Below are 71,750 nucleotides of genomic sequence, written 5' to 3'. Positions count from 1 at the left end.
TGTCTGAAATGAGATGAAAAACGAGCGAAAAATTCTCAGGGGAGGGTTTGATTTGCTTGCAAAGGGAATCACAAAAACAACAGTGGTCATTTTTTCTTCTTGAGTTAAAATATAGGTTGTTAACCCAGCTCACTCTTTAGGGCATAGTTTTTTAGTCTTGCACCCCCAAAATTACAAATGCGAACCCTTGTGTTATTCCATTGCGCTGGTCATAGCATTGTGCTCCTAAAGCACGGGACCCCTTGATGAAGTCAGGTGCTCAGCCTTCCCACTGCTCCCCCAGAGAAGGGAAGATGAGCCTCTTACAGCCCTCCAGTGGGACCCCCTCACTTCACACACCTCCAATTTAGCATGATGGGATGATGACATTAGATGAGGGTGTAGAAAAGAGGCGGGGGGGGGGGTAGAACAGACCCTTAAAAATGCAGCTTTAAGGAAAAAATTACATTTGACTAAAATCCATCATATAGAAAAAGCTGGTGTCCACATTTCTCTCCTCTCTTCTCTTCTCTTCTCTTCTCTTCTCTTCTCTTCTCTTCTCTTCTCTTCTCTTCTCTTCTCTCCTCTCTTCTCCTCTCCTCTCCTCTCCTCTCCTCTCCTCTCCTCTCCTCTCCTCTCCTCTCCTCTCCTCCCTCCCCTCCCTTCTCCTCTCCTCTCCTCTTCTCTGCCTGCCCTGAGATCCCAGCCATGGTCTGCCAGCCCAACAGCCCTGGGCTGCCTATTTGTCTTCCAGATCCTATCTAGCCAGTGATGACTTGCCAGGAAAATGGAACACTTCTCGCTGGAAATAAATCTCCCACCTATGAAAGGGGAGAGAGTCACACTCCAGAGTCTACTTCTGAGTCTGTGGTCACACCTTGAGGCCAAGAAGGTCTCAGGCTGCATTTTAATGATGATGGAGTTGTGACTCCCTGAGGATTAAGCATCCAGGAATGTCTCCAAAAGGCTGTTTATGCTCCCAGCTCACTCAGCTGCCCCAGAACCTCTAAGTGATGACATAGAACTATTAAAATACCACTTTTCCTGCATTTTCCACCAAAGTGTTATAATCTGGTTTTATTAAGAGCAGGAAACCTCCTCATGCATGCCTTTCTGATTATTGACCACTAACAAATCCCCTTAGCTCTTCTAAGTGTTTCAATAGCCTCACCTATAAAGCAAATTGAATTGGCCAAGGATAACAAGCAGGATGGAAATAGACAAAAGAATTCGACTTACAAAAATGTATGATAACCACAGGAGTCTATTCCAGCACTTCAATTAGGCGTCCATTAGGCGTCAACAGAGGAGAGAGGGAGCCAGTTGGCGCCAGCTCCTGAGAGCTGATGGTGCACATGAGTGCATTTCTCCCAAGGCTGTGATCAGTGACATCACATGGGTAGCTTGAAATCAGCCATGGTAGGAGCCTTTACACCACAGTAATTGGCAAACTACAGATCTGGGCTCTTTCCCCCAGATAGCCAGCTTAGCAGCACAACACTGACCAGCCAATTTGGTGGGAAGAAAAGAGGACAATTGCAGGGCTCCCAACCAGAGTCTCAGAGACCAGAGCCAGAAGATTCAATCTAACAATCCTACACGGATGCCATTGCACATACAAAAGGCATTTAAGAGAATAACAAAAATGTCCTCTGGCACAGAAGGACTTCCAAAGACTTACCCACAGAGCCCTACACTGACAACACTACAAATAGAAGAAAAACAAATCTAGGAAATGCTACAAGACACACAAGAATACTGTAGCGTGATCCAATACCTTGATAATGCCTAGGACCAAAGGAGAGAAATAGAAGAAATATACTTTTAACAACCTAGAACCGGGATATTACATGATGGCAGGAAGGGAGACAAAAGAGGAAGGAGAGCGGGTTAGAGGACTTCATTTGTACAAAGTTGATAAGTTTAGAAAGCCCACAGGGAGGAATAAGGGCAACCACTATGAGAACAAAATTAGAAACATAAGTTTTGAACTGGAAGAAAATTTTCTTTCCAATGGAAAGCAAAAAAAAGAAGAGCATTCTAGAAAGTCGCCTGAAAAAAGACAGTAAGTACAAAATATAAACAGAAGACAGAACTTAGTCATAATATGACAGTAATTGACAAAATGCATTAACAGAGATAAATTTACCCCTGGAAGACAGAGATGCAAGGGTTGTACTTTTATTTAAAAAGAGCTAACAATTTGATTTTCACAGAAAGACACAAAATGTCTAAATACAAAGATGCAATAAGACATACTAAACAAGTATGGACTAAAAGAAATCTCAGGTATCAACCATAATAGCTTGAACAGTAAAATTTAAGGCAAAAAAGTAAGTACAAAGAATGATATAAAAAAGTAATAGGGCAAGAGTACATTGTAATTATAAACACATATGTACTAAACAACCAGCCTCAAAATACATCAGGCAACAATTGACTGAACTGCAGAGAGGAGTAAATAATTCCATCATTGTAGCTAAAATTTTACCAAAACCTTAGAAAATGGTACATCAAGAGAACAAAAACAAAATGAACAGAGATATCAGGGAGCTAAACAATAGAATTAATAAGAGTGAGCTAGCCCAGCTGACATGGCTGAGTGGTTGAGCATCGACCTATGAACCAGTAGGTCATGGTTCGATTCTGGTCAGGGCACACGCCCAGGCTGCAGGTTCAATCCCCAGTGGCGGGTGTGCAGAAGACAGCCGATGGATTGATGATTCTCTCTCATCATTGATGTTTCTATCTCTCTCTCCCTCTCCCTTCCTTTCTAAAATCAATAAGAGTATATTTTTATGAAAAAGACTGAGCTACTATATACATCTAGGGTTCTGAACCCTCCCACTCCACATCTCGCCATCCCCAAAAGAACAAATAGAGAACACATTCTTTTTAAGCACCCACAGAACACTTACAAACTGGGCCATGTATTACGCTAGTGGGAAGTTGACCAGTGCAGACACTAGGAGAACGGGTCCTCGGGATAAGCGTAAACACCCCCTGTGACCTAGAAATCGCCCTCCAGAGTACATGCAGTTCCCAGGGAAAGCATCCCGTGGGCCACCAGGAAGGCTGGTCACCACAGCACCTGTCGTGACGCAGAGACAAAGTGGGTGGGACACGCCGAGGAGTCCTACCCTGCAGGTACACCCTCAGTACTATACACATACCAATGAGGATAGACCTTAAAAACCTAGTGCTGGGGTAAAAATAAGAAAATGGTGCTTCTAATCAACACCATTTGCATCAATTAAAAATGCATGCACACAAAACAACCATACCTATTTTGCAAGAAAGGCACATTGAGATGAGAAGAGGAAAGAGAGCAGGGTATAAAAATGAAAAGACAGACACACCTTCACACATTCAAGAGAGGAGTCTTGCAGAGACAAGTGAAGACACCATGCAGGGCGAAGCCACAGGATTAACTCAACTCTCCGTCAAAACGTTTTTGATGGGCAGAGCATAGTGTGTGCTGTGTTCTGCCTGCCCAGTGGGAGCCTCTGATTGTCAGTGTCAGAGTGACCCCCGAATTGGGGCAGAGACCACCTTCAAAGCCCCCCTGGAACCCCGTTCTGTCTCCACTAGCATTTGGACGCATTCTGGCCACATTTCAAAGTGTTTTATATACTAAAAAGTGCTCGGGTAGGGCCCCTAGCGGCTCTGCACTCGCCTCCAAAACAAATGAACATTTTATTCCCTAGAGTAACGATGGGAATGAACATATGTATTTATTTGTGCTTTTAGAATGTTTTAAAACCTCTGGTGAAATGTAGAAATAAGGGGGGGATTTTTAGTTGTTGAGAAATAGAAAGGTGGGAAAGACAGTCTTGAGCATGAAAGATGTAGGACATAGACAGAGTTCAGAAAGAGCGCGGAGCTATGATAAAGGTCACAAATTCACAAAGCCTGCTACAGCCAGCAGACCTAACTGCGAGCGAAACGGGGTGGTGTGGAAAGGCCTGGGCTTTGAAACCAGAGGACCTGGGTGGCATCCAGCCCTTCTCTGTTCCACTAGCGGGGAAGCTGATCTCTCAGAGCCGGAGCTTCTCGTCTACAAAATGAGGAGCATACCTGGGTGCCTGGGAGCAGCGCTGCTGTGAAGGCTAAATGGGAACCCAGGTAATGTAACCTGCCCATGCCTCGGGGCCTTGGAGGGATGCAGGAGCCCACACTCTTACCCACAATTCCCAGGCAGTCCCAGGGACCAGGAACACCCAGCACAGCCTGGGCATCATCTCATGGGTTTTCTTTAAAATGTGGGTGTTCAGGGCTAGAGGGGCCAGATTGGACCCATTTAGCTTTAAGATGCTAAGGAAAGGACTGGCTGGCTATCCAAGTGGGGGTACACTAAGGCTGCCCCTCATTTCAGCATTTGAACCACCCCCTTCCTTCCTCTTCCTACCTCATCAGAGCAGAGCCCTGGTTGTTTTAGGAAAATGTTCTCAAAACAAACTCGGCAGAGGCCCCTGAAAGTCATTAGCATGGAGTTCCACACGATTATTCTGTGTCCGATATGTGGGTCTTTCTCTCCAATGAGCTCACAAGTCCTGTGAGGATAGTGGTTGTAATATACACACATACACACAGCACACATGCACCCCCATGCACATGCATACATGCATATATACATAGGTATATACACACATGCATGTGCATATACACATGCTTTATGCATTCACACATACATAGATACCCATATTCAGGATAAGGTAAAGGAAGGTTTACAGTTGTTTGTATGGAAAGTAATACAATCTATAATAATAAAAGTGTAATATACTAATTAGACCAGATAGCTGAACAACCTTCCAGACATCATTCCGGATGTCCTTCTGGATGAAGCCACGGTGGCGGGGGCCAAGGCAGAGGCGGTTAGGGGCAATCAGGCAGGCAGGTGAGTGGTTAGGGGCAATCAGGCAGGCAGGTGAGTGGTTAGGGGTGATCAGGCAGGCAGGCAAGCCAGCAGTTAGGAGCCAGTGGTCCTGGATTGTGAGAGGGATGTCCAACTGCCAGTTTAGGCCTGATCCCTCTCTCTCTGTCTGTCTCTCTCTGTCTCTCTCTCTCTCTCTCTCTCTCTCTCTATATATATATATATATATATATGCCTAATATGCAAAGTGTCCTCTCAGGAGTTCTGACAGGGAGTTAGATCGATCATTATGACGTGCACTGACCACCAGGGGCAGCACAAAACGAAGGGAGGCCCCAGCCGGCAGCAGGCAACTGCTAGGGACCCTACCTGTGCACTAATTTCATGCACTGGGCCTCTAATAATTAATAAGTAATAATACAAGAATAAACCCTGTGTTTCCTGTACTCACAATTGTAAAGACCTACTTTTGCCCCACCCTGTATATGTGTACCATTATATCTACACACACACACACACACACACACACACACACACACACAGTTGTTATTTTTGTCTTTTTCCTTCATAGAACTAGCCCACTGGTGGGCACAGGGTAGCCCAAGAAATAACTGATTGAGTAATTGACTGAAACACCCTCCCGTCTCCATTCTCTCTCCCTCTACAGAGCCCATTCACTCATTCTGCCTCAAATTTGAGATCTGTTTCACACACCCAACCACACACATAATAGACCTAGGATCGCAGGCAGGCCAGCTGACCGAGTCTTACTTCCCAAACTTCCTGCCTGTAGCCTCCTCCCAACACACATTCCCTGAATCGTGTCCAGGGAAAGGACTCCAGAGTGGACACACCATCCAACCCTAAGCATGTCATCGTTTTATGGACAGTAACTTTCCGCCTCTCCAAATGTCCTTTGCCACCATCCTTTTCTCACACAGTCAGGACCCAAATCATGTCAATGGTCTCAGATGAGGCAGGTAAATGGTAGAGCAGTAGTGCTCAAATTTGAACCGGCATCAGAATCACATTGTTAAACAGATTGCTGGGCCCCATCCCAGAGTTTCTGATTGAGTGGGTCTGGGGAAGGACCTGAGAATTTGCATTTCTAACAAGTTCCCAGGTGAGGCTGACGCTGTGGGTCCAGGGACCACACTTGGAAAGCCACTGGAGTAGCCTTAGAAATAGGGTGTTGCCTCTGGCCATCACTTCTGCCTTCACTGCATGTAGGAATACACTGGTCTGCCAACTCGTGTGCGTGTAAGAATCGTCTACAGTGCTTATTAAGTTAAAACACAGACCTCTGGCCTTGACTACAAAGATTTTGACCTGGTGGCTCCGGGTGGAGCCAAGAATCTGAGCTTCTAACAAACTCTTGGATTGTGTAGGATGATGCTGGATCAAGCTCCAGGCCTCACTGGACCTTGGTCATTGCGAAGTGGCACTTAGTCCTGGCTGGGTTAGAGCCACCTGATTCTGATGCCCAGGCCCGAGTCCAGACCCTTTAAATCAGCAGTGGGCCTGAGAACAGGTATTTTTAAAACTCCAGTGTGATTCCATTGTGCAGCCCAGGTTGAAAACAACGATGGTGTCTGGTTCTTGGGCCTCAACCTGCCTCCAATCAAAGTCACTCCAACCAGCTGTTTTGCCCTCGCCAGCCTCAGTCCCCAGGTGGATTTAATAAGGAGCAGTGGGCCTGACGTGTGAAGTGAGAGCTCTGGGCACCTGGAGGCAGGAGGGAAATGCACGGGAGGCACAGAGAATCATCAAAGGTGAAGTGTGCCTCTTTCTCAGTGTTGTTGGGCCCCCGTCCTGCACCTCGAAGGAAACTCTACAAAGAAAAATGAAACCACTAACAGGAAACATCTGGCCCAGTAGGCCGAGCAGACAGGCAAGGTCCCGGAAGTGGCTGTGTGGGCCGCCTTGACCTAGAAAGGAAGAGTAAAGCAAGTGAGGTTGTCAGCGGCACCTCTGCCCAAGCCGCTCTCAATCTGGGGTCCATCTCCCCGGCCCCATGGGCAGTGCTAGCCTGGAGGAGAGTCATGGCTACAGGTAAGAAGCTGCAGGTGTGCTGTGAGCAGGAATGGGATGGGCTGCCCCGGGGTGGGGACAGAAAGTGAAAGGGATGAGGAAGCAGTGACAGCAGGTGGACAAATAGACAGGGAGCTCCATCAAGACCTGCAGTGGATGAGGGTTCCCTTTATTCCACAACCTCTCCAACACTTATCCTGGCTTGTCTTATTGATAATGGCCACTCTAGTAGGTGTGAGGTGGTATCTCATTGTAGTTTTGATTTGCATTTCCCTAATTGCCAGTGGGGTTGAACATCTTTTCACATATCTATTGGCTGTTCATTTGTCTTCTTGGGAGAGGTGTATTTTCAGGTCCTCTGCCATCTTTTTGATTAGGTTGTTTGATAGGTGTGGAGTTTTATGAATTCTTTATATATTTTGAAAATTAAACATTTGTCAGAGTTACTGTTGACAAATATCATCTCCTATCTGGCTGGCTATCTCTCTGTGTTGTGGTCAGTTTCTTTTGCTGTGCAGAAGCTTTTTAAAAATATATTTTTTTATTGATTTTGGAGAGGAAGGGAGAGAGAGATAGAAACATCAATGATGAGAGAATCATTGATCAGTTGCCTCCTGCACACACCACACTGGGGACTGAGCCCACAACCCAGACGTGTGCCCTGACCAGGAATTGAACTGTGACCTCCTGGTTCATAGGTCGATGCTTAACCACTGGGCAACACCAGCTGAGCTGTGCAGAAGCTTTTTAGTTTGGTATAGAATCATTCATTTATTTTTGCCTTTACTTCCTTTGCCTTTAGGGTCAAGTTCATAAAATGTTCTCTATAACCAAGGTCCACATGTTCAGTACCCATATTTTCTTGCATGTAACTGATTGTTTTGGGTCTTATTTTTAGGTCTTTGATCCACTTTGAATTAATTTTTGTACATGGGGGAAAACTGTAATCCAGTTTCATTCATTTGCATGTAGCTTTCCAAGTTTCCCAGCACCATTTATGGAAAAGACTATGTTTACTCCAATTTGTGTTTTTGTACACACCCATTTGAGAATGGCTGCTCATCCTTGGATTAAGGGAGAGAGCCAAGTTGTCTATAAAGAGATGAGCGGTAGAGGCTGACAGGTACCAAGCTGGTTCTTCTTTACCTTCTTCCCTTCCCCTTCCCTCCCCTTCCCTCCCCTCCCCTCCCCTCCCCTCCCCTCCCTTCCCCTCCCTTCCCCTTCCCTCCCCTCCCCTCCCCTCCCCTCCCTTCCCTTCCCTTCCCTTCCCTTCCTTTCCCACCTTCACTGCCCACTTCTGCACATTGACACATCCTATGGGAATGATCAGAGAACTCAGGCACACTGAGCATGTTTTGATGGTTGTTTTATGATACTTACATATTGCCACGAGAGGGCGCCATAGTACCTCCAAAACCCATGCAGGTCCCTTCTGCTCTCCTTTTCCACCGCACTCTCCACTCAGGTCTAGTCTTCCAGTCTCAGGTCTGTCCCCCACCTCATGATTCTCAAAATGACACGCGATCCCATGAGAGTGCATAGCTACTAAGAAAAGCACTTACTAGTTGTGAGGACTGGGAATATGTCAAATGCCTCTAAGCCCAAGTTTCTCATCCTAAAATGGGAATTATACAAACCTGTTCTTGTAGTTCTTTTAGCAGTTAAGTAAGATAATAGCAGTAAAGCTTCTCCAACAGCTCCTAGCTACTATTTATTCTACCATAAGGCAGAGGTTTGCATTGTTAGGGAAGCAGAAATCTTTATTCTGCTTCACATTGTCATTTCATAGTTTTTACTCAAGTGCAATACACTTACACTAAAGTGCACGTATAAGTGTATAGCTTGGTGATTTTTCAAGAAAACACACACCCCAAGAAATCAGAACCCAGGTCAAGACATAGAACATTATCAGCATTCCAGAAGTCCCCTGGTGGCCCCTCCCAATGGTGAACATCCTGAATTCTCAGTTTAGCCTGCTTTTGAACATTGTATAAATGGAATCATACCTTCTCTACTCTTCCATGACTGGCTTCTTTCACTTAACAGTGTGAGTTGCATCTGTTCCATATTGTCCATATTTAGAGCTTAAAGTATAATTTTGCTATTTTAAATGGCCATAGAGGTTCATAAGGCCATCTTTTTCTTGCCTATACTTTCTAAAAAATATATATTTTTATCGATTTCAGAGTGGGAGGGAGAGAGGGATAGAAACATCAGTGATAAGAGAGAGTCATTGATCAACTGCCTCCTGCATGCCCTGTACTGAGGATCAAGCTCACAACCCAGAATTGCACTAGAATCAAACCCGGGATCCTTCAGGCCGACGCTCTATCCACTGAGCCAAACCAGCTAGGGCACCTATCCTTTTTTGATGCTGAGTGTTTGGTAGGGGCTCAATGTCTGGTTAGTGTATCATATCACAAGGAAGCAAAAGCAAAGGGCTGTCCATTCAGGTGCCTTATGCGAACATGAAGGAGCATTTTGGGCCGTCACTCCTAGCACACCCCCTTCAGTGCCATCATGGAGCTGTGCACAGCCCACAAACATGTCACTCTTCCCTCGGCTGACACTCGAGTTTCTTCCTCAAAGTTCATTGTTTCTTTTCTTGCCTTCACTTGGCCTTATGCTCCCTCTGCCTACTCCAGACACCAATTCAAGAGAGCCTTAAAATATGTCGGTTCTTGATGAAACTTGACAGGCATCCCGCCCCTCCCTGGAAGACTACATGGTGGGCCCCTGGCAGGCCCATGATTTACAAATCCTTCATGCTGAAGCCCATAGAAGCCCATTAATCACATACAGCCTTGGCCCCGACACTAATGTTCCCTTTGTCTTGTTGCTTCTTCACACCATCACCTAGAGTCCTGAGAACCCACCTTGATACACAGTAGGGTGGGAAATCAGGGGTGAGCAAAGGCAGGGTAGGGGGAGCTCAGAGCATGGGGTGTTTTGCCTTTTGGGCAAGGAGTTGAGTACTGGGGTGGGGTGGTGGGTCATTGAAGGGGCCCTGGGTAAAAAGACAAGGAATCTAAGTTGGAAAACCAAGGGGTGGAGGCCAACCAGGAAAATGCTTAAGGACAATCCCCACGACCCTGGGTGTGGGGTCACTCTCCTTCAGTGCAGGGTGAATCAGTCCTGTGCCCTCTGGAAGGACCATAGGGCCCCACCAGCCTCCCTGTGCGTGTAAGCATTACCCTCTCGTGACCTGAAATCATCGCTCCCAGTGACTGAGGGTGGGAAGGCACTGGCTGAGCCTATGTGAAGCAATTGGCACAGGCAGAGGGTGGAACCCAACAGAATGGCTTGATGGAGTCTAATGGGGGATGAGGCTGTGCCTAGAGCTCTGCCCTGGCCAGCAGGGCCTGGCATGTGACAGCGTGTTCCCTGCTGCCAGCTGGGACGTAACCATGACTCACTTGGACTCACCATGGTGTCTCCAACCAAGACGCTGGAATCTGTAAGCTGTCACCACTCCAGCGGCTTGAATGCATCCCTTTTCTCTATGTTGCAAGGACAGGGATGCTTGAGAGCGGTTGTGTCCAAGCTTTAAAGTGCACGCAGACCCCCTGGGGATCTGGTTCAAATGCACATTCTGATTCTGAAGGTCCCAGTGAGGCGAGAGTCCTCCTGGCTGGGCAACTCCCCAGGGATGCCGGTGCTGCTGGTCTGTGGGCCACACTGGGAAGACTTAGGAATGTGAGCAAGAGTGAATGAAAGAAACCTTCCCTTCTTCATGGGCGAGGATGGTCCGATCTGCCACCCATTACTCACTCATCAAACATGTGTTGAGCCTAAGAACTGGGGTAATGATGGCCCCACTGGCAGTAATAAGGAAGTAGGAGGTAGGAACTGCTTTTAGGAGGGAATAATAATAATAAAGGTTATCTTTGCTTGAATGCCTATTATGTGGCCTGATCTTGTTTAATCTTTATATTTGGCAAAGTAGGTCTAATTAACTTCCATTAATGTCTTAACCGAATTAAAGCTCAGAAAGCTGAAGTAATTTTCCCCGGGGGCGTCAGGGCTGGCTGGAACTTGAACCTGGTCTGTCGAACTCCCAAATCCATCTGATGCCACTATGACACACACACTTCCTTGTTTTGGAGGGGGAGGGATTAGGATTAGATTCGGCCCAGTGGTTCTCAACCTCGCCTTCATGTTGGAATGACTAAGAGGATGTTTAAAGCTCTCACATCCCAAACCAATTATACCAGACTCTCTAGGAAAAGGACCCACTATCGGCATTTTTTAAAAAGTCTCCTCTCCCCCAGGTAATTCCAATGTGCAAGCAAGACTGAGAATTAGTCCAACTCCTCTAATCAGCGAGGCAAGTGAGGAGCTGGTGGGTGAAGTGCCAATGTCGTCAGAAGTAGCACCTCTCAGTTCCCAGCACAGGAAAAGAGCAGGGGGGAGGGGGGCCGCAGGAGACACTGAGTCCCTCTCTGGCTCTTGGCTGTCAATTGGTGGAAGGCTGCAGGAGAGGGGTGGTATGATAGGGAGCACTTCTGATAACCACAAAGGGTCCTTTACATCAGCTGAGCTGACAAAGCGGCAGCCAGCAGTAACTAAGCCTCCAGTTGGGACAGCCGTGAGATGCCGGAGCCTGGTGCCACTCCTCAGCTCCACAGAGCAACCTCGCTTTATGCACCACATCCATCCCTTGCGGCTTCTTGGAGGCACGAATGCGGCTCTCTCCATGACGCTCCTGGTGAGGCCCTGGCTGGGAGGGGCCTCAACCCATCCCACTCAGCCTCTGGTGGCTGATGTCTTTGCCGGGAGCCTGTCACACTAGGCCAGCCCCCTGGTGCAGAAAGCCCCATTTGCAATGATGGTACCATCCCACCTTCCCTTCACAGCCTAATTATAAACTAAAGCTCCACTGCCTAAGCTTGAGGCCAATATCACAATATTTTCCATGGTGAGGAAACAATCTAACAAGTTGTAAATTACGCTGAAGGGAGGGTCAGGGGAAACTGGGCCATGTCAGCCCCAACCCTCATTTTTTCCCAACGCTTCACTCCCTTCCTCAACCTAGTCTAAAGGGACTGAAATGATGCTCCTCCTACCCCCTTCCCTATTATTCCTCATTGGGAAAAGATGTTTAAATGCCAGCAGGACACTGCTAGCCAAATGGCCCCTTTGTGCAAAGGCACCCTAGGGCCCTTGTTCTCAAGACACTTTAGCTCCACCTGCAGGAGTTCTGTAGTAAACGCATACATGTCTAGGATGCTAATGGTGCCCCTTAGACACAGTGCATTTGTCTGGTGCACAGCCAGCACACCCTTAGGCACTGGCGGTAGACGCCAGAATCCTATGTTGGGCCTTACACTGGCCTGAATTTAATTTAAAAGCTGGGGGAAAAGATGGTGCGTGTGCACATCTGGTAAAGGTCATTGGTAGGGATGGACATTCCCTCGCCCTTCTGCCGTGTGCAGGAGGAACCCCAGCTATTAAATAGAGCTGAATAATAGCACTTAACAGCTGAATAATGGCGTTTAAGAGCTAAAAATGGAGGCACCTCAGGGGCTCCTGGCATCCCCCGCCTCCCTGCTGCTGTGGCAAGGGCAGGCGGTGGGGGTACTGTGTGCCTGCTGGCCCCTTGGCTCCTCTTGGCCAGAGAATGCCAACACAAGGGTAACCCCTCGTGGCGTTCCGGGAGTGCGGGCTTTCATCTGGTGCCTTTTTGTCTGACTGAACGTCGGGCTCAGGGCACACTGCAGAGGGACGCCCTGTCCCGCGTGCTGCCTTCACGTCTCCCTTCATGGGGGTGAGGCCAGAAAGGGCAGAGGGAGAGGCTTTTTCTTTAGCACATTCTCTTCCGTTTAGAAAGGGCCTGCGCACGGTGCAGGACGCAGAAGAGCCCTCTGCAGCTGTCCCGTCTTGCAGAATTCCACCCCAACCTCATGAAGGAAGTAAACTCACCCACTTTACAGTGAGGAACCTAAGGTTCGGAGAGGGTGAGTAGCATGCCCTAAGTCAGCTCAGGTAAGGGACACAGCCAGAATTCAAACTCAGGTCTGGCTGACTCCGAATCCCACGTGCTTTGCACTACCTGTCTACCTGTGAATAGCATGTAGCAAGGCTGCCTTTTTTGAGCAGCACATCACGTGATAAGTATGGCTTCATAGGGCCCAGGGAGAGGCCCAGAGGAGAGGTAGAAGAGGAGGCGGTTCTGCCAAGAGGACTAGAGACTCAGCCCCTGACCAGGGCCACTGAAGCAGAAGGCTGCCTGGGTACATGTGGAGGCGGCTTTAGGACAGGTCTATAAACACGTGTCGATGGTGGGTCTGCGCTGGTTTCAGCCTATCAATAACCAGTGTCGTGGCTAGAACCTGTAGTCCTCATGACAACTTCAAGACATCCTTCAGCCATGATCATTCGGAAACTTAGTAATGGCTATTTCTCATAGGACCTGGAAATGAATTGCACAGCACACCTGGGGTCACACAATGAGGCCGTGAGGGAGAGAGAGAGAGAGAGAGAGAGAGAGAGAGAGAGAGAGAGAGAGAGAGAGAGAGAACAGGCTCCCACGGGCCTGAGTTTCTACTTTTATTGGGGTTGAGGGTGGGGACCAAGGATTACTCAGGCTTTCTCTTCATGGCTTAAGAAGGAATATACCTGTCAAAAGGATTTCTTGTGGTTATGGGACCAAATTTATCATCAGAGTCTAGCAGCCATTTTTTTACAAGGGGCCTCGCACACAGGCTGTATTTTAGGGAAAAGCCACACACTGGGCTGTCCAGACTCCTGCACTGTGTTCCTGTGGGCTGAGCCAACCCCTATAAAAGAGGTCCTGGAATCGTATTTCAACCAATGGTCTGAGATCTGCCCCGTCCAATCAGAGCTGTACAGCTATATCCTCATTTGCAACATAACCAACCAGAATGTGCAATTCTGAACAATCAGGGCAGTGCTATGTGGACCAATCAGACCGTGCAAAGTTGGATTTCTCATTTGCATAGAGTGAATTTCAACTATTTGTGCAATTTGTATCATTATCATTACTATCATCATTATTATTGGGGAGTGTAGGTCACTGGCATAAGGAACACTAGTGCAGTTTCCTTCATTCCTGTACCAATCCCTCCGACTGTTCTCTTATGATTCATTTTCCCCTTTCAGGGTAACCCTAGGAGTTTCCTTTCTCCTTATTTTACCAGAAAAAAAAAATATTGACAGGAAATATGCCAGACCTCAAAACTCTAATTATGAACCTGGAACTATGGTCTCCCGCCCAGGCGCCAGACACAAATACCCTCAGTTATATGAGGCAACTGGAGGGAGGGAGTCCCCAAGAGGATGGGAGCCCTGTGGTTTGGCGGGTGTCCAGGGGGTGGAGCCAGAGAGTTGCGGCTGCTTTGCTGACCACTGACAAGGGCTATCAGCTCCTCCAGGCGGGCGGGAAGCCCAGAGAGAACGACTGATGACATGGGCACAGCTTTCTGTGCTCCTGAAGCACACCTGGCGTACATTCCTCCCATACAGAACATGCCGAAAAACTGACATTTCAGAAGAATGAGGAAGAAATGGATTTTTTTTTTTCCACTTCAATTTTAGATTCCTCTGCTATGGAATGTTTGCCTCTGGACTGTTTTAAAATTTATTGTTACTTAAGTATAGTTTGTGTACAATCTTACATTGATAATACTAGTTCCACGTGTACAATATAGTGATACAACATTTTTAGACTTTACAACGTGATCACCCCATTGATTTTGGTAATCATCTGTCACTGTGTGCACTTATCACGATGTTGTTGACCATGTAGCCTCTGGACTTTTAAAGGGCAGTGGAATTTGTCTTGGGATTCTCACCTAGATAGAGAGACGGTGCAGGGAAACATTTATATATATTTTTCCCCCTCGCTGGGGAAAGGGCAGCTTGGTTTCCAAAATAAACAAATTGTCTACCCCTTGTACCCCACACCCTCGCACCACGCGCCTCGGACCTTGCTGGGTTCTTACACCTGTGCAGAAGCTGTGTCCGGCCTACGAGAAAACGCCCCTCCCCCCAGGTGCAGTCACTTTGCTCCAGAGTCCATTGCATAGCAATCTGCCACCTTGGTTTTTAAAGTGATACTCTTTCGAACTTTCCCAGACATATTTCTGGGTGAGGGTAGGAGCTACTGGAAACAGTATGGAGAAGAAAAAGATGAATTTGAGTAGGATTATGGCTGAGCAAAGACCTCAGAATGTCATGGAAAGGATGGAAAAGATGTTGGCACCAAATCAAGAGGAGAGAGAGAGAGAGAGAGAGAGAGAGAGAGAGAGAGAGAGAGAGAGACATCAGGTACAGGGCAGGGGACCAGTCTCTGAGCACTGCTTTGGCACTGGTGCCTGAAGTGGGAGGAGAGAGCTGAGTGCACGGATATGCGGAGTGGGGTTCTGACTATAAAGCTGTTGGGTGCCTCCCTCCCAGCACTGCCTCCTCCTAAGCACCCTCCCTCCAGCAGAGCCCGGCTGGGCTTTATCAGCCAGTGCCTTCTGCCCCGGGAAGCCAGCCGGAGTGTGAGTACCCTCCTTATTTCTGTTCACTTCTGCTGGGTGCTCGGTCCACTTTAAAATTTGCTCCTTTTCCCTTTTCTTTGTTTGAATGGAGAAATGTTTCAGAGAGTCTGGAACTGGGTGGAAACAGCAAAGTCAGAGTTTTGCCAAACTAGAAAGCAGCTTCCCAAAGCCCCAGGCCTCTCCCTGGAAGCTTGGAAGCCAGGCCTTTGTTTCTGGTCTCTGAAGCAGGGTGGGGGCACAGCACCCGAGTTCCACGTGGAAGAGGGTCTGCATCGAGATGTCTCCGGGATCTGCTAGGTGACTGAGTCCATCGCTGCTGTGCGCGTTTCGGGCTGTGTGCTGGAAACAATGAAGTCAAGTTGGAGGCATAACTGACTCCAAAAAAAAGTGGGCCGCTGGCAATGGCCCTTTCTAATCCGGTTTTATGGATCTTCCGGCATGTGCTGTCCTCTGCAGGGGGAGTGCTCAGCTCCAGGAGGGCGCGCTGGCTCAAGGAAGCCGTGCATTTGGCAAGTTCCTTGCAGCTGCACTTTCTACTGTGGAATTCAGACCTCCAGGCTGCTAGGAGTAGTGTGTTCCCAAGAGAAGGCCTTTTAATCAGGAGGCAGGAATAACTGACAGCGTTCTCTTTGTTTCTGCTTACAGCTTTAAGGACAACGGAGCACCTCCCACCACTTAATATCAAAAACTACCTAAAATACTAAAGAGTATTGTAAGTACCAAATAAATGTCAATGTTGAAAGTGTCTTAATATGGAAGAGCCTGAATATTTAAATTCTTTCTTCTGTATCCATATCCAAAACTTGGTACTATTATTTTAAAGTGATACCGGCATACCTCGTTTTACTGCACTTCGCTTCATTGTGCTTTGTGTAAATTAGGGGGGCAAGGTGGTGGGTGGTTAACAAATTGAAGATAAGACTCTCCGCTAGAAAATAGATTATGACTCACCGAAGATTCAGATCAGGATTAGTAATTTTTTAGCAATAAATTGTTCTTAATTACGTACATTGTGTTTTTATACTTAATAGACTATTCCATGCTTAATAGACTACAGTGTGGTGTAATCGTAACTTCTATATGCACTGGGAAACCAAAAAAATTGTGCAACTTGCTTTATTGAGCTATTCACCTTATTGCGGTGGTTTGGAACCACACCTGCAATATCTCCAAGTTATGCCTGTACTTGAGACATAGAAAATTGGAGACTTTTGGGTCTCTCTAATTGCACAAATTTCTAATATATGCTGACAATAAAACGAGTTTTATTTTGAATAATAAAATGGGGAGTGTTGGTTGGATTGAAATTCTGATATTGCCTATATTAGAATGATGAGCACTGTTTTGTTTCACTGGTGATCTAGGCTTTCTGATTCCTGCCAGAAAGCAGTTTCCAGAACATTCTCAGGATGTTAAGCTCAGCACACACCAGCCTTGGTGTGGATGTGTCAGTGATCCAGGAGAATGAGGCTTGCTTTGAGGCCCAGGAGATGTTTGTTTGTCAGAACAGTCACTGATTCCTTCCAGGACACAGGATAAAACTGGGGGTGGCCGAGCCCTTTGTCACTGTTCAGCCCCCATCTATCTCTGAGTTATTTCAAAGCAGCCATGGAGACAGGCTGAGTCTACTACCCCACTGAGCCCTCGCGCCTGCTGCAGGCTGCACTCAGAAGCTGTTCTTCTCTGGTTGTTGACCTGAATAGACTCGTGGGTGGCGCTAACGTGCTCCAGACTGAAAGACAAAGAACCGGCAAAGCTTTCCTATTCCGTAAGACTGACTCTGCTGAGTGAACTTGGGGGGTCCCCTCTCTGAACCTCAGTTTTCTCTTCTATAAAACGAAGGCTTGAACTATGCACTCTCTCAAACCCCACCTAGCTCTCAAATTTTACCTTCTCTTGGCTCTAAGAAAATAGTGATGTTGAGCTCAGAGGATGTGATTCTCCAAGATGTGTGTGCTTTTGGTAGTGGGGGGAAGACAGGAGCCCTGCAGGGGCAGGAGGGCTATGCGTCTGCTCTGATGAAATGTGACGGTCTGTGTTATCTCTCTCTTTCCTTTTCCTTCTTTATTTTTTTAACCGTCTATGAGATGAGTCTTACCATTGCTCTTTCTCAAACGAAAATATGTGCAATGTAACCCATAGACACATCAGTTTGGTGCTTAACAAACCAGATGGTTTAACCACAGATAAACACACATGCACATAGTTATTTTCTAAGCCGTGACAGGGATCTATTCCACGACTGGAGATGGTTCTGAAGGACTCTAGTAGAGTGTAAGTTCGTGAGTTTCATACTGACGCAGTAGAAGAAAGTAAAAATTAAATAAGAGGGAGAGAGAGAGAGAAATGCCACACTTACAACTTTTCTGGAACTAGGAAGGGAGAATTATATCCTTGGATGCAACGGAAGTTTAAAAAAATAAATACAAAGCTGCCACACTTGTAGCCTTCAACTAAGAATTATTTATTATTAACAAGATGATGTCCCATATTTAACAATTGTTATTCAGATACAAGAAAGAAAAAAAAAACACCATTTAGCATTCTCTTAGACTGGGCTTTCTCTGTGTGTTATGTGTAGCCAGCGAAAATCAGAGTCCGCACCACGCCTCTCCTCACATTTGTAAAGAACAAGACTGAGGAGATAGTTGCCTGGGCCTCTGTCTCCAGGATGGAGCGCTAACCGTTTGGCCTGAAGCATTTCAGACCCCGAAGCCCACCCCTCCCACTGGAGCAGGCTTCAGGTCTGCCAGCCTCCTGGTAGTGGAAACGCGCAGCAGAACAAGATCTGTGTCGCTGTCTTTGCAGAACGGGTTGCCACCATTTTTTGTTTGTTTCGTTCTAAGCAATGTAAAATGAGCATCCGGTGTGTGTGGTCAGCTCATTGTCTCTTTGCCGACGGAGCGCTTGGCTGGTGGAGAAGCCGGCCCTCTCCGTGAGAGGTCTCAGTCGGGGGCCACGTCTCCTCCACCCAGGAACACCCTGGCACGCTCCTGCCTCCCTCCAGCTCGCAGTTCACCTGCCCGGCAGAACCAAGGCGCGCGTCCTGCTGATTCTTGTATTTTCTGCCCTTTGTCATATACGGAGAGTGTGGAGAGGAAGGAGGATGAATGGACGGTCTTTGGCTGGCGGCGCTGGTGACGCCTCTGCTGTTCCTCTTTGGAGGAACCCTTTTGGAAATAAAGCTGGTGAGGCAACACGCGGAGGCTTCTCCCGGCTAAAGCTGGCCTGGGCCCGGGGGCCGCCGGAACAGGTAGGCTTCCTCCTGCAGCGTCCGTCTCCGGAGCCTGGGCACCTGCGCTCCTGCGTCTTTCCTGAGTGGAGCCTGGGCAGTGGGTCCTCACGCTCGGCCGAGCGCACGGCTTGGGCTGCCCGGATGTGCGTGGGGCTGGGTCCAGAAACTCACAGGGCACTTCTCATGGTTCAGAGGCGGGATGGCTGAGCTGCTGGGTTTGGATGATGACGGGAAAGCTAGGAAAAACTAGCCTGGGGTTTTGGTCCTGCTTCTATTTTATTAGGGTTTCTTCCTTGCATTTTCTTGTCCTGCCTTCTGTTAAAGGCTAATGGCGCCTTAGTTAGATTTGAGAAGTTTGGGCATGCGTGGATGATCCTTGCTCCATGTCTCCCACCGCCTTTCCAGCTAGGCTGTGTGGGTTCTTAAAGTTCCCAAATAGGCAGAGTCTAGGGCAGTGGCTCGCAACCTTCCTAACGCCGCGACCCTTCCATACAGTTCCTCATGTGGTGGTGACCCCAATTTCATTGTTACAGGTTGAACATAATTAAAGCACAGTGATTAATCACAAAAACAACATGTAATTATAGATGTGTTTTCCGATGGTCTTAGGCGACCCCTGAGAAAGGGTCGTTCGACCCCCAGGTTGAGAACCGCTGGTCTGGGGTGATAAAATTGTAGGATGAACTGCAGCCTTTAAGCTACTGGCTTCTCATAACCAGTGCTCATGCCTGAGTTCCAGAGCAAGAAGTCAGGGCTCCCAGGGTCTCCAGAAGCTTCTCGTAGTTCCGAACAAATGGTTCCTTTGGCTCCGAATCAGCAGCAGCTGTCTGCTCACCTCAGGAGAAGACTCCTGTGTCGGAGGCTTGGAGGCCCTACCACGCACCCCAGGCGTGGACCCTGGAGAGACAGTGGCAATAAGCCTTCTTGACGGCGGGCTGCGGATTGAGATGAAAATTCAGTCTTTATTTACCTTTGGGCGGCTCCGCAGGGCACTCAGGCCCTTCAGGTTCCCGATCACGTCGGGCCAGTTATGCTTATCAAGTTTCGTATCTGTATCTCCAACATCTCGGCGGCGATGGTGGAGTCCAAGCCTTCTAAAACAAATAAATGTAGGCTGGAAACTTTGAGAACATGAATTTGTTCACCCCAGAATAACCCATATGTTCCCACTCATTTCTGTACTCGACGGAAAATGCCCCTCTACTGGTTTCCTTCCATGCTGATGTGAGAAACTCGGGACGGTTGTATCTGAGCCTTTTGTGGCTGCCGGGGCAGAAGCCTGGTGCCTCCAATAAGTTGGCCTGGCTTTTAAAACGAGTCACTGTAGCTGAGGAAGGGCTTACCAAGCGATATTTTCAATAATGAGATTTAGAGAGGGAGATATCTGAAAATAAGTGGTAGCCATCACTTAGATTATGAAATAAAAGACAATTTCTTATAATTGCTTACTAATTCAGTTTTACATGTTTAACTCTGGGGCCAGTGAGCTCCATACAGACTTTATTTTGGCTCCTAACCTCCAGCAGTTTTCAATTGAAGAGATTCTTAATGCAAAGGTTCATTGGATGTCTCACAAATGCAAGAATCTAACACTATTTTGTCAAAACAAAATAGCTTAATCTAGAATGTGTTCCATAAATACCTTCTACTTTGTGTTATGATTAATGGTTCACCATTGTTTGAAAGCAGGATGGTTAAACAGTGAAATAACACAATGAAAGTACAATAGTTATGTAATAAAAAGTCACTTACCCACATTGATTTCCAATTAGGGTTAATAAAAGGCAAAACTAGAGTCGGGATTGAAGGAAAACAAAGCATAACTTTTCTATCTGTTAATAGCTCTTTGTTGGCCATGGTAAATGGAACAATGAAGGGGCCAAAAATACCCATGAGAACCCCTTATTCACAGCCTAGCCACAGGTAGAAGGTGAGCTGGTTTATCTACATGGGCTTTGATACTTCTGTGGTCGTGTCTTATGTGCCTGTGGCTTCAGCATTCCACAGTTATGCCTTCTGGTTTTGGTGTCCACCTACTTCACACTAACCTGGTTGTGCTCTTGGCCTTTCCTGCATGCTCCAGGTGGTTGTGCCATTGTCTCCTCCCTTTGCCTACCTCTGAGATGGCATCACTGGTATTCTCTTGTGTCTACCATGAAACCAGTTCTGTCTGCAGAGTACCATATTCTGGTGATGCTGGTGCTTTCCCATTCACACTAATCATGGGGAGGGAAGAATCTCAAGTGAACACAAGCCATGGCTATGTTGTTGTTATTTTTCTGAAGCATGTTTACTATAATTACACCCTGGACATCCTTCTATTGTACCGTTCTTACATTACAACTCTCTGGTTTTCAACAGCGTGGTCCACTCCCACTTTTCCTATGTTCTAGACCTTTGTGTAATGTTACTCTTGCCTGTTTTAAAACGTTTAAATAACAAATTCCAAAAATGAGGAATGTCTGAAGTGGTTGCCTGATGTGAAGATATAATCTATATATATATTATTGATTTCAGAAAGAAAGGGAGAGGGAGATAGAAACATCAATGATGAGAGAATCATTGATCAGCTGCCTTCTGCACACCCTCCACCAGGGACCCAGCCTGCAACCCGGGCATGTGCCCTCACCAGTAATCGAACCTGACCTCCTGGTTCATAGGTTGATGCTCAACCACTGAACCACTCCAGCTGGGCATATTCAAGTAATCTTTGAATTTTAAGAATGTGTGTGATGGGGTTTCTTAGGCAGTGTTAACTGCTTTTAAAATTTTTCTTATCTTCAAATTTTTAAACATAAAGCCTTTTCCATAAAATTAAGTTTTAATTTTAAAAGGCTGTTGGTCTTAGAAAGCAGCTGATTGGTCTGCATCAGTGAGCACCATTTTGTAATCTGATGACTGGCTCCTTTAATTGACAACATGAAGCTTAAGCATGTGACGTTAACTCTTTCTACATTACTATGTGCTTCATTATGTTGAAATTAACTGTTTTCCAGCCTTTTCCACTAGGCTGAATGAGATCTTTGAGTGCAGGATATAAGCACTCAGTAAATGTTTGTTGAATTAGGAGCCGAACCTTATGAAAATAAAGACAAGAACCTTCTCATGATAGCATCAAAGACAGTAATCACGAAAGTAGGATGGAATTTGGGTTTGGGCAATCATCTCCATGATGATATTCCAAGAAGAAAATGGTGATTTCTTAATATCATGAGATGTCATGGTCCAGATGAAATAATGCATTTAAACTCATCCTCTGTGGCTGCTGTGACCAGGCCCTATGCTGACCAGCCCGGTGAAGCCTGCACGCGGGTGTTTACGAGCTCTGCTCTTTCCTCAAGGGGCCAGGGGAAGAGATAGCCATGGAGGACAGCCCCACTATGGTTAAGGTGGACCGGGGTGAAAACCTGACCTCACCGCGTCGAAGGAGAAGGCGCCTTCCCAAGGCTCTTGGCTATGTCACCGGTGACATGAAAGAATTTGCCAGCTGGCTTAAAGGTATTTTTGCTTCCATCCTTTGAAGAGATATGAGAAATGGATTTGGAAGAAATTGCTGATGCTTCTACTCATATATTTAGTTATACAGTCAAACCTCAGTTTTCGAATCTCAGTCTCCACCAAGTTGTTCAGGAGAAAAAAAATGTCTAAGTTGGATTGTCATAGAACCAAGCTTCGGTTTTGGGCCTGACAACCCTTTCATGCTGATATCTCAGCGTGACAAAAAGCATCTCTCAGGCAACAAACAAAGGAGAGAATGCTTTCGTTGCTGGTGAAAATCAATCATTAGCACAGTTTTAAAACATAAAGAGGCCATCAAGAGTGCTAATGCTGCTGAGGGTGTGACAGAAACAATGATCACAGGCAGTTGAAGAGGCAGAAAAACTGTTGTTGATTTGGATAAATGACAAGCACTTAGCCAGTGACAGCATTTCAGAGGCAGTGGTAAGTGAACAAGCAAAGATCTGAAAGACACCACCGGGAGCTGGACCGAGTGCTGGAAGTGATTCCTTTCAGGCTAGAAGGGGATGGTTCAATACATTTAAGAAGTGTTTGTTTATAGATTAAACAGTACATTAGACATGTACTGTATATAAGAAAGGTTAAAACAGTAAATCATTTGGGGGTCTGGAATGGATTAATTCAATTTACATTATTTCTAATGGGAAAAAATGATTCCATTTTCAAACAAATCACTTCATGAATAGCCTTCCAGAATGAATTAAGTTCGAGAACCAAGGTTTGACTGTATTCACCTACTTTCTAGCTCTTTCCTCCCCATTTTTAAACTTTTTATCTTTTAACCTGCAAGCCTCTTCAAACTTTTTTTTTAATGGAGATAGTGGTCAGGGCAGGACCTTGCTCCTATCAGAGGAAGACAACTGGCTCCATTTTATTGTTTCAGTACCTAAAATCTAAAATTTTACTGTTGGTAATTCCGTCCTTTGGCTTAAAAGTCTGTACCTCTACGCATGATGAAGAAGTGCATTTGACACTTTCCGGAGCTGCAATTCTACTAGGGGCAGCGTGGGTTGAGCATAAAGAAATTGGATGCTTAAGGATCTGGGTGCCACTAAAGAGAAAATTGTTCAAAGAATATTAAAAAAATGTTTCACCTTCATCAGAGGGGCTTTTGATGATTTTGCTCAAGAGGGCCCTAAACTTGGGGCTCCTCACTGCTTTCTTAGCTCTGCCCTTGTCATCTTTTGCAGACAAACCCCAAGTGCTCCAGTTCTTCGACTGGATTCTGCGGGGCCTGTCCCAGGTGGCGCTTGTCAACAACCCCATCAGTGGAATCCTGATTCTTGTGGGACTCCTGGTCCAGAACCCCTGGTGGGCTCTCAATGGCTTTATAGGAACCGCGGTCTCCACCCTGACAGCCCTGATGCTCAGTCAGGACAGGTAGGTGCACCCATCCAAGCCACTCTTCTCACTTCTGAGGACACAGGAGTAGCCCTAATAAAGCCCCACTCCTCCCAGGAGAAACAACCTTTATTCCACAGAACTCTTTATATTTGCTTTTATTCATGGCACCTGAATAAGCAGCCAGTCTGAACAATGCCAAATTTTCATAGCAGTACATGGTAACCAGAACTAAGCTACAAGTAAATCCCAGGAGAGATTCTAAAGGGATCTTCTTTAATAATCGATCAACATTTTTTTTTTGTTTGGGCAAAAATGCATGAAAAGCTTATTGGCTTAATAATCTCCTTTATATCTTTAGTCCATGATTCGTTCAGTAAATTCATTCTGCTGAGATTCTAGAGCAGCCGTGGGCAAACTACGGCCCGAGGGCCAGATCCAGCCCATTTGAAATGAATAAAACTAAAAAAAAAAAAAAAAAGACTGTACCCTTTTATGTAATGATGTTTACTTTGAATTTATATTAGTTCACACAAACACTCCATCCATGCTTTTGTTCCGGCCCTCCGGTCCAGTTTAAGAACCCATTGTGGCCCTCGAGTCAAAAAGTTTGCCCACCCCTGTAATCTAGAGAGATGAATAACCACAAATTTCAAGTCAGCAAGTTCTGACTGTAGTGTTAGGATATCTTCTGAACTATGTGCTAGGTTAGAAATAGCATCCACTTTACAAAGTGTTCTGTCAAGTGGTTAAAATGTTTTATGGCATTTTTAAAAGTAATAAACATAAGGAAATCATCCTATTTGAAAATACATTGGTAGGTGGTCACACTTCTCTGACAGTCTTAGTATCATTTTACAAAAGAACTACTGAATTAAATGTGATTAAAATGTTGAAGATGAAGGAGAAGAAGAAGGGGAAGGAGAAGGAAGAAGGAGAAGGAGAAGGAAGAAGGAGAAGGGATGAGCTGACACCCATCAGAGGTGTAGAACACTCCTGACTAACCCGTTTCTCCAGGGAGGCTGCAGGTCTTCCCAGTGTTCAAGGTCAATGCATAATCCCCTGTGGGTTGTCATTACACAACTAAGCTCTTATTGCCCTTACTGTGCGTTGCCTCAGAAGATTCTTGGGGAGAGAGTCAGCAAATGCTCCACTTTTGCATCAGCTCCAAGGAGCCTGATTTGTTATCTGTAGAAGGTGATTTAGTATCTTAGGTTAAACCCTTTCCCAATGCATGTCAAGAAATGGTCTTTCCACTTTGGAGGTGTGGCCTCGGACTGTGCCATAGCAAAGGTTCCTTCATTGCTTCGCTAACTGACCCATTTTCCTTATCAGGTGTATTTTAGAAGACCAGGCATATTCACACGTGCTAGTTTACAAATCTCTTTTCTTCATCCCGGTCCTCAAAGGACAGCATTAAAACAGCAACCCTCTGTTTTAAGTGAATATAAATATTCTTGCTGCTTTAACCAGGGTGTTCCACAACTTGTAGGCATTGCCATTAAATTTGTTGACCAAACTAAAGCATTAATTCTGAAAGTCAGTTCTTGAGAGGATACGTCTTTGCATTAGTTCTCCAGTGTCATGTTTAGTCCCAATTGTGAAGGGCGTTATCACTTCCTGGGTTAAATCAATACAGATTACATCACCTCCCACACAGCCTGGGGGATTATTAAAGGTAGACAAAGGACGTTTGAACAGAGAGTCCTTCTTCTAATGCTCTCACTCAGCATGACATCATCTTGCTGATCATGGGTGCCTCCTGCTCCAGTTACCAACAAGCCAAGGAGCTCTCACGCGATCCTCTGCCACCCGGGAGTGTGGCTCATTGGCTGTGTCAACTCCCCCTGGGGCCCCGCATTTGATCTCACCCACTCACTCCATGATCTTCACACCTGTGGCTCATTCACCCTTGAATGCCGGGCCCTTCATGGTGCCAGGTGTTGCCAGTGGCTTCGAGTTCCCAGGTATAACATGGGAACCATTTTGACCAGGAGAGGAAGCGAGGTTACCAAGTGCCCATCAGTAGATGAGTGGATAAAAAAGCTGTGGTGCATTTACACCACGGAACGCTGCTTTACTATGGAAGGGAAGAAAATCTGGCCTTTTGCAGATGCACAAATGGACCTGGAGAGCATTGTGCTGGGTGGGGTGGGTCAGTCAGATGGGGACAGGTGCCATGTAATTTTGCTTATATGTGGAATCTAAGGAGAGATCCAAGGGGAGAAGTGTGTGTGTGTGGGGGGGGGGGGGGGGGGGGGGACTAAGTAAAAAACGGTGAAGGGATTAAGAAAAAAACACCTCATAGACAACAGTATGGTCATTACCAGAGGAAAATGAGGGTGAGAGGAGTCAGGAGACGGTAAAGGGGGGGTAAATGGTGATGGAAATGGCATGACTTGGGGTGGTGAATGCACAATATGCAGATGTATTATAGAACTGTACACCTTAAACCTATATAATTTTATTAACCAATGTAACACCAATAAATTCAAATTTAAAAGAACATATTCCCTTAGAATCCCCTAAATCTCATGACAAGCAGGGCCAACAGTCAATGTAAGAAATGTCCAAACCTGTAAGAATTTTTATTTGAGCCAAACTGGCCACAATTACCAGGAAACACAATCTCAAGGGATTGAGAAAAATGCTCCAGAAAATGGCAATTTTACCACTTATTTTCTACATTAGAATCAAAGGGGAAGACCTAAGGGGGTTACATGAAATCCATTGGTGATAGATTAGGGAGGGGGAAAAGAGAGGCGGGGAAATCTCTGGGGTTGGGTAAAAAGTAAAAGGAATACAACGTTTTTTTAAAGATACATACTTCTTTTACTTAGGTGGGTATAGGATAACATGATAATAACAATGAGGGGATTTGAGGTCTCTGCTTTGGTGCAGTGTTTGCACCCTGAGGGGTCTGGAAAAAGAAAATTACCCTGACATTCCAGGGGTATGTTATTGCAGGTGCAAAAAGACAATAGACAGGCTCAGTTAAGGTAAAGATTGACATTTGTTAGAGAAGAACACCATCCTAGGGCATGACCACCTGCCTTGCAACTGCTTTTAGTTAGAAAGTTTTCATTTCAGACCATCCTATGAGGTTACTTTAGGTCTCTGAGTTTGGAGGCATCCCTCCCTCCCCCAGACAGGCCTCCCCTAAGCTTATCAGGTTTAGTATGTGGCCCCTTTTTCGTCTATAGGACAATATCACCACAGGTCTCTACGTGGCCATTTCCGTGAGAGGTAATAATAGTAAGGGGGGGAATGGAATACGGGGTCTGGAATGGAAGAACAAACAGGAAGTGAGGTTAAATGCTCAGAAGCAAAAAGGGCCCCAAGAAAAAAATCAGGTGCTAAATATGCACCAAATCAAATGGAATACTTTGCCAAGTAAAAGAAAAGTAATTATCTTTCTTTGTACTAACTTAGAAATCTTTGTTTGGAGACAACAAAAATGGAAGCACAGGAAGATAAAATGTATGTTAAATTGTAAAATCAAAGACACTGTGAAAGTGAATTTTCATTTCAAGAATCTTACACCTGACCAAGAAAATCAGATTTCAAAAACAGTTTCATCTAAAAGCTTTATTCAAGTCAGAGGCCCTTAATGATTTCAAAGAAATAATAACTTCCCGAAGGAAAGGCTAAAGGAAACAGAACTGGTTTGGCGCATCGTTAGCTCTGATGCCTCTGTAGGGGGCTGTTCTAAGTGTACATTTGTATTTTTTCACATTTTTAGTAGTATTTGGCTTCTATAGACTTGGAAATAGATTTCTAAATATAATCTCATTTTCTAATGTGAATATGACCTGGACTTTATAAGTGTCACTAGTGCAAGCCCAGCCAGTGTCCACCCGGAAAATGTCCACGCTGTGCCTCTCGCCCGCAGGTCAGCAATCGCAGCCGGGCTGCACGGCTACAACGCCACCCTCGTGGGGATACTTATGGCCGTCTTTTCAAACAAGGGAGACTACTTCTGGTGGCTGCTATTCCCTGTCTCTGTGATGTCCATGACTTGGTAAGTTATAACTGGTCTTTGAAATGCTTTTATAACAAATTATAGGGGAGGAGGTAGGAATGGGGAATTAATGGGTACAGGGCTAATGGGTACAGGGCTTCTGTTTTGCAAGATGAAAAATGTTCTGAGACTGGATGGTGGTGCTGGTTGTACAACAATGTGAGTGTACTTAGTGCTCTATAAGTGCACACTTTAAAATGGTTACGTGATAAATTTCATGTTATGTATATAATGCAACTTCTAGAGAAATCATTTTTAAAAATTTAGATTCGGATTGTGTCTATTGGGAAAAGGAAACAGAAACACACTGGTACATATGGCCCTTCATACCCTCTCTCCCCTTTCCCCAATATTCTGATGTAATCAGTCTTGATTGGGGTTGTTGCCTGGGCAATTGGAAGTTTTAAAAGCCCCAGAAGTTTCTAAAGTACAATCAATGTTGCCCTAGCCGGTTTGGCTCAGTGGATGGAGCGTCGGCCTGTGGACTGAAGGGTCCTGGGTTTGATTCCGGTCAAGGACACATGCTGGGTTGCTGGCTCAATGCCCATTAGGGGGTATGCAGGAGGCAGCCGATCAATGATTCTCTCTCATCATTGATGTTTCTATCTCTCTCTCCCTCTCCCTTCTTCTCTGAAATCAATAAAAATATATTTTTTAAAAAATATAAAGTACAACCAAAGTTGAGAGCCTTTGGCTGCATCAGTGGTCCTCAACCTGCACACGATCGGAATCCCCTGCAGGGCCTGTTGAAACACAGATTGGGGCCTGAGAATTTGCATTTTCTTTTCTTTTTTTTAATATGGTTTTACTGATTTGAGAGAGAGAGAGAGAGAGAGAGAGAGAGAGAGAGAGAGAGAGAGAGAGAGAAACATCAATGCTGAGAGAGGATCATCGATCAGCTGCCTCCTGCATGCCCCCTACTGGGGATCAAGCCCGAAACCCCAGCATGTGCCCTGACCAGGAATCAAACCTTGATCTACTGGTTCATGGATCAATGCTCACCTGGGTGGGCAGAGAATTTGCATTTCTAACAAGTTCCCCGATAATGCTGATATGGCCAATCCAGGGATCCCACTTTGAGAACCACTGTGCCTCTATGAACTCCCCTTACCCACCTGCCCCACTCCCTTCAAAAAAAAATGTTTATTGAGGATGGTGTCAGCATCATGGTGGAATGAGGAAAAAGTTACTTACTGAATTCAGTTCCTTAAAAGAAAAAAAAAAGCCTGAATTCTTCAAATTAGTTTCCATGCTGACAGTGTCACAAATCTTTTTTATTTTTTGGAAGCAAACATTTCCTTCTTACTGTAGCATATTTAGAATATAAAATACTAATATCCACACAAATGAGAAGTAAAGCCCGCCTTGAACAGAGTCTGCAGGAGAGCCACCCCCACCCCCCCACCCCCCCAGGCTGCACCTGCAGGGTGTGGAGGAGAACCTGGCAGCAAAGCCCACCTGCCCAGGAGGTAACTCCCAGCCTACTCTGGGGAACAGGTTCAAGGGCAAAAGTCATTGCCTGTGGGTGCTCACCACACCCCCTCCCACAACCCATGAAATCCGAAGTTCTGATCTTAAAGGGATGGCCCTCTGAGTAAGTCAAGAAGTGAGTGTGCAAAAGAGTCCAGAGACCAACTAATTCCACCCCCAGTTTACAGTCAAGGGCCCTGAGGAGCAAGCAGTGCCTTGCCCAAGGTCACACAGTTCACCTGCTCAAGGACCTAAAACAGTGATGGCGAACATTTTGAGCTCGGCGTGTCAGCATTTTGAGAAACCCTAACTTAACTCTGGTGCCGTGTCACATATAGAAATTTTTTGATATTTGCAACCATAGTAAAAAAAGGTGTATATTTTTTATATTTATTTTATATATTTAAATGCCATTTAACCAAGAAAAATAAACCAAAAAAATGAGTTCGCATGTCAGAGGTTCGCCATCCCTGACCTAAAACTCTGTCCCTCTGAGTTTAAGACCTTCTTCATCCAGCCCACATCACCTGCATCCTCCCTTGGATAATTGTTTATCTTTTTAAAAAATACATACACTAAAGACTTGTAGAGATATAGACAAGTTCAAGATCGTGGTCACCTCTGAGGGGGAGGGAAGGGCATGTGATCGAGTAGGTCACACATGTGGCTTTACCTATGTAAATAATATTTTATTTCCTATGTCTTAAATACTAGAAAAATGTTTTTGAAACCTAGAGGTTTATGGCTCACTGTAAGCAACCCAGATGTAATTTTTCAAAAGCCAAACAAACTATGAGTTGATTTTTTTTTACTCTATGTAAGAATTATTCTCTCTATGACAGGATTTATCTCAAGTGTGTTTGGATTTTTTGTTTGTTTTTTCTGTGAATGGTTTTCCAATGCAGCACTTTAGGGGCATATTCAAAAGCCATCCCTCGCAGAGAGATTCGATTTGTCAACATTGGCTGCCACACACATATTCTTCCATTCTCTTCTGTTGTTGTTTTTAGTCCAATTTTCTCAAGTGGGTTGAACTCCGTGTTCGGCAAATGGGACCTCCCTGTCTTCACCCTGCCCTTCAACATGGCATTGACCATGTACCTTTCGGCCACAGGACATTACAATCTGTTCTTCCCAGGAAAATTGTTCTCACCCATAACCTCGGTTCCCAATGTCACCTGGTCTGACCTCAATGGCCTGAAGGTAAGATACACGATCTCTTCACATTCCCCCTGGCTCTGGAAGACAGCCAGCGTCCTCCTGGTTACTCGTCCATGGGCATCAGAGCCTTATGGAGACTCAGTTGGTTGCAGGGGGGGGGGGGGGGGGGTGCGGGGGGGGTACTTCCTGTCTTCATTTTGCTGCTAAAGCATTTGTTCTTCTCCAAAGCTTTGGGCTTTAGGGGTCTTTTTAAATGACTATTTGGTCAAAGCTAACTTTCCCTAAGATCTGCATTTGCTAATTCCAGAACATAGCTCCATTGGAAATCACACCTTCTATTGCAAACTTGGCCCTTGTTTGGATGGGTGAGATGGGGGCTAGCCACTGATGCAGGGACCTCCACCTGGGGCTAAGCCCTCCATGACCTGCCAAAAGGACTGGCTGCTTACTGTTCTACCCACCACAGAACCTCTCTGTTCTGCCTTTTCTTATGTTCGATCTCACAGAATAAGTACAATAATTCTGGGTCCTCAAGCTTCAGTAGGCATCAGAATCATTGTTTTTTAAGTACCAATATGAGCACCATCTCAGACTTCCTAAATAATAATCTCCGGGGGTGGGGCCTGGGAACCTGTATAGCAAGCCCCCAAATACTTGTGCTGTGGGCCAGAGTTTGAGAACCACCCTGAAGGCTGTATACTATGTACCTCTTTACAGATGTGCATAGAGAGAACACCATTTTTAAACACCTGGTTAACCCAAATAAAGTTCCAGCTCTTCCTAATGGTGTTCATTTAATAAATATCCTTGTTTTCATGATTCTTAAAAGCAAGAGAACACTTGAAATCAAAAGAAAACCAAAGAAACCCTACTTTTTCTCATGTGCAAAAAACTGGCTTTCCCACTGTGAGGTTATAAAACACCTTTTGCTGTCCTCTGTGCTGGGTGATCAAAACATGTGAGAAGCTTACGTAGCCTTTTCTTTAGTTTCTTGCTCAGAAAATGAATGGGAGCATTTGGAAATAACTCAGAAGGAAAATAAAAAGAAAGGTATTATAACTCCCCATTAAAAATTATAGTATTCATTGATCGACCTATAATAGTACTGTCCAATACAGTAGCTGTTAGCCCCATGTGGGTATTTTAACCTAAATGTAAAATTAATCAAAATGTAAGATTACAGTTGTGCTCCTTTGCCTCACTAGCCACATTTCAGGTGCTCGATAGACACATGTATTGGACAACAAAGGTACAGAATATTCCAAGACCATGCGAAGCTCTGTCAGACAGTGCTGGTGGGGGGAAGTGGGGATCTTGTCCTTCCCCTCCCTCTGAACTGCCACCTCAGCATCAGCCATTATTTCCCACCTCACCCGACTCTCCACCCCTGGCTACCTGAGGATTGGTTCTCCTGGATGTGCCTGTGTCCAGTTCTCTGGTCTAGAAGAAACAGGAAGTAATCTTGTGTAGATATGAAAATCCAGCATGGGCGGAAAAATTTAGGGTCCAGCTTAGGGTAGAATCAAACTCATAGTATAGACCTGCTTCTGAATTGTGGATAAGATCCCCTGACTTCATTAACCACCAGATTGCATGGGAACAATAATATTTCTATGGACTGTAGAGATGCATGGATGGACTGGCCCCAGCAGGGATGGACAGTTGAAAGCAGTAGACGTATAAGTGGTGGTCCCTGCCACCCTCATGGGGAGGCATTGGAGATCCTCACAGTGGGTCAGTGGCATCACAGTTACCAAGGCCACGCGTCTGTGCAGGCAGGAGAGCAGGGAGTGGAGAGGGGTGCTGAAAAGGGAAGGGTACACCAGGGAAAGGCTGGTGTATCTCTGGGAATAAAGCAGAAATAGGACTGAGATTTTTCTGTAAAGAGAGAGGGAAAATTTTTTAAATTAATGACACTTATCTCAAAAGATTAGATATGTTAAATCTAAAATTACTTCATATGTGCTTGTGGGTGTCCTATGGGTTTCTGTCCAGTTATTTTAATGACTTATTTCCTAAATTATTTTTGCAGTTACTGAAATCCCTGCCTGTGGGTGTTGGTCAGATATACGGCTGTGACAATCTGTGGACGGGGCTCATTTTCCTGTGCGCCATCCTGCTTTCCTCCCCACTCATGTGCCTGCACGCTGCAATCGGGTCGGCGATAGGGGTAGCAGCAGGTGAGCAAGCATGGAGAGCACCTCCTCCGCCCCAGGTGTTGTTCAGGCACCTTCTGTACCCCAGACCTTTCTCTGCCTCAAGGGACCAACAGTTGTCAGTTGCTGCCTCCACCCGAGGCCCCTTCCAGAGCACCCTGCCTTGCGTCCGTCCGCTGCTCTGACTGCTCCTGTCTTATCTAACAGCGCTCAGCCTCTCGGCTCCATTCGAGAGCATCTACTTTGGACTCTGGGGTTTCAACAGCTCTCTGGCCTGCATTGCAATTGGAGGGATGTTCATGGCGCTCACCTGGCAAACCCACCTCCTGGCTCTCGCCTGTGGTGAGTAATCCGTGCATCTAGGGGGAGGGGTGCTGGTGACTATGGGATCAAAATCCAGGACAAACAGTACAAAAGGACTGCACGAGACACTAGGGCTGGGGTTCTTGTTTGGGACCCGTGCTCTCTCAGTGTGTGACCAGGGTGAGTGGCATCCCCTTTCTGGGAGTATTCGAGTCAGCTCTGCCCAGCTAGGTGGTGACTGAGACAGGAGAGCCTGTGGAAAGGTACTCTCCATTTTGTCATATGTGTATATTGGGGCACAGAAACTCAACTTGTCCTGTGTTCTTCACACTAATCATTTGACCCAAGAAACGAAACGGAAGTAACTCAAGCTAAATGCGGAGCCATTTCCCCTGGTGACTCAGGTAGAATTTTGTGCGGCCCTTTGAGGATCACCTTCATCCAGCTCTTCTCAAGCTTGAGTGTGCATCAGAACTACCCGGCAGGCTTGTTAAAATGCAGACCTCTGGGCCCACCCGCAGACCCTCGCTCATTGTTAGAGGTGGAGGGAGGAGTTTGCATTTCTAACCAAGTGTAAGTGGGAACTGGCGCTGGTGCTCTGGGGACCACACTGTGAGAGCTGCTGCATTAACCCTTTCTGATCCCTGCATTCTAGCCAGACTCAGCCCACAGAGCTAGACGGGGCTCTGGAGAGCTCCACTCCACCATCCTTCTCATTTGATTGTTGGGGAACTAAGGCCAAAGGACACCCAGTCAATGGGGGCGGGGGAATGCAGTGTAAATGCAAACCCAGCACCCACATTGGCTAAAAACCTGAAACGTTAAGCCCAGGCCTTAGGTGAAAACAGACTCCAGTGATTTAGATTTGAAAAGCTAATGAACTTCTCAGGCCATTGGGAGGGATGCTTGTTTTCCATAGCTTCTGATATTCCTAAATCAATACAAGTAAAAGCACTTAAGATAATGTGCTAGAACCAGCGATTTTCAACCTTTTTCACCTCATGGCACACAAAGTAATTACTAAAATTCTGTGTTGCACCAAAAAATATATATTTTTTGCTGATCTGACAAAAAATAGGTATGACTTTGATTCCTTCACACCAGATGTGTTGGCTGTTGTTATTTTTTTATTTAACAATCTAAAGGGAAAGAGGTCAGTGTCCCTGACTAAATAGTCAGGTGTTGCATGTTTTAAACATTCTTGCAGCAGGCCAGTGTGCCACAGCAACGCAGTTGAAAATGGCTGTGCTAGACTGAAGGGAATGACACTCCCTGGGGGACAAAGGGGTGCAAGGATAGTGGAATGTGCAGAAATTACTTCAAACCTAATGGGAATATTTGTCTAGAGCCAGTTTGTCACCAGATTAAGCAATCCAAGGTGTCTAAGTCATTACTAAAATGGCAGACCTCGTGTTAGGCAGGATTTAGAATGAATTTCTGCATTGGGCAGGGGGTGGGGTGGGATGGGACCAAGGTTTTCCAAGGCCTCATTCAATTTTGATTTCCTGGCGCTGCAGCAAGGATAATAAAACTCAAGTGGCCACTTATATGTCATTTTGTAGTCACACAACTATTTCCCCAGTAACCCTTTCAAAACTTTTTGCTCATTCTCTCATACTTGTTCAGAAGCTTAGGGCAAAAGAGAAGGCTCTAACAGATTATATGGCCACCTGATCTTAGTGGGGTTAGAATCTTTCTTCTGAGATTAGTTTGAGGTTTCAAACCTTTATTTGGAGTACATACCTTTACTTTTCTGTGTTGGCAGCAAATACATATTAAACACTCATGATACAGTCCCGACAGTACTTATAAGACCTGGGGATTTAGACGCTTTAGATCCCAGGTAGTTCTTGATCACAGAGAGTTACAGTTAAGGGCAGAAGCCAGATGAGTAAGAGAGAGAGCCCACAGGAGCCCATACGACATTTACAGTAGAACAAGGAAACATTCACAGTGCAAGATTCTTAGAGGAACACTACAGTTTAGAATCATTGAGATGCACCTCCTAGAGAAGCTGGCTTTTCCATAAGTCCTAAACACTGGGAGGAGAAATTCCTGTTGGTAGAGAGGGTGGTCAGGGTCAGCATGGGAACAGCCTGAGCCCATCCTTAAAGGTCAAGCAGAAACTGTTTTGGTCAAAAGAGTTGTGGATGAGGCCTTGACAGACTATGGAGAGAGGTGAAACCAAAGATGCTTGAAGATGTATTTCCCCAAAGCAGGAATATCTTCATTATTTTCTTTAGTATAGAAGTAACACTGGCTAATTGAACAAAACAAAACAAAGTTCTGTCAATACAGTGGAGTATGAAGCAGACAGTGATCATTCTTCATCCTACTCTCTGGATAGAACTTTTTTGCCTCCCTCTTATCAGGACCCTGTGATTACATTGGGTCCATTCGGATGACCCCGGGTAATCTTCCTCTATCAAGATTTCTTAGTCACGGCTGCAAAGTCCCTTTGCCATGTAAGGTAACATACTCACAGGTTCTGGGGATTAGGACGGAGACATCTTTAGGGATCTTGACTCTGCCTGCCATGCCTACCTTCCTTTGAGTGGATCAGATTTTCTTTACTAGTTTAGCATAAAGGTTAAGGCAGTATATTGAATCAGTTAAGAACCCACACCCTGGTGCCAAAATTCCAGCTCTGCCAATTTTAATTTTAATAGATGCCAAATTCATCCCACAAAAGCCATACCAATGTCCTCTGCCACCAACAGTGTGTAAAGGTGTCTGTTTCATCACACTGGGTACTCTCAGTGTTTTTCCTTTTAGACATCAAGTTTTGAGACAGACCTCCAGCCCCTCTTGTCAAGCAAATATCACATGTAAAATGTCATGGCAAGTTTCAGCTTGCCCACATCACCCTGATGCTGTCAAAGAAAACTCAACCTTGTCAGCCAGGGTAAATAAATAACAGTTATTTATGACAGAGGTGCCCTACTATATGGCTTTTTCAGGAAAGAAGACTTGGCAGACTCTGATAGAGCCTGCCAAAGCTGCCTTCCCTGCCTCTAAACCAAGGAATCCCTCAATTTTGTTATTTTATCAATGCAAACTGTAAACACATTTTGTACCTCTTTTGCGTGGCCAGGATATGATGGTAGGACTCACACATGGTGGTCTGTTGGGAGGGACATTGTCTATGAAGAATGGAAATCTAGTCTTCCCTTCAGCACTTAAGGGCCTTTTCTCTCCCTCGACTATCCAGAACACTGTCAGGGTCTTCAGCTACAAACTGTAATGTACAGAACTTACCTCTAATGAAGGCTTTCCCAGCCCAGCTCAGCAAGTCTTAGTTGATGGGCAGCTGCTATTAGATAGTCTGACACTTACTATTGACAGAAAAGCAACTTGGAATTGGAGATCACTTAGAACACCAAGTTCAATATAAGACTTGAACACAAACTTTGCAGGCCAGAAGGGAGTGGCAAGAAATATTCAAAGTGATGAATGCCAAGAACCTACAACCAAGATTACTTTATCCAGCAAAGCTATCATTCAGAATTGAAGGTCAGATAAAGAGCTTCACAGATAAGGAAAAGCTAAAGGAGTTCATCACCACCAAACCAGTATTATATGAAATGCTGAAAGGTATCCTTTAAGAAGAGGAAGAAGAAGAAAAAGGTAAAGATACAAGTTATGAACAACAAATACACATCTATCAACAAGTGAATCTAAAAATCAAGTGAATAAATAATCTGATGAACAGAATAAACTGGTATTTATAATAGAATCAGGGGCATAGAAAGGGAGTGGACTGACTATTCTTGGGGGGGAAAGGGGTGTGGGGGATGCGGGAAGAGACTGGACAATAATTGTGCACCTATGGATGAGGACAGTGGGGGGCGGTGAGGGCGGAGGGTGGGGTGGGAACCAGATGGAGGGGAGCTATGGGGGGAAAAAAGAGGAACAACTGTAATAATCTGAACAATAAAGATTTAATTAAAAAAAAAAAGACCTGAACACCAAGATTGTGTCTTAGAAGTGCAATAGGCATTAAAAGGAGAGAAATGGTGATAATGTCTCATGTGCTCAGGAAATGTGTCAGAAGGGCTGGTACTCAAGAGAGCAAGGATAGAGTGTCCCTAGTGCTTAACTGAGGGACAGTGAATATTTGTTGAATGAGTGAATGAATGAATGAAATGGGTGGAAAAGAATAAAATTATGGAAACCAAGCATAGAAATCCTTTCAACCCTTCTGCTCAGAGCAATATCTCAATCCTGTGATGACAGGGGTGAGTTGACAGCTGCTGTTGTGGAAATACACTATTTCATTTGAGATTCACCACCTCCTTGTAAAATACACCTCCAAGTTACCTTGTTACAGACTATGAAACTAGATTCTGAAAAGTTAGGTGATTTGTTGTACAACAAACCAAACAGCAGAGCTTGGATTTGAAGTCCAAACTGGTTCCAACGACGAGCCTTTCCCACTAGCGTGAGACAATTCAGATGTGAAAGAGTTAGGTATACTGTTGAACAAAAATACCAGGATAAAAAGACAAAATATTGATAAAAGGATGGAAATGAGGATCACAGAGTTCCTCCCACCATTTCCTGTCCCGCCCCCCCAAGATAGCTGGTGTGATTTCTCACCAGACAGGAAGACTAGGTGGTGAGTATATCTCAGTGTGTGCTGGTGGCCCAAGGGTGTGTGCAAATCATTCCTCAGGCTGCTTTCCTGAACCTCTCTGAGCCCCCTCTTCAGCCAAAACTGAAGAATTAATGATTTGCTAGTTGAGATCTTTGTTTTTGCTGTTTTACATTGAAAGTTACACATACACTCAGATTACCTACTCTAAGATTCATGCTTTACCAAAAGTAAATTTAAAAATAGCATATTTATTTATTGGCTTGTATGCCAGCCTTAATGGTATTTGGAAAAATGTTATTCTGGGGAGGAGTTCCACATTTGTACTCAGTTTCTGCTGATCTCTGAGTTACTACCTTCTTCTTTTTTTAATACCATGATTTTTTTTGGTAACTGACTTAATTTGGGAATCCCAGATGCAGTATAGAAACCATACTACCTCAAGAAACATTCATAAGTTTCATTTTAATTCATTCTACTCTGCCTGGATAAAATAACAGGAAAGTTTATTTGCTATGGAAGGATTTTTTCATAAGTATCAGCAAAGCAGCAACAAGATAGTAACCACAGAAAAGATACCTTTATTGAGTACTACTGTGTGTTAAGCCCAAGCATTACCTCCTTTCATGCTTGCACCAGCCCTGTGAGAGGAATGTTCCTAAAACCTCCGTTGTGCAAATGGTGGAGTCTGGATTCAAACCCAGAGCTGCTGACTCCAAACACATACTTGCAACCAGGGTTCTGGGCTAGCTGGCAAAATGTGGATGTTTACATTCCAAGGGATTTATAACACAGGGAGCCCTTCCCACAATGAAATGAAGCCTAACAAGCATTGTTCTCTCTTCTTTTTCTTTAGCCCTGTTCACTGCCTACCTGGGAACCAGCATGTCACATCTGATGGCTGTGGTGAGTTTGCTTTATCCACAGCATGACTGGTCAGCTTTCCGTGATATGGAAACCCTCCTGAAGCCCATGTGGGTGGTGTCCCAGGGCAGGATCCATGACTGGGACAGCCACCACTTTCCCTTTCCTTGCACCTGTCTGTCCTCACCTTCCAGCATCACGGTAAATTTTGGTCCAAATTGAAGTCACCAGGCTTGTTAAGAATATCAGATTGCTTAGTTTAAGGAAGTGAAATTGAGGTTGTATAACATAATACCAAGTTTAGACTCTAACTGTGAGTATCAGGAAGTTGACTTTAGAATATATTTTACTGCAACAGAAAGCCAGGACTATGTAGTAGTTGAGAAAGCAGGAAAGGGAGGAAAGATAATTAGCTAAAGACTCCATTTTTTTTAATCAAGCCAATCATTTTTCATATCCCTTATCTTATTTTAAGTCCCCAGTCAGTCATCAATAGGATTTATTTAGACCCATGTCCTGGATTAATTAATGAATAGGCAAAATCATTGCCCATTAAGGGTTCCCTGCCACTCTCTCCTCTTTCTTTTCAGCACTATCTGGCCCTTTGATTTTCTTTTTCCCCTTTCCTGAGGAATCCAGTATGACTATTCCAGGACCCCCCCCGCCCCCACCTCCCAGTGCCCTGGACTTTCTCTCTTCACCCCCCTTGCAGGTGATGCAGAGCAGTTTCTGATAGCTCCATCCATATGGATGTGATCATGGCTGCTAATAGGTCAAGACAGTAACTAGTCCTCTCAACAGCAGAATAGAGAGTTTATCTGGGAGGGTTGTCTGGAGACACAATATCTTTCTGGTAGAATGTCAAAGCGCCATTACAGGCATGGCAGGCAGTGTATTAGAGCATTGTAGGGCCCTTCCCATCCCAACAAAGGTCCACAGACATCAATCCACAGACCAGAATTGGACGGGCTGTACAACAGAGTCAGCTAGGAAGAAAGATTTTCAAAAACACAGACCCTTGGGCCCAGTTCCTCGGCATTCCTGCTGAAGTGGATCCGACCTGGTGTTTGGACATCTGTGTTTTTAACCCCCTTCCCAGATTATTCTGATGTGCAGCCAGGTTTGGGTACCATCACACCCATGGGGTCCTTGCATAGGGCATGTGGTGTATGCTCAGAATCTCATGAGTCACCATGGATAGCACAGGAGAGAGACTTACCCTCAAGGAGCTTAGAGTCTATTTGGGAGACAGAGTGAAAAAGAAGGAAAGCAAGTAGAGTCTAAGACCTAGTCTGGGTGGAAGTCAAGGGGTAGAGAGGTCACTCTGGGCCTCGTGGATGTGAGGAATGGTCGGGAGCCATTGGGGATTTGCCAGGCGTCATCTCTGTGCCAAGTATCGTCTTTTCACATCTGGTGTTAGAAGTCTAAATGTCTGAGAACAAGGGAAAGATATACAAGATGGAAATATAGCTGACCCCCTGAAAGAATGGATGATGACATTTCAACTGCTAAAGGTCCTAAGCTCAGACTTAATCTCCATGGGCATAAGCAGAGTCCAGAGCAATTCCACCCCCCCCCCCCACACACACACACACACATCCCCTCCCCACCCCCATGGCAAATCCCCAGCAGAATGAGGATGGAGTAAGAGGTGGTGCTATGTGTGGATTAGCTTTCCGACAGGCTCTCAAAGGAACTCGTGCTCGTCTCTTCTCCTCAGGTCGGACTGCCATCTGCCACCTGGCCCTTCTGTTTGGCCACACTACTGTTCCTCTTGCTGACCACGAAAAACCCCAACTTCTACAGGATGCCCCTCAGTAAAGTCACTTACCCTGAAGAAAACCGTATCTTCTACCTACAAGCCAAGAAAATGTTGGTGGACAGCCCTCTGTGAGAGCAACTTTCATCCACAACGGTGGTCACGGTCATTTCTGACTAACTGCCCCAGTTGGCTTCCAGTCTCAGCAAATAGTTGTTTTTCACTAGTAACCTCTTTCCTGCTAACCCACCAGCTATCTGTTCTTAAGCTCATTTTGCAGTTTTCTCTTAGACTTCAGGGACATCCCTAAACATGTGAGAGACGCATCGGGACCACACGCTCTGGCTATGGAATGTTAAACCCTCGCGGGGCATTGGCATGAAGACTGGAATGTATTTACAAAGCCAAAATGCTCCAGCAGAAAGAGGAACTGAGACTAGAGCTAATTATTGATATTTATTGATGTTTTTTATGTTTGGTTGGCTAGATGGTGTTAACAGTATTAAAAATTAAGCTCTGTAAACCAAATAAAGCCTTAAGGAAATGGAATTCATGGTCATAAAATCGAAGTCAACCCCGAAATCTCAGATAAGCTGTTTGACTTGTGAAAAATCAATGCAAGTTACACATGATAAGCTGTGGTCAGCATGGCGAGGCCACCTGATTGCTGAGCTTGCTCCCGGCTCCTCAGCAGGACGGCCTCTGTGTTGTCAATGCGTGGATTTCACTTGCAGAAGATGGTTGTTTCTTTTCAGGCTAACAGAGCTGCATTAGGGAGAAAGAATTTCTGTCAGTCAACATTATTCTGTATTGTTACTTTTCTTGGAGATTGCAAGGGATTTTTTAGGAGGAGTTTATTATCTTTTTCTTGTGAGAATGGATTTGTCTTCAATGAGATAAGAGAAGTTCTTGGCTTAACCAGTTCCTAAATAGTATAGAAAGTTACATTTTTAAAAAGATTTTTTAAAAATTGATTTCAGAGAGAGGAAGGGAGAGGGAAAGAGAGATAAGAACATCTATGATGAGAAAGAATCATTGATTGGATGCCTCCTATAGGCCCCCTACGGGGTGAGAAGACACAACCCAGGCATGTGCCCTGACGGGGAATTGAACACGGCAACCCCCAAGTGAACACAACGCCCAACCAACTGAGCCACAACGGCAGCCAGGGCTAAAAAAGTTACAGTTTAATAAAATATTCGGCATAGCTATTTTTACTTTAATCCTTAAATTAATCTTGTAAATGTCATGAATGTGTAGAATTAAGTCATCAGCAACTGAGGGCCCTTTAAAATCATATTTTCAATTCCTTTGAGGATATCTTACATGTTACAAAGACTGAAAGTTACAGTGAGATTGCTTCTAGGTGTTTAGAAGTTGTTAAATTTTGACTTTAAAAAGTGTATTATTTTCTGAACACTCAAAATATTCTCTCTCAGAAACCAATGATATTTGAGCCACCAAAAAGACACCCAGTTAAAGGATTCTCCCATTTTTCTTTTAAAAGTTATCCGTTCTATAAAGATTTTATAGCCAAATGGGCTGGAGATGGCGGTAGAAAGTTCTGCCAATCCCCTTCTCCTTCAGTTTGTATCAGTTCAATATGGAGAATGCAGAAAGAGAAACTGTGGAATCTTAAAGGACTTTCCCTCTTCGGGTTTGCAGTGCTCCAGTGCAAAATATACATGCAGCTGGTGTGGCTCAGTGTTTAAGGGTCAACCTATGAACCAGGAGGTCATGGTTTGATTCCTGTTCAGGGCACATGCCCCGGTTTCCGGCTCAATTCCCAGTGTGGTGGCAGGCAGGAGGCAGCTGATCGATGATTCTCTCTCATCACTGATGTTTCTATTTCTCCCTTCCTCTCTGAAATCAATAAAAATATATTTTAAAAAATATTTATATATACAGTTTGCTGAATCAATAAACATGCATAAAAAGGGAAGTAAACCTACAAATACTTGAGGGAGAGTTCACTTCTTCCTTTTCTCAGGAAAACAAACATTGTTCCAGTTTAAAAACCCTGTGACCAAAGCCTTTTGCAACTGTCATAGAGTCACGTATATTCCTGTGGAAAAACTAAATTTTCAGTGTTTGAACTGAAATCTCTCTGGTTAGGGAATCTGTGAAATAGGGCTTGGGGGAGGGGGCGCAGGACTAAAGGCCAGCATGACCACGGATGACCCGGAGGAAGAACCTGGGCGGTGTGAGTGAACCAGAGGCCTCTGAAATGTCTCCAAGTCGAATCTTCAGAATGGGCCTCCCCAGTGTGCTAATTACAGGCCTCCCATGAGCTCACACAGGTTTGTAAATAGGAACATTTCAAAGCCTTGTACATTGTCTAATTTAAAAGGTATTGATTTTCACAAGCAATTTTTGTTACTAAGTATTAGCCTGATCTCAGTGAGTATTTTTTGCGTTTTCTTAGGGACCACTTGTATTTTTTCCTATTGTCTGTAATAACAAATTTCTTTGTAAGAATATGAATAAATTATAATCACAACTCAGTGTCGTGTAAATCTTGTTTAAAAGTTGCATGCCTTTTATAACTATTGTGTATATTGACAATCACATGGGCAAGTATGTGTTGCTTGTATCTCGAGGTGCTAGAATCCTACTCATTTCTTATACTTGGTAGTAGCACCAGAGGTGTATTTGAGCAAAGCCTGTTCAATTCATATTTATGGGCCCATCCCCTGGGGTATCCTCTCAACTATCATTGTCCTCCTCACACAGGGGTGAGAATGGATACTAAGGGCAGTTACACATGTTCAGGGAATGCTCCTAACACTAGAGATGAGAATGCTGAGAGCCAGCATCCATGCATTCCAGACAGGTCTGGGCACCCCATCAGGGCTGACGCTGGGCCATGGCACGCCTCAGGAGTCAGCTCTCTAGGACAAGCTCTTCGGCCTCAGCTTGTCTCTACCACTTCTCTTCCACCTCCTTTCAACCATGGTTAGCACACTTGAAAGAGAGCATGGTAAGAATGGAAATTTACTCCAAGTTCAAAAGCAGCCCAAACAGGAAACAAAAGGAGGCCACACAGTGTTGGCCCATTGCAGTGCTCTTGGTCAAAACAAAACCTCCCCTGCCTATTGTTTCAAGATAATAAATTTAGGAGTGTGATCTGGTCATTAAATGTCCCCTTTGGTCTGAGGTAGAAAATGGAGAAAAGGTCTTGAGATTCTTCTGCTAAAGATTCCAGGCATCGAATACCTCACCTGTGGGAGTTCCAGGTCCAGATTTGCTTGTTTCCCTCACACCTGATTAGCACAGAGTACGTTGAGCTGGAAGGTTAAGTTCCACTGAAGATGAGGATTTTCCAAGGATCTTATTACAGACAACCTTGCAAGAATATTTTTTTAGTTGTTAAGTGCAGAACACGGTTTTATGCCTATTCATGTTTTCAGCCTTCCCCCTTACCTAACACTACCTTCCAAAAGGCTTTATCTTTAGAGTTAAATCTCCCCCTTGAACGGGCATTGACCACCCCCACAGACCATTATTGGCTAAAACAATTAGCAATGCAGATCCTGAAGGAATCTAAACAAATAGAATAACTAATAAACTTTTTAAAGAAGTGAAGATAAGTCCTATACAAGTCTGCTTTCACAGTTCTTAAAATTAACTATAAAATACATACAATAGATCAGAACCAATATATGCAAAGTCTTCTAAAAGAAAAGATTGCTCCCAGGTCTGACCTTAACCCTATTAAGTATTAACCAAATAGATATTAACATATCTAAAGCAACTTAAGTCTGATGGGGTAGCCTATTAACCAGGACCTTAGGCACTGGAAGCAAGAATTGGCAGGGGTCTTCAGCACTGAGGTGGTGGGTCACAAGCAGGAGTCAGGGGAGATCTCTGTGTGGGAATGGGTGTGCTGGGGTATCATGGTTTAGCAAATTCAATCATTTAAGTCATGCAACTATTGCACCTTGTCTGCTTGTGTACTCACAAGCTATTTGACTTTCTGTGCAGACTTGCCTTCTAGGAGGGAGGAAATGTACTTGTCCATACTCATGACCATTTATTACATAACTAGAGGCCCAGTGCACAAAATTCATGTGCGGGGGGGGGGGGGGGGAATCCCTTAGCCCAGCCTGCATCCTCTCTTAATCCGGGACCCCTCGGGGGATGTCTGACTGCTGGTTTAGGCCTGATCCTGTGGGATGGGGCCTAAACCAGCAGTCAGACATCCCTCTTGCAATCTGGGACCGCTGGCTCCTAACTGCTCACCTGCCTGCCTGCCTGCCTGATCGCCACTAACCACTCACCTGCCTGCCTGATCGCCCCTAACTACACGCCTGCCTGCCTCATTGCTCCTAACCACTCTGCCTGCCTGCCTGATCACGCCTAACTGCCTCTTCCTTGGCCCCCTCTGCTGCGGCTTCGTCCAGAAGGTTGTTTGCTGTCCAGTCTAATTAGCATATTACGCTTTTATTATTATAGATGGGATTTGGGACTGCAGTAGCAAACCAAACAGTCAAAAGTCCTGCCCTCACTAAAAAACTTTGTAAGGTGAACTAACAAGTAAATGAGTAAATGGGGTAACAATGAGGAAGAGGTAGCCAGGCAACAGGACCAGTGGCTTCTTCCTCCTAAGAAACAGAAAACAAGAACTTATTAATTACCAGGCAGTCATACTAAATAGGATGCTTTGGGCAGTAAGTAACAGAATACCTGTCTAAACGTGTTTGTACAACAGGAGTTTCATTCCTGAAAGTAGGAAGTTCTTTTCCAGGTTTGGTGCAGCTGCTCAACAATTATTATCAAGGATGTAATCTGTTCCCATCCTCCTCACCATTCTCAGAATCCTCAAAAGACTCCACTTTCATCCTTAGGCTGTTGCCTCATGGCCCTAAAATAGCCGCCTTGGTTACCAACATCACATCAGGAAGGAGGCAACAAGAATTGTAAGAGAGTCATTCTCTCACGTCTCTCTTTTTATCAGAGAGGAAAATCTTCCCCAGAAGCTCTCCCAAAATACTTCCATTTATGTCTTTTTGGCAGAACTGCGTCACATGGCCATTGCTGGCTACAGAGGAGTCTGGGAAACCATGCATAGTCAACCTCTACTGTAGCAGGTGAGCTCTGCCATATTGCAACCAAAGCAGGATGAATGGCTACTGGGCAGGCAGCCCCAGCAGTATATAATATCACCATACACCATACCATACCTATGTGCCCAGGTCTCACTGGGTAGAGCCAGGTAGTGACAGATAACACTGTCTACTGTGGGAGTCACAGAGGTTAGGACAGAGACCTAGCCTGAGATCATTTACACAGAGATACTTGGTGGAGTACTTGCTGGAATAGACCCAGAGTACTTTAGAATACCCCAGCTTCATAAAGGGTTTTGTAGCCTCTAACAAAATTCTAAGCAAAGGGTGAGACAGCCTGTGATAATGATCAGAGCAAGGAAAGTTTGGGGTCACTTCATATTCTAATTAGTCCTCTTGATCTAACATGGGAAGCCTCTAAAGCAGGGGTCCTCAAACTTTTTAAACAGGGGGCCAGTTCACTGTCCCTCAGACCGTTGTAGGGCCGGACTATATTTTAAAAAAAAAAAAACTATGAACAAATTCCTATGCACACTGCACATATCTTATTTTGAAGTAAAAAAACAAAACGGGAACAAATACAATATTTGTATTTGCATGTGGCCCACGGGCCGTAAGTTGAGGACCCCTGCTCTAAATCATTCCACATCTGAAAGCCTCACTGGAAATAGTTGAGTTTCAATTCAGTTCCAGCTCAATGAAACATTGAAAACAAATGTCCAATGTATTCTGCTTCGTGGTTCCAAATAAACAATGAGAAAGTCAGTTTCCTCTTTGGGTTGGGTTCATTGGATCCTAGCCCATAAAGGTTTTGAATTATATCGCAATGACATGCAAGGACTTGAAAGAGATGAAATGAAGCGCAGAGGAAAGTTGGCACAGTGCCAAGAAATCTGGCTAACGTTGGGCCTCTGAGCCCACAGAAAACAATGGCAGCAAGGACATGAGTCAGTGGTCCAAGTGCAAGCACATCTTGGGGAAACAAGAGCACGCACAAGGCCGGTCGTGGGAATGGGCAATTCAACAGGGAGTCCTTTCTACCTGCTTCTTCGGGGGACCTCCTACAATATCTACACCTATCTCATTTGTCCCACCTTTACCTTCACATTCCTCATGGACAATATCCTATCACCTGCAGCCCTGCCCCTCATTCCCATCACAGGGCCCTCAGAGGCTCTGAGACACAGACCCTGGGGGCCTGAGGAGCCCCTTCTTCAGCATCCTGGACCTGATTTCTCAGTACCCCTGCCAGACCAATTGTTAAAGTCTGTGACTGTCACCTTGGTATACATTTGGTCAAACAGTTCGATGCAGACAGACTCTGCATGCCTACAGCTGGTTGTAATTTAATGCAAAGCATTATTTCTTTTCAGGTTACAAGGTAGGCTCTCAGAACCCAGTACTCAGTGTTGGGTGCATGAGGGGAGTGCGTACACCTGGTATCAGGATCAATGCAGTCACACCTGGAGCAGATCAGGCAAACACCCACATGGTCTGAGAGGTACCAAAGCCCTAAGATGCCTTCACCAAGAGCCCCCCATGGAGCCTAAGATTTCTCCTTTGAATTCTCAGTAAAAGCGCATTATGCTGTGACAGCAACAACTCATTAAGGTCTCAGATATTAAAATCCTTGTGGAACTAGTTTATCTGGTCTCTTCCTACCTCACAGTTGCAAGAGCAAATCCTATAGGAAAAAGATTCTAGAAATATTAGTCTTGATGAGCAAATCTAAGGAAGGCAGTCCTCCAGAACTAGAGCAGTGGTCATGCAGAGAACAGGAAAGAGGCAGAGGAAGGACATACAAGAGGAACCAAGGACAATGCATGATCAAAACACATTCCTTGTTGAGCACATCAGAGTGAAGACAGAGCCAGGCGGCAAGGACCAGGGAGTCCAGTCAGGCATGAGCCCTGCCAGCAGGACAGTCTGTGGGTCCGTGTGGGTTAGGAAGCAGCTTCCCCTCTTTCCAGCCGTTTAGAGTGCGGTTACTTTCTCTTCCCATAATCTTGAAATCCTAGTTTGCCGGCCTTCGTGGCCACTTGTTTTTATCTTCCCAAACTACTTCTGACCATCTTCTGGTAACAGCACCTCTCTTTCCTTACGGGAACTGCCCTTTCCCCAATAATGGGGTTCTCTTGGAAAATTATCAGCCTCAATGCTCACTATCTGGCCAATACTCAGACCTGGCCAATCAATGTACTCCAATTTCCTGGCCACAGGGATTGGCCCAAGGGATACCCACCTGACCCAAACTGAGCCAATCAGGTTCTGCCCTGCAGGAATCTAAAATCTGAGCAGAAACTCCAGGATAGAAGGAAACTGGAGCTCGGTCTGACAACAGTGATCTGGAGAAAGGCCAGGGAACACTCAAAGCTATCTGGCTTCTTCCCTCACCCCACCAGCCATGGCCAGGTTACTATTACTTTCATGTAGATCCCTGTATTTTCCCAGTAAACTCAAGTGGGACCTAAATGAATCCGAATCTGTTTCTGTTGCAACCAACAACCAAAACTGATACAGAACATTGCAAGTGACATGCTTAGAATATCAAATAAGATGAGTCAAGAGGGGGTGGGGAGCTAAGGGATGGTCCCCCCCGCCTCCGCCATCGGGTTGGGAATCTGATAGTCCTTGCTACATGGGATTAAACCATTTTTTAAAATTTATCTTTATTGTTGAAAGTATTACAGGTGTCCCTCTTTCTTTCCCCCATTGACCCCCTCCACCCTGCTTCCACCATGGGGTTAAACTATTAATTGATGTATATTGTGATCCAAACCGTATGTTCCCACAGCTAAAGCTTTAGAAAAGGCTTGGCAGGAAAATGTCAGGATATTGAATTCTCTGGCTACTTTTCCTGGCTTACATTAAAGCAGGATGTATGTTGAGATTCTCTTTCTGCCTTTAACAAATGCAGCAGACCCCTGCGGGTTGAAGAATTGTGAACTCCGCCTGTGCGGTTTATGAAGCCATTGTCTCCCAGCTCCAAATGCACCTTCTGTACTCTGATACCGGGGCTGGGGCTCTACAACCCACATTTTCCCTTTGCCTGCTGGTACTGCTCATAGTGTGTGCCAGAGGGCACTGGGAGGCGGGGCGAGGGGAGAGGGATTTGCCCAGGGGTGGGCAAACTTTTTGACTCAAGGGCCACAATGGGTTCTTAAACTGGACCGGAGGGCCGGAACAAAAGCATGGATGGAGTGTTTGTGTGAACTAATATAAATTCAAAGTAAACATCATTACATAAAAGGGTACGGTCTTTTTTTTTTTTTTAGTTTTATTCATTTCAAACGGGCCGGATCCAGCCCGCGGGCCGTAGTTTGCCCACGGCTGGATTTGCCACTTTCAGCAGCAGTTTCCAGTTTCTTGTCACTCTCCCATAACCTGACCTGCTATGTGCCCTCGGAGGTCCCTGCCTCCACTGAGTTCTGTCCCTGCACTAAAATCAATGTCCTGACTAGGAAGCAGAGGAAGAGAAATGGGGAGTCTGGTCTTCAGACCTTTCCCAAATACATTCTATATAAATTCACTCATTGCTGAAAAAGGTTAGCAATTCCTGGCCATTATTCTGTGTCACTTACGGAGGGACAGCCCAGGGACAGAGGGAGAACTGGCTCCTAACCCAGGCAAGAAGGGCCCTGTCCTAAGCCTCCATGCTTTAAAATGTCCTAATCTGACCTCCCTGTGGCCCTTACCCTTCCTGACCTCCCTCTCCCCAACCCTCACCCTGTCCCCCTCCCCGGACAGGAGCCATGGAGACAAGAAGACATGTCCACCTAAAGCCTGGGACCTTCTTCTAGACCTAAAGCACCTAAAATCACATCATATCCTGCCCAAACGGCACATAGCTTGCTTCCCGGGCCCAACAGGGGCCGTTCCCTGAGTCATTATTCTGAATCAGCACTGTGTTTTAGGTCACACACCCCTTGGCCCATGGTACTGCTAAGAGACAGCTGATGGGGGTGGGGGTGAACAGAGCTTGGATGTGCCCACTGAGTTGTCCATGTGGGTGCAGGACAGAGCCAAGTTGGAAGAGAAGGGGCAGAAGGGATGCACCCGGGACCTCTTTGTGCTCTTGTTAAGGAAGAGCCCGGCAGGAAGCAAATCAGCTCTGGTCTCTGGACCTAAGTCAAAAGCCAGACAAAGCCATCAAGCTGAAGTTTGAGGAGATGAGCTAAGAGACAGAGCTACCAGGCTGTAGTCTAGATTTAACTGTCATAACTTACTGGTCAATAACACCCCCTACATGTAATCAGTGAGAGGGGTTTTTTGCCAAAGACCTCTAGGCTCCACAAGCAGGAGCTTCTGATGGTCAATTCCCAAGCAAACCTGGGCCCCAGAGTCCATGCCAGGAGGGAGCAGAATCCTATGCAGTGCCCTCAGGCGTGGCCAAAGTGAACCCTGGGTGGAGGCTCCAGCAGGCGGAGCACAGGGAAGCCACAGTGGCCCACCGTGGACTCAATAGCAAGACAGTGAGTCGACAAGCATGTCTGCCGCTTACTCACCATTCCTGACCAGCAGGAAATGCTGGCCTTTGGGCCACTGGCCATCATCTCCTGTTCCCTTTCCCCTTTTTAAAATAGAAGTTTTCTGGTTATCCTGTCCCTCCCCTATAAGGGCGATGTATTGGGTGTGTAGGGGTGGCACACCCAACCCTTGCAAGGTCATGTTCAGACCTAACGGGGTGGAGTATTCCATAGACTTCTGCTTGTCTCCCAAGGGAAAGGAGGTATAAACAATGTGGCTTTTGAAAAAAAATATATTTTGTGCGGTTTGAGAAAGAGGGTGGGAGAGAGAGAAACATCAATGATGCACGCCCACTACTGGGAATCAAGCCCGAAACCTTGGCATGTGCCTTGACAGGGAATCGAACCAGTGACCTCTCAGTGCATGGGACAACGCTCAACTGACTTTAGCAACACTGGCCAGGGCAGAAACATAGTTTTCCCTTAAACAGGGACATTTTTGAGATTGTCCACATGGGAAAAAGGGTGTGTGTGAGCTGGGCAGCCAAGTGACTGTTAGCTTATCCAGTGTGTTCCCACTTCCCACCCCTGACCCTTCTGGTCACAGACTTGAACCCTTGACTACAGAGGGAGGCCCATGAGCCAAGTTAGAACAATCACTGCACTTTACCACAGTGATTGGTTCCGGAAGGTCATGTGACAGCAGCTGCCAATCTCAATTCTTCTGGCTGGAGCTGATGGGAAAGAACTCCTTTTCTTGGTGACACAAAAAATGTGAGTCCAAGGCTCTCAGTGGCCCTGTTCTCCACTGAGAGAGAGAGAAAGGGAGAGGGAGAGAGAGGGGTGGGGGGAAGAGAGAGAGACATCGATATGAGAGAATCACATCCATCTGTTGCCTCTCACACGTGCCTTGACAGGGGATTGAACCTGCAACCCAGGTATGTGCCCTTGACCAGGAGTCAAACCCAGGATTTGCAATGTGGGAAGGGGGTGGGGGATGACATTCCATCCACTGAGACACACTGGCCAGGATAGGAGGGTAATTATTTTAAAGATGGGAGACACTTGAGATCATTGAAATGACTTCGATTTTATTGAGGACTCTTATGTGATTTCATTTGAACCTTATAATAACCTCATGAGGATGTTTTCCCATTCTACAGATGAGGAAACTGGGGCTGGGGCTAAATGGTTATTAGATGTACAGAGGAAATTGGGGGCAGGGTTTGGAAGAGGAGACAATGCCATTCTTTCCTCCCTATACTCCCACTGCCACTCCACCGTACTGGGATGGGAGGCAGGGAAGGGTGGAGAGAAAGAAGGAAAGAGGACTGGGAGGGAAGACATGACTCCCAAAGCCTCTGTGAGGTACAGGAACTGTAGACACTCTATCTCCTTTAATCAAATCCCACCAACCCTCTGAGGTAGGCCCTGTTGGAGTGTCATTGTCCCCATGAGGAAGGGCCCTGAGGGTGAGAAGGATCACACCTTCACCAGGTCACACAGGCAGTAAGTGACAGCATCTGGGTTTGAACTTGGGTCTGCAGATGTTGAAGTGTGTGTTCTCAGCACTTCCAGTGAGCCCTCATCTCAGACTCCCAGGCCTCTTCTCCAGCAACTGCTACCTGGTTTCCACACCCCACATCAGACTGCTATGAGCATGGCTTTCATTCCATCTGTGTACTCTCTAATCCCAGGGCACCACGTCTCACACGAGGTCAGCAGGGTGAGGCGATATGCCTGGGGGAAGGGAAACTGAAGGATAATGCACACCAGGTCCTTCCATTTCACCCATGAGAAGTAATTCAAAAGAAGATTTTAGCCCTGGCCAGTGTGGCTCAGTTGGTTGGGCATCATCCTATGCGTTGAAGGGTTCCCAGTTCAATTCCTGGTCAAGGCAGCAGATATATATATATATATATATATATATATATATATATATCCTCCCTCTCAAAAAAAGGAAGATTTTTATATCAAAAACCAGAGGCCCAGTGCATGAAATTTGTGCACGGGGGTGGAGGGAGGTCCCTCAGCCCGGCCTGCACCCTCTCCAATCAGGGACCCCTCAGGGGATGTCTGACTGCCAGGTTAGGCCCGATCCCACTCACAATCTGGGACTGCTGGCTCCACTCGCCTGCCTGCCTGCCTGGCTGCCCCCCAACTGCCCCCCTGCCAGCCTGGCTGCCCTCCAACTGCCACCCTGCCGGCCTGGTTGCCCCCTAACTGTCCGGAAGGAAGTCGGACATCCGGAAGATGTCCAGTCACCCAGTCTAATTAGCATATTACCCTTTTATTAGTATAGATATGCATGGAAACATTATTGAATAGCACGCAAAAATCACATGAACTTCAGTGAAATGTCTTGCTTGCAGTTGCCCCTTGAAATTCCAACCGGCTCTTGTTTAGAATATTTCAGAAGAAAACTATGAAAAACAACTGGCAAGCAGGATAAAGAGCTTAGTATGGAATTCCAGAAATTCCAGTCTGTCCTATTGACCATCCAGGCTTAGCTAACCCCCTGCCCCACAAGAACCTGACTTGACACCCCCTATCCATCCCTTAAGTTTTCCCCTCATCTCCTTTGCTTCCCCTGCAGTCTGGAATGTCTTCTCCTCCAGCTCATCTTCCATGAAGTTCTCCAGGATCTCCGTACCTCCCCTCTGCTAAGCTCTGGTACTAAGCCTGCACTTGAAATGTGCATTGTTATATTATCCGTCTGTAGTATAGGGCTTGTCTCGGTAAGCTGCTGGGCATAGGAACTGCATCTGATCCATCTTTGTGCCCCCACTACATGGAGCAAGATGTCTCTCTGGACAGAGATCGAGTGGTACCCACGGGTGTGTCAGGAGCCACCTTCCAGGGTGCTTGCCTGCAAAGCTGCTAATAAAGATGCACTCCCTTAAGTTAAAACATAGCCCAGCCAGATGGCTTGGTTGGTAGGAGCATTGTCTCGTGCACCAAAAAGGTTGCGGGTTAGATTCCCAGTCAGAGCACATACCTAGGTTGCAAGTTTGGTCCCTGATCAGGATGTGTATAGGAGGCAACCGATTAATGTTTCTCTCTCACATCAATGTTTCTCTCTCTGTCTGTCTCTGTCTCTGTCTCTCTCTCTCTAAAAGAAAAATCAATAAACATATCCTCAAGTGAGGATTTTTTAAAATGCCCTCCTTAGGGACTTTCTTTAAAAGTGAATTTTAATGTAAATTGGGACAACCAATTCCTTTCCCTTATCGGTGGTTGGAATTGGAACATGAGAGAGGATGAACATTAAGGGGGAGGGAGGGAGGTAAGGCTACTGAAGGCCCAGGAGCAGGAGAACTCTGCTGTGAGAGGGGAGAAAGGGTGACAGCTCTGGTCATTCGGTTACTCTGCCTCACTTAGCTGTGTGACCTTGTTACTTCACTTCCCATCCAAGTCCCAGCTTGTTCAACTGGAAGAAAAGAGGTTGGACTAGAGCAGCAGTTCTCAAAATGGTTCCCAGATCAGCAACATCAGCATCACCTGGAAACTTGTCAGAAAAGCAAATGATCAGGTCACCTTAGACCTACCTGATCAGAAACTCAGTGATGGGACAGCAATCTGTCTTTTAACAAGCCCTCCGCGAGATCTGACTCATGCTCCAGGTTGAGAAGTGCTGGACCAGATGGTCCACTTAGTCCCCTGGAAAGAGGAGCACTCATGCTTCTTAGTGTGGCTCCTAGGTCTCACAAGGCCATCCCTACTCTGGTACCATGTAACGGCCCAGAGGTCAACAGGCCTCCACATCTGCATAAAACCACGAAAAATTTCCTTAAGGAGACTTGCTCTTGGGAACTCTGGGCCTTTGCATCTGCTGTCCCATCTTCCTGAAATAGCCTTTTTCTTCTGTTACCTGTCTTTCTCCTATTTGTCTTTCAAGACTCATTTTAGTAGTCACCTCTTCTAGGAAGGCCTCCTAACACCTTGCTTTCCATGTCAGGTATCTCCCCCTTGTGCTCTTTTATCACTCTACAAATATCTCTGTTATATCACTTGCCACCTTTATCTGCACCCCCTCCCCCCAGCTAGGTGTGGCAGAAACTGTTTTATTTCTGACATAATATAAGTCATAAACATTGCATGAGTGAGTGAATGGATAGCTTGAATCCTGGTGTCAAATACTTGAGGGCTCAGACAATGAATTTTAAATCTTTTCTTAAAGATTTTTCATTGGTTTTTAGAGAGAGAGGAAGGGAGAGGGAGAGAGAGAGAGAGAAGCCCATTAATGTGAGAGCAAGACATCGATGGGCTGCCTCCTGCATGTCCCCCACTGGGCATAGAGCCCGCAACCCGGGCATGTGCCCCAACCAGGAATCAAGCCAGCAACCCTTCAGTGTGCATGATGACACCCAACCAATTGAGCCACCGTGGCCAGGGCGAATTTTGATTCTTGCTCATCTCTAATCATTGATAGTTTAATATTTTTCACGTTGTAAATGATTGCTTGATCATCATGCTTATTGCTTTAACTAATTCTTTATAACATATTACATAACCCAAGCTCTATCATATCCATTAGCCCATGAGCCTCTCAGCAACCTAATGAATTAAGTTAGAGCAGATACTGTTTCAATCATTTTAACAGATAACAAAACCACTCACAAATACTAAATGGCTTTCCATGGTAACTTATTTCTTTAAAAAATACTTGTTTAGTTTTTTCTTCATGTAAAGCATTGTGATAAACAATGGGAGATACAAAAGTTATTAAAGACATGATCCTTGTCCTTCAAGAGCCTATATTCTAGAAAAAATAAAATTAATTTATCCTCCAAATAAATCACATTACAAACAGTACATAATAAATCTGATCTTGAGTCAGTCCATCAAGGCTGTAGGTCAGTGATGGCGAACCTTTTGAGCTCGGCGTGTCAGCATTTTGAAAAACCCTAACTTAACTCTGGTGCCGTGTCACATATAGAAATTTTTTGATATTTGCAACCATAGTAAAACAAAGATGTATATTTTTGATATTTATTTTATATATTTAAATGCCATTTAACAAAGAAAAATCAGCCAAAAAAATAGGTTGGCTATCACTGCTCTAGGTCCTTGTTCAACTGGAAGAAAAGAGGTTGGACTAGAGCAGTGGTTCTCAAAATGGTTCCCAGAGTCTAGGAGCTTGGTGGCCAGAGGAGGTAGGGGAGACATCACTGTGGAAGAGACAGCAATTGCCTGAAGACTGGCCAAGGCCTCCCAGGAGAAGGCACTACATTAATAAATGAACAGCCAGGGACAGTGAATGGATCCCATAGCTGCAGCAGAAATCTTACAAACGGGAGCTGGGAGGTCAAAGACAGAACTGGCAGACCCACTCACTCCCTGTGCCCCTGAAGGTGGGCTCAATGGCATTCCTCATTTGCTTGGTTACTTTTTATTGTGTGTAGGATGTTCTGTTAAAATAATCTGTAGAAATCATTTGAGACCTTGGAGAATAAGTTCTTCCGGACAGGATTCACTTGCTCTACCAGGCACCTAGGGATACAAGCATTCCAACATTAGTTCAACCAAACGTCAAAACTTCAGACTCTTCGGCCACCCACATGCCTTAGCCCCGCTGCAGCCCCTGGGAGAGCAGTTTCCTTTTGGTTGACTTTCTTTCAACCGTGCAGTGCTGCAGGGCCCCAGCACTGAGTGCCAAGGAATTTGCCAGGGCCTCTACTGTGAAAACGAAAGTAAGCTGTAGATTCCAACTTTTAGACCCTAGTCACTTACAATTTTCAAAAGCAAAGCTTGTTTCTCAGCCTCCTCTTTATCTCAGCCAATGCCCCTTGGGCAAAAGCAGCCCCACAAACCACGCTCCCCTCGCTGGATTTCTGTCTTCTAGATTTTGGGTTTGCTAATTCCTTCGCTATCCTATTAGCGTTTTGATGTTGGGGGAGGGGAGGAAAGGATTTATGTTTTTTTAAGGTGTTTTCAGAAGGAGAGTTGGTCCGGATTACCTAGCTGCCACTGCTAGAAGCAGAACTTTGATATTGGCTCTAGATCAGCGGTTCTCAACCTGTGGGTCACGACCCCTTTGGGGGTCGAACGACCCTTTCACAGGGGTCACCTAAGACCATCGGAAAACATATATAGAATTACATATTGTTTTTGTGATTAATCACTATGCTTTAATTATGTTCAATTTGTAACAATGAAAATACATCCTGCATATCAGATATTTACATTACGATTCATAGCATTAGCAAAATTATAGTTATAAAGTAGCAATGAAAATAATTTTATGGTTGGGGGTCACCACAACATGAGGAACTGTATTAAAGGGCCGCGGCATTAGGAAGGTTGAGAACCACTGCTCTAGATAGAGATGAAGATCAGAATCTGGGAGCAGTGGAGGGACATGAGAGCAGAAGTTAATCCAAAAGTGATGCCTAGATTGTTTGAGGGGGCTGTTGCAGGGGTCAGTAGAGAAGTAAGAACCGAAGAAAAAGATTTTTATTGGTGTCCTTCCCTTGTTTCAGCAGCATACAGTATCAAACAATTTATAGGGTTAATGCCCAAATTGGTACTTCCAATCCATGGGATTTCAAAAATAGGCTGTATTGTCTGACTTATTTAATTACTTCCTTGTTGGGGAGCCTTCACTTCCAACTGCAAAGTCTGCCAAGAGAAAAGGAAAACCTTGAGCCACAGATAGATTAACCCTCATCCAGGAGCCTGAACCACAGTACCTGCTCTCAGGGAGCAGGAGCATCTTGGGCTATGCTGGGGCTGTAGGGGGGCGGGGGGGGGGGGGCCTCAGGGACCCAGGCTGCACTGCTGAGGCAGAAGGGCCAGTCAGTCAAGGCCCAGGCCTACATGGGGCCCCCTGGCTGCCCGCCCTCCAGGGCTGGAGATGCTGGAGGCTTTGCTGAGTAGGGATGGGGCAGGCCTGCTGCTCGGCCAGCAGGGCATCCATCCTCCACCTCTTTCCCTTGGCTCTCTCCACTTTGGAGGCTACAAGAGCTGAATCTTCCCTTTCCCAGCCTCCCTTTACCTGACAGTAGTCTTGTGATCCAGTTCTGAATAATGAGATATAGTCAGAAGTTTGGGGGGGGGGGGGGTGTTCTGGGAAAGCTCTTTCTCCATAAAAGAGACAAGTGGAGCTTGCTATGGACTTGAGAGTGGACTTATGGCCTGGAGCCATCCCGTGAGGAGCCAGGCAGCTCCTTCCCTTGAAGGAGGGAAAGGCCCAGAAAGTCCCTAAGACATCAGCCCAGCCAGGGCTTCTCGAGTGAGAAAAAGAAACCACTCTTTGTTCAAACTACTGTGATTTGGTTTTCTGTAATTGGCAAATGAGACACTCCTAACTAATGCAGGGAGATTTCAAATGCCAGTTCCCAGCCTCAGAGCAAAATTACCGGGGGCTTTAGAATAAAAACATGATCAAATAGCAAATGTTCATTGAAACTTCTGTGAGCCCAGCACTGAGCTAGCTGGCATTCACACCTAAGTGAGATCCAATTAATACAAATAAAATCTCATCAAATATTAGGAAAGCCTTTAATGATCATCAAATCGTGTTTGATAAACCACCACACAGAACTCAATGTATAAAACATAAAGTCGGCTTCTTTTAAGGAGAATTGGGACCTAGAAACCTGCCCAATTGGCCCCTTCATATCTTTTATGAACATGGCTGAAATGTCTGATCTAATACCACAGTGGATTTGACAGTTGAGGAAACTGGGGTCTCCCTGGCAGAACGGAGGCAGCTTGCTCTGAGATGTAATGGGTTTGCCATGTGCCTGAAGGAAGTCTGCATCCCCAGGACCATTTTCAGGACTGTCTTCTCCTACAGGTCAAAGGAGGGGAGTAGAAGGTCACATGGTAAATTGCACTGCAGCAGCGATGATTGGTCCCGGAGACCAAAGAAAGCAGAAACCCACGTGAGCAGACATAGCCAAAGCAAGCATCATGGAGGAGGTGGGGCTTGAGTGAGGTTGCCCCCAAGAGACAGCTGACCACACCCACAGACATGTTTGGATGTCACAGCTGGGGGAGGCATCGAGTGGGTAGATGCCAGGGATGCGGCTGAAAGCTCTACCATGCACAGGACAGTCCTCACAACAAAGAATTATCCAGCTCAAATGTCAATAGTATTGACGCTGAGAGACCCTGGAGTAGAGGGAAAGAGGGGGAGAGGCCAGGCAGAGGGAATGCTGTGAGCAAATGCCCAGAGGCAGAAGTGAGAAGCGAGGTACTGCCTCCTCTGTATCCCTAACACATATAACTAGCTGCCAGGTGGGTATTTATTTGTTGGATAAGTGAATGAACCCTGGCCACCCTTGAATCCTACCCTGGCTCTTTGGCAGCAAAGTCCTCTGTTCAGAATAAAGAAAGAAGTCAGCCACCCTGGCTGGTGTGGCTCAGTTGGTTAAGCATTGGTCCATGTGTCGAGAGGTTGCTGGTTCATTTCCCCATCTGGGCACATGCCTGGCTCGCAGGCTCTAAAATCAATAAAAACATATTTTTTAAAAAAGAAAAGCCTGGCCCTAACCGGTTTTGCTCAGTGGATAGAGCGTCGGCCTGCGAACTGAAGGGTCCGAGGTTCCATTCCAGTCAAGGACATGTACCTTGGTTGCAGGCACATCCCCAGTAAGGGGGTATGCAGGAGGCAGCTGATTGATGTTTCTCTCTCAGCGATGTTACTAACTCTCTATCCCTCTCCCTTCCTCTCTGTAAAAAATCAATAAAATATATTTAAAAAGAAAGAAAGAAAAGAAAAGCCTGGCCAGCATGGCTCAGTGGTTGAACTTTGACCTATGAACCAGGCGGTCATGGTTCAATTCCCGGTCAGGGCACATGCCAGGTTGCGAGCTCAATCCCCAGTGTGGGGTGTGCAGGAGACAGCTGGTCAATGATTCTCTCTCATCATTGATGTTTCTATCTCTCTCTTCCTCTTTCTTCCTCTCTGAAGTCAATAAAAATATTTTTTTTAAAGAAAAGAAATAAGTCATCCTTCTTTTCCTGATTTCTCCTGCCCCACCTTCATCCTCATCCCAAATCATCAGAGAAGGTGACCTTTCTTACCTACTTACTCATCCTCCTAAATTCACTTACATGCTTACACCCAGCATGCTCTCAGTCCTCATCAACCCTGCTGTCTGGTGTCATTCTGCAGGCTATCGGGAACTAGGAAGGTGCCAGCCCTCACCCTCACTGAGCAGGCACATGCAGGTGCTGGGAAACTGTGCCCATTTCCATCCATCACCTGTCAGCCCCTTTGTGACTCCCAGCAGCTCAGCCAACCTCCCAGCTATCACATGTATAAGTTCCCTGGAAATCAGCATGTCCTCAGGATGAAACCTTAGGCCCCAGAGAGTCCCACCCTCTCTTGGCCACCCTGGGATAAATGATAGATGCCCTGTGGCTCAGGTTCATTGCACATCTTTTTATGCCTATCCTGATGGGAGACATCTAATTGTTTTTCCTGCCTCAATACCATTCATCTTATTGTAACAAATGGTGGCCAGTGACCCCGTTCAGGACACCAAATGTAGGTTTGGGTGAAGCTTCTGCTCTAAGGCATCAGCTCAGTAGACCCGTCCAGGAAACAGCAAAGGATTGGACAACCATCAGAAGATCTGAAACCAGGACACTAGGGCCTGCCTCCCAGCCTGTCCTCATTTTTATTTTCTCACCCCCACCTCTTTTTCCGGCTTTACTGCCCTCAAGGTCTCTCTCTCTCTCTCTCCTTTATTCTGTATCAAACCACACTCTCATAAGATCTGCTATTGGTCACTGACCTCTCAGTCTAGCATAGCTCCAAGGGGTTAGTCTCTTATCTCTGGTTCTAGAAGAAAATGAAGAAAAATGTGTGCTCCTCCAGGGCACAGGAAAGGGTGGAATTCTGAGTGGTGTTTGTGATGTTGGGGAGGGTGGGGTTCCTCCCTGGAATTCCTGAGATAACTGAGAATTATCACCTCCATCATAGAAGCGCAGCTCTGCCTCTTTCAGATCAACTTAACCACATTCCTCAGATGAGCAACAACATCCAAAAAGCTGAGTAACTTGTTCAGGGTCGCATAATTGCCAAAAACAGCATTTGAATCCAGATCTGTTTCACCCCAAAGACTGTGGCCATAACACCCCATAAGCAAGAAGAATAGGAAGTACAGTAACACCAAAGAGTGTAAAAGCACTCACGTGTGGAAATCCACTCACCTGGGCAGGCCTGGCATGGCAGTGAGGTAAGTGGAAAGACAGACGTGCATCCATGCTAGAAGCACACACAAATGCACATGCCAGACTGCTCTCCCTATGAAACATCACACACCCAGATGCAGGAGGCTGGGTGATGGGGATGAGGGAGGGTCTCCACAAGAAGGCATGTTCCTGATATCAAAGTACCTGATAAGGTATTGCCTGGCCTCTCTGACAATTTTAAGTTAGGAAAGAGAGGCAAACTGTGGAAAACAGTATGGACAATCCTGAAAAAATTAAAAATAAAACTACCACATGATCCAGCAATTCTACTTTGGGAATATATCCAAAAGATACAAAACACTAACTCGAAAAGATATATGTACCCCCATGTTCATTGCAACATTATTATTACAATAGCCAAGACATAGAAACAACCTACATGTCCATTGATGAATGAATGGGTAAAGAAATTACGGTATCTATATAGAATGGGATATTACTCAGCCATTAAAATGAGAAAGTCTGACCATTTGTAACAACATGGATAGACCTTGAGACATTATGCTAAGTGAAATAAGTCAGACAGAGAGAGACAGATACTGTATGCTCTAACTCAGCCGTGGGCAAACTACGGCCCGCGGGCTGGATCTGGCCCATTTGAAATGAATAAAACTAAAAAAAAAAAAAAAGACCGTACCCTTTTATGTAATGATGTTTACTTTGAATTTATATTAGTTCACACAAACACTCCATCCATGCTTTTGTTCCGGCCCTCTGGTCCAGTTTAAGAACCCATTGTGGCCCTCGAGTCAAAAAGCTTGTCCACCCCTGCAGTCTAACTTATACTCAGAAAAGAGGTCAGATTTATTGTCACTACAGGTAATGGGAAGGTGGGGGTGGGGGGAGAATTTGGAGAAGGTGGGCAAAGGTACAAGCTTCCAGTTATTAGGTAAATAAGTACGAGGGGTGTAGAGTTCAACATGACTGGGTTAACACTGCTGTAAGACATCTAGGAAAGCTGGTTAAAGAGTAGATTCTAAGAGCTCTCATTGCAAGGACAGTTTGTCTTTTCTTTTTATTGTATCTATACGAGTTGATGAATGTTAACTAAACCTATTATAATCATTTTGCAACAGATAGATGTCAAACGGTTATGCTGTACGCCTTAAACTTATACAGTGAGGTATGTCATTTATTTCTCAGTAAAGCTGGAAGGAAAAAAAGAAGGGAGACTGGGCAGCAAGTTGGGGCTGGCCCAGCCCGAGGGCATAATCTAGCTGGGATAGCAGGCTGCACTGCCGGATCCACTGCCTCCCTCTCTGGCCTCTTATCTCCACTACAACTGCTCAGTGATCAATAGCTTGTCCCTGCCGATTGCATCATCCCTCCCCTGGGTTCACAGTCCAGGTGGGGATCCTCCAGCTGCCTGGCCTTCCTCACAGACCCACCCTAAGGGAAAGGGACTGTGTATTTTTGTTAAAAGCCTTGTGTATCTACACATTAAACTATGTACCTGTTTAAAAACTGATTGAATTGATCAATTTCTTACCTTGATATAATTATAGCTAAAGTTTAAAAAATGTTTTTGAAATATAATTTAAAACAAATTCTCATGGCATAGAGGCAAAATACTGGACCAACCCAAATGTTATCAATAACATAATGCACTGCAGCATTAAAAATGAATGAACTACAGCTAATACATCAATGCAGATAAATCTTAAAAATAAAAATATCAAGCATAAAAGGGACAAAGCATATATACTGTATGCTTCCATTTATACAAACATCAAAACTAAAGTACAGTTGACTCTGGAACAACATGGGATTAAACTGCACATTTCCTCTCATATGCAGATCTTTCAATAAATATATTAAATTTTTTGAGATTTCCTTACTACCATAAAGCAATCATATTGCTGCTGCTTCTTCATTATCAATGCATATAAATAAAAGGAAATTTCCTTTTCACATTATCTTTTCATTTTTTATATCTGGTGTTATTAATACGTATAACATCGACAGTGTTCCGTATCATATAAGACAATATTGATGTAGGCACTGACAGAAAGACAATCCAGCTAATAAATAGATGATGTAATTGTATGGTATCGATAAATTTACACAATACTATACATGCACTTTCTCTTCCTTATGATTTCTTAACCATTTTTTCTAGCTTCATTTATGTTAAGAATACAGTCTATAGTACATATAACAGAGAAAACACATAGTGGTTGACTGTTTATGTTATCAGTAGGGCTTCTGGTCAACAGTAGGCTGTCAGTGGTTACACATGGTTTACCGACCGTGGGGCAGGACACTGGTGTGGAAGGAGGAGGGGAGAAGGGGAAAGAAGAACAAACCCAAAAAGAAAATGGGGAAACTGCACACAGATGAACATAATACATAATCATATTTTGCAGCTATTAACGTTATGTTTGCAGGAGGTTAGATGTCCAAAAGTACTAAATTAAAAGATTTTTTTAGAGCAGCTACCCTGTCTCATTCAGGGAAATTGTATCCCCGGGGCCCTGCAGCCTGGACCTTAGCATTGGTGCAGGAGCAGCAGTTTTGGAAAGCCTCCGCCTGCATAAGAATGATGACAACATCTGGCAAATCAAAACCGCAGTGAGATAGCACCTCCTACCTGACAGAATGGCTGGTGTCAGAAAGACAAGCCATATCTAGCGCTGGCGAGGCCGAGAAAGGGAACCCTTCTGCCCTGGTGGTGGGAACGTAAATTGGTGCAGCCACTGTGGGAAATGGTATGGAGGCTCCTAAAAAATGTAAAACTAGAACTACCACGTGACCTAGCAATTCCACTGCTGGGGATATATCCCAAGGAAATGTAACCACTCTCTTGAGGAGATGCCTGTCCCCAGGTTCACTGCAGCATTGTTCACAATAGCCAAGACATGGAAACCACCTACGTGTCCACTGATGGGTGACTGGATAAAGACAATGTGATAGGCAGACAGACAGACAGGTAGACAGATGAATATTATCCAGCCATTAAAAAAAATAAGGAAATCCTTTTACTTATAACACAATGGAACTTGAAGGCATTATGCTAGTGAAATAAGCCAAAGACAAATACTGTATGATCTCACATGTGTGATCTAAAAACAAACAAACTCATAGAAACAGAGAACAGATGGGTGGTTAGGGGTGAGAGGTGGAGGTGGGGGAAACGGGTGAAGATGGTCAGAGGGTACAAACTTCAGTTATAACAGAAATTAAGTCCTGGGGATATAATGAACAGCACGTTGACTATAGCTAACAAGACTGGACTGTGTATTTGAAAGTTGCTAAGAGAGTAGATTTTAAAGTTCTCACCAAACACACACAAAAATTGTAACGATGGGAGGTGATGGATGTGCTAACTAACCCTATCGTAGCAATCATTTTTCAATATATACAAATCAATACATGGTACACCTTAAAGGCACACAATGTTATAAGTCAATTACATCTCAAAGCTGGAAAATAAAAAAGAATTATGACAAGTCTGTCCTTGCAGAGACACAGCCTTGAGCAAACACCCTCCGCCGCCTGTTGGCCTCCATCCCAGTGGCTGGTGACCCAAGTGGTGAGGCCAAAGCCACAACGGAAATCAAAGCAACCTCACTCCAGCTCACCCTTGACTCCCAAGCTCTTGGGGAGCCCAGCCTCAGCATTCAGCCACAGTTCTTTCCTCTTTCCTTGGACACTCTGTAGTGTGCGGCACGAGCACGGGTGTTAGGGCACAGGCAACCGGGGTCTATGCCCCCCCCTCTCTCCAGCGGTGTGCCTGCAGGCAAATTCCATATCTTCCCTGAGCCCTGGCTTCTTCATCCATAACATGGGAGTGTCGCTGTTTCTCAGGGATGCTGTGAGATTAGATTACACACATACCAAACAGTCACAACACAGTTGGCACTTACTAAAAAATTGTTGATTCTCTTGTGATCGTGACTATTGTCATTATTTTGGGGGCAGGCTCCGGGACAGGCCCTGATGGGTAGGTCAGGGTGTATAACTTGCCTTATATCAAGGCAACATCAGGTTTTTCCATCTAGTAAATGACCTCTCAGAATAACCTGGATTTCCGTCAGTGCTGGTGGGGATGTCAACAGGTACAAACTCAGGGGGAGCCATGAGGTGGGGTATGGAAACTGACTTAGGAATGGGCCTAAAGCTCGCAATGGCACAGAAGGGTGAGGCCAGGAAAGCCTCAGCCAGCCTGCGATGAAGGGAATCAGATAGGTGAATATTTTTTAAAGAGGAAGTGAATTGACTCCAATGCATCTTCCCCCTGCATTTTAAAGTTTGATGGCAGGTGCTAGTGAGCAAAAACTAGACAGTTATTAAACAGGGGACCACAAGCAGAGGACCTACCCAATGTGGGGGGTTGGTGCTGCGGGGGGCTGGCCACTGCTGAGCTGAGGGAATCTGCGGTGTGCAACTGGTGGCATTTGTTACACACACGCTCCACCCTCCATTTCAGTTTCACTCCCTCCCCTTCTCTCCCTGTTCAATCCACCTGGAGTCCCATCCCTAGTGGGGAAGAGGTGGTGAGAAGGAAATTGTTTCCCCTCCCACGGTTGCTATTGGCAGCTGAGGCGGGACTTAGCCCGGTGAAAGGAAACCCCGTTGGTGGTTTTCAGGTATGGGCACCAGGGAAGGACTGTAGCACCCAGACCCTTTCAAGCTCTCCTAGGAGGTGAGGGAAGTGCCCTCCGCAGAGAGAGCTGAGCCTTCTCACCCTCACCGTGGGGTTTGGGTCTTGCTCACTCCCACCCACAGCTCCACAGTGGGTCTGGTGGGAGGGTTAGCAGAAGAGTGAGGATGCTTTTGGTCTCTGGCCCCTCGCCCTCCAGTGTTCACTCCTCCTGCCCCAGCCTCTCCTGCTTGACTTTCATTCCCATTATCCTTCTCCTGGTGAATGCCAATAAGATGGAGAGGCCCTTCCCTGGAGATTCATGGAACCAGAAGGGTCCTTCAAGTGCATCTCATCCATGGCCAAAGTTTCAAAAGGAGAAAAAGAAGCTTATTTTATGGGGCCCTTCTAACTGTCCCCAAAGCTCTTAAATCACAGAGGACCAAAGTTGTAACAAATGCTGGCACTGGTCTTTGAGACTCAGGCCCTTCCCAGCTACCCCCACACATCCAAACCCACCCCAGTGCCCATGGGCAGGTGGAGGCGGTGACTACACAGGGCCCGGCAGTTCCTGATACCTCTAACCTTTCCCCACGAGTCCTAGCTCCTTTCATCTTCCACCCTCACCCCACTCTTCGTGACTGATACAAATTGCATTTGTTTGCTCATTTCTAATCACATCCTAGGATCTCATGCCCTCTTGATGGTAAATATAAGGGAACAGAAGATGCCTCCTAATGACCCGGAAAATCAAGTTTCTCCCTTTCTCAAATCAGAATCAATTTGCTCTAAAGCTAACCATATAAGAGCCCAGCGCTTGGCCATTTCCCCCAGTCTCTTCAGGCATAGTGAGTCACTCTCGAGGGCTGGATTAGCTCATGTTGAGTCAATTATCTCTTGTTTGCATTCATAGTCCTTACTTTTTTCTTTTCCGGGGGGTTGGGAGGGAGCCCTTCTCTGTAGATGGGCTGGACATTGCAATTTGAGAAGCATTGACAAAAATTCTTCTCCAAAACATATCAGAGCCTCACATAGTGTCTGAAAGCACACCATTTTGGATATTTCTCAGAGCCATGGCCCTTCATGGAGCATGTGACGAGGGCAGACAGCATTTTACTAAGCAACAGTGCACCTCAGTGGTCAAGCATCCAGCTTCCAGCTGAGTTCTATTTCTGGTCAGATGAGTAAACTCTTACGGTACGGACCTTCCTAAAGATAACAACTATAAGCTCTGGATCAAAGAAACCTACGTGAAGGCCCTGGAGAGTGCACCAAAAGCAGACAGAGGAAAGGTGAATACTTGGAAAAAGAGAATAGTATAAGCTGTGTCTTCTGTTTTCCTTGACTTTTTTTAGCCTGAGGACGAGCTGCAGTCAGTATACCGAGAGGTAGCTAAAACTGATAGAAAACCCATTATCAATATTTTTTATTTTTCAATTATAATTTACATTCAATAGTTTCCTGTATTAGTTTCAGGTGTGCAGCATAGGAGTTAGATAATCATATACTTTACAAAGAGTTCCCCCCCCAATATTTTCAGTACCCACCTGGCACCACACATAGTTATTACAATATTATTGACTATATTCCCTATGCTGTACTTTACATCCCACAACTATTTTGTAACTATCAATTTGTACTTCTTAATCCCTTCACCTTTTTCATCCAGTCCCCCAGCCTCACTCCTCTCTGGCAACCTCAGTCTGTTCTCCGTATCTATGAGTCTGTTTCAACTTTGTATGTTCATTTATTTTGTTCTTTTGATTCCACATATAAGTGAAATTACATGGTACTTATATCTCTATTAGAGGCCCAGTGCACGCAATTTGTGCACAGGGATGGGGGTGTCCCTCAGCCCAGCCTGCACCCTCTCTAATCTGGGACCCCTTGAGGGATGTCTGACTGCCGGTTTAGGCCTGATCCCACAGGCAGTCGGACATCCCTCTCACAATCCAGGACTGCTGGCTCCCAACCTCTCGCCTGCCTGCCTGCATGATTGCCCCTAACCACTTCTGCCTGCCAGCCTGATCCCCCCCTAACCACTCCCCTGCCAGCCTGATCGACGCCTAACTGCCCTCCCCTGCCAGCCTGGTCCCCCCCAACTGCCCTCCCCTGTAGGCCTGTCCCCCCCAACTGCCATCCCCTGCTGGCCTGGTTGCCCCCCACAGCCTGCTGTTTGGTCATTTGGTCACCCCTCACTGCCCCCGCCCCCCTGCCAGCCTGATCACCCCACGCAGCCTGCTGCTCAGTCATTTGGTTGTCCCTCACTAACCCCCCTGTCGGCCTGGTTGCCCCAAGCAGTCTGCTACTCAGTCTTTTGGTCAACCCTCACTAACACCCTGCCGGCCTTGTCGCCCCACTCAGCCTGTTCAGTCATCTGTTCGGTCGTCTCTTTAGTCATCAGTTTGGTTGCGATGGCCCCTGGCTCTTTATATATAGAGATGACTGTCTTGTTTCACTGAGCATAGTATATAGTACCCTCTGGTTCTATGCATGTTGTCACAAATGGTAAGATTTCATTCTTGTTATGGGCAAGGAATATTCCATTGTATATATAAGGTGTCCCCCAAAAATGTATGCACACACTTTGAATAATTATAAAGGCAGTGTTTATTAAAATACATTTCATTTTCAAAATTGAGCTAACAGCTGTTAAAGTGTGCATACATTCGGGGGGATGCCCTATGTGTACCACCACTTTTCTTTTTGTTTTAGTTTAAATTCTTTATTGTTGAAAGTATTACATATGTCACCATCACTCATCTACTGATGAGCACTTGCCCAGGTCCTCAGAGGACGTGCTTGAATGGATAGAAGATGGGTTTGTTCATTAGCTTGCCAAATACTTCTAAAGTACTTGGAATCATTTGCCCTCTCCAAAGCATCTCTTACCCACTATGATCTTTATCTAACTCTTAAACTCATACTGGCTTTTTATTAGAATTAGAATCTGAATCTTTCCACACAAGTGAGACCCAAAACTAAAAAGTTGATATCACAGCTTTTGGAAGATCAGTTGAATTCTTATTAGAAGCCGGGCACTGGCCATGCCCCGCTGTACACCTCGCCCTGTGGTCCCTGAAGTGGCAGCATGAGGAGGCCGTTATTGTCCACATTTTATGTAGAAAATAAGTAATTGCCCAAAGTCACGCTATGGTCAGTGACGAAGCTGGGACTGCAGAAGCTGTGCCCAGCCAGGATATCACACCACCTTTCCCATGTGGTCACTAGGGCAGAGGGGGAAATGACACAGGAAGCTGAGAATAACTGGGCTTTCCAGAGAAGAGGAAATGGAAAGAAGACGTGGAAGGAACGACCAGTCCTTACCTTCATTCAAACCAGCAAGAGGACGTGACCTCACTGACCCCAACAGAATGACTTAGGAAACTCATACTTTCTGTCCCTCTCCCCAGCCTGTGCGGTATGAGCTGGTCCCCACTGGCCCATCTAGACTAGCTCCTTATGTCCTTGAATCAGGCAACACCCCCCTCTCTTGAATTCTCTAGGCAGGGACATGAGTTGAACTTCCTGACTCCCTGGTCACACAAGCCTTGCAGTTGGCCATGTCCCTGGCCCCCCTGAATTGGGACATCACCCTGCAGGGGCGAGGCAGGGAATCAGCAGGTGCTAGGGAGTAAGAAAATGGTATCAGCCTGTAATCCTGTTACTGGGAATTCCCCCAGTTTCCTTCTGCCATTTTTCCTTGCTGCTACATTTCCACCCACTGCTGCTCCTAAGGTTTACACGCTGGTTCCACAGAACTAGGCCCGCTGGGGGGTTCACTTTCACCAGATTAAACCAGACTATGAGTGTCAGGTGGCATAGAGGGACCCTAATGCTCCCCAGAAACAATCCTGGTTTCATGTTCCAACCTGTCTTTACCTTCCCCCAGGCATTCACACAGGGTGACCGCATACAGCTGTACTGGTGTATAGAGCATAAACTCACAGAGGATAAAAAGCACAATGGCCCCTTATTCACACACTCTCACTTACCCTCAACTATGAGGATGCCAGCATCAATTTACACTCACCCTTGAAGACCTATGCACATATATCCTAATCCCCATAGCAACTCCCAAGAAACCCAAGGTAAAGGAACTTAGATGGAAAGGACAAAATTCTGCCTTCAATAACTATCCACACCTTCCCCCACCTTCCACTGCCCCCAGCAGTCATATGGGGATCCATAAAGCCTTTGAGATATTCTGCCAAAAAATTGATAGCACAGGATGTTTCCAGAAGAGTAACTACATGTCTGGTTGGCCCAGGACAGCCCCAGTTTATGACGATTGTACTGGTAGTCCCAACAGTTTAGCATTGATTTGTCCCAGACAAAAGTGTCCCAGTTTGGAGAATAAATTATACAATCTTTTTTTTCTTAATCCTCACCCAAGAATATATTTTTTATTGATTTCATTTTTTCTTTTCTTTTTTTCTTTTTTTTTTTTTTTTTTTTTAGTGAGAGAAACATTGCTATGAGAGAGAAACATCGATCCCCGACTGGGGATTGAACCTGCAAGCTAGGTATGTGCCCTGATCAGAAATCAAACCTGCAACCGTTTGGTATACAAGATGACACTCCAACCAACTGAGCCTTCCAGCCAGGGGAAATCACCCTTCTTATAAGCCACAAATGGGTCAGCCCAGAGAGACTGGGAGAAGGTAGCATCAGCTTATCATCCAATAACACAAAGACATTAAGAATCACTTAATTGAGCAGCTACCATGTAGAATACATATATGTTATATTTTATATGTGTGCATATATATAACATATGTGTGTATACATATCATCCTATCTAATAAAGACAGAATATGCTAATTGACCCTCACACCATCGCAAGGATGGCGGCATCCAAAACCAATAAGGAGGGAATATGCTAATGACTGCCCCACCCTCAAAGATGGGGGTGCCCACCGCCACAAGATGGTGGTGCCCAGTCCCCTCAGCCCCACCAGGGTGGCAGGCACGCGGCAAGCACACAGAAAGCATGCAGCAAGCACGTAGGCTCTGCGTGCCTACCTCCAGAAACCCCCAGTCCCCTCAGCCCCCCAGCCGCCCAGGGCCGGCCCAAGGCACAGGTAACCAGGGCTGGCCGAGGCTTGCGCTGCCGGCAGTGGCAGCAGCAGAGGTGTGATGGGGTATCGCCTTCCCCTGATCACCGGGTCGCCTCCCGCCCCTGAGGGCTCCCGGACTGTGAGAGGGGGCAGTCCAGACTGAGGGACCCCCCCCTCCAGTACATGAATTTTCATGCACCGGGCCTCCAGCAGATACATATATAGCTACCACTGAAGATTAGACACTCCTCAACCTGCCAACCTCTGGACTAAGAACTCTATGGGCCTCACCTCTTTTGCTCCTTAAACTACTGGTCCTCACACATAAGCTTACATCAGAATCACCCAGATGTCTGGTTAAAACATAGATTTCTGGATGGAACTATCTGACTCCCAAACCTGGTTCTTTTTGTGAGCATGGTGGTTCCCAGATTCCAAGCTCAAAAAGAAGACCACAGTCATGATAACCAACTTCTGCCACGAAGGCATTAACAATGCCCTGGGAGGTGTGTGTGTGGGGGGGGGGGGGGGAGTAACAACCTGAAGGAACCTGGATCCGGAATGACCAGGAGATGCCACGCCACCTGCCAACTTAAGCAGCTCACCTTACGACTGTTATGCAGCAGGAATCACGCTCTGTTGTTTTTTTTTAATCCATTGAATTTGGGAGTCTCTCCTTTTATTTTTTCAACAGATTAGCCTTTATCCTAGCTCAAATACCATACCCCCATCCACCCAAGGCTTGGCTCATCCTTGCCAGCCCCTTACCTGACTGCTTTTCTGTCCAGCTTTCTGACAATCTCCTTGCAACAGATACCAAGATAGCAGGATATTTTAATTAGGCATTTTAATGTTCTGAGCATTTTGCTTGTCTAGATTGATTTGTTTTATAATTTCATCATTTCTCATTTATGCTGCTTGGAAATATAACTAATGTCAATGATGACTACATTTTGGAGACAACTGTTCTTTCATCAGTAGTCACCACTTCAAAATCTGTATGGCTACAGTAAAATAGCTTCATCAAAATGACCCACTTAAATAGCTTGTTCCCACTCATTATTGGAGAAACTGTAAACCGCTGTGGATGAAAAAGGGGCCACATACTAAACCTGGCAAGCTCAGGGGAGGCCTGCATGGTGGGCCTTACAAACTCAGAGGTCAAAGTAACTACATAGGATGGTCTGAAATTAAAACTTTCTCACTAAAAGCAAGTCATGGCCTGACTGGTGTGGCTCAGGGGTTGAGCATCAACCCAGGAACCAAGAGGTCACTGTTGATTCCCGGTCAGGGCACATGCCCTGGCTGCAGGCTAGATTCCCAGTAGGGGATGTGCAGGAGACAGCCAATCAATGATGTTTCTCCCTTATCAATGTTTCTATCTCTCTATTCCTCTCCTTTCCTCTCTCTCTAAAAATCAATAAAAATTTTAAAAATATAAAATAAAAGCAGGTCATGAAGGGTAGTCATGTTGCAGGCCGGTATCTCCCTTGACAAAGGTCAATCTTTACCTTAACTGAGCCTATTGTCTTTTTGCTTCTGGGATAACATGCCTTTGGAATGTCAGGGTGATTTCCTTTTTCCAAACCTCTCAGGGTACAATCTGCCACGTGAGCAGGGGATCACAGAACCCTTCACTGTTATTATTATTCAGTTCATTGTTAATTGTTAACTACCTGCAGTCGCCTATATAAAAGAAGTATGTGTCTACTATATTTGTTTTACTTGTTATCCAATCCCAGAGATTTCCCCTGCTTTGCTTTCTCCCACCTTCCTAATCTATCACCAGTGGCTTTCATGCAACCCCCTAAGCCTCCTCCTTTGATTGTAATGTATAAAATAAGGTGCAAAACTGCCCTTCTCTAGAGCATTTTCTCAACCATTGAGATTTTGCTTCTCAGCAATTGTTGTCAGTTGGACTCAAATAAACTCATAAAAATTCTCTACAGGTTTGGACATTTCTTACTTCGACATTTACTAGGCATAATGCAGCAGGATTCCAAAGAAGCCCACCCAGGACTACCTCGCAGACCCGAACCCATACTAAGTACCAGCGGGGGCCCGTTGTGCCCCACCGGCTCCTCGCTTTGCATCAGGTAAACTTGGGTGAGTTTTGCTTGGAATACCAGACCTCCGTGTGTGTGTGTGTATGTGTGTGTGTGTGTGTGTGTGTGTGTGTTACTGATTTGAGAGAGAGAGAAAGGGACAGGAATAGAGAGAAGGAAATATCAATGTGAGAGAGAAACATTGATCAGTTGCCTCCTGTTTGCATAACCTTTCAGTTCAACCTTCAATGCTCAACCACTGAGCCACATCCTGGAACCTTCCTGTTTTAAGGTAAGAGGCCCTGACTTTATTTGAGCTGTAAAATTTAAAAAAAAAAAAAATCCTTGAGGTGGAACTACAGGTTAAGAGTTGAGATAACCCAGGCTAAGGATAAATGTTAACTAAGGACAGGAGACAAAAAATGGGTGGCTGGTTTTTAACTTGGCTTTTCAATTGGAACTGCTTACTGGGAGTCTGAACAAAACCTTTTGTTGGATAAGTGAGAGCC

General features: G+C 45.5%; 1 protein-coding gene across 6 annotated transcripts; it reads left to right on the top strand.

Moving 5' to 3' along the window:
* Positions 1-15,259: 15,259 nt before the first annotated feature.
* Positions 15,260-42,317, top strand: SLC14A1 (solute carrier family 14 member 1 (Kidd blood group)). 6 transcript variants are annotated; one of them, XM_036322642.1, is made up of 11 exons: positions 15,264-15,390; positions 16,036-16,102; positions 18,366-18,643; positions 21,967-22,123; positions 23,335-23,524; positions 27,378-27,506; positions 29,987-30,179; positions 32,170-32,317; positions 32,501-32,635; positions 38,047-38,096; positions 39,775-39,948. In XM_036322642.1, the coding sequence occupies exons 3-11, from the start codon at positions 18,497-18,499 to the stop codon at positions 39,946-39,948; spliced, it is 1,323 nt and encodes a 440-aa protein (XP_036178535.1). In that variant the 5' UTR covers positions 15,264-15,390; positions 16,036-16,102; positions 18,366-18,496. The 6 variants fall into 6 exon arrangements, with proteins under 6 accessions (XP_036178540.1, XP_036178535.1, XP_036178539.1 ...); XM_036322645.1 differs by lacking the exon at positions 18,366-18,643 and adding an exon at positions 20,468-20,555 and having other exon boundaries at positions 15,266-15,390; XM_036322644.1 differs by lacking the exon at positions 18,366-18,643 and having other exon boundaries at positions 15,267-15,390.
* Positions 42,318-71,750: the final 29,433 nt, after the last annotated feature.

Source organism: Myotis myotis, unplaced genomic scaffold, assembly GCF_014108235.1.
Source record: "Myotis myotis isolate mMyoMyo1 unplaced genomic scaffold, mMyoMyo1.p scaffold_m19_p_9, whole genome shotgun sequence".
NCBI classification, from domain to species: domain Eukaryota; kingdom Metazoa; phylum Chordata; class Mammalia; order Chiroptera; family Vespertilionidae; genus Myotis; species Myotis myotis.
The sequence above is the reverse complement of the archived record's forward strand: the minus strand, read 5'-3'. Positions and strand labels throughout refer to the sequence as shown.

Bases quoted from the DNA above. Each gene is read 5' to 3' on its own strand.
- SLC14A1 (XM_036322643.1), top strand. From the start codon at position 18,497: ATGAATGGACGGTCTTTGGCTGGCGGCGCTGGTGACGCCTCTGCTGTT. The intron at 22,124-23,334 runs GTATTTTTGCTT...CATCTTTTGCAG, and splicing joins ATTTGCCAGCTGGCTTAAAG to ACAAACCCCAAGTGCTCCAG. The intron at 27,507-29,986 runs GTAAGTTATAAC...TGTTGTTTTTAG, and splicing joins TCTGTGATGTCCATGACTTG to TCCAATTTTCTCAAGTGGGT.